Source organism: Molossus molossus, unplaced genomic scaffold (genome assembly GCF_014108415.1).
Source record: "Molossus molossus isolate mMolMol1 unplaced genomic scaffold, mMolMol1.p scaffold_m16_p_4, whole genome shotgun sequence".
Lineage (NCBI taxonomy): Eukaryota > Metazoa > Chordata > Mammalia > Chiroptera > Molossidae > Molossus > Molossus molossus.
The window spans coordinates 24,685,454-24,757,542 of record NW_023425377.1 but is presented as its reverse complement, the minus strand read 5'-3'; the positions used below and the strand labels follow the sequence as shown (position 1 = coordinate 24,757,542).

Genomic DNA, 72,089 nt, shown 5'->3' with positions numbered 1-72,089 from the left:
AGATTTCCCCATATTTCCCCCTCCCCCCAAATCTATACATCTCTGTCTCCACCCTGAGTTGGTCCTGAGTAAAGGACCTCACTTAGGTCTGGCCAGGGCAAAGAATGTTGGGAAATGGTTTTAATTACTGTGAACAGTGAATCCAGTTTTGCATTTCTAACCATGGAATTTGCTTTCTCCAATTCCTTCTCTCCAATTGCATCTCATTCCACTCTCTTCTGGTGATCATGCAATAGGGACGGAGGTGAGTATGACCTTCTCTGTGTGGTCTTTGTACAAACTAAATCAGAGCTAATGTGTACTTGAGCTGGGGAGGTAGCTAAACTGGCTCACAGTGGACTGAAATAATTCCCCAGGGGGTAATACTGTTCCTACCCTATGTCTCCGGTTTCTTTCTCTAAAGTTTGCAAAAGGAATCTCGTTGCAAAAGGGGAGCAGCAGATGCAGTAAAATTTACCTTTGGGTAGCATTTTAAATTCTTCTGATTATTTTTCACATTCATTATTCTTTTGGACTTGCATTATAACCCTAAAAGGAGATATGAATATTTCCTTCTTAAACAGCCAATTCTTTGTTGCTTTTTTATTCCTGTATGTGCCCTGACTGGGAATTGAACCCGAAACCTTCGTATCGGGATGACACTCTAACCAACTGAGCTACCCAGCCAGGACTTAAACAGCCAATTCTTATTTTACTTAAGGAATGTTCTGGGTCTGATCAGTTTTTGTAGCACAGCACCTGGCCCAATAGAAGATCTTCTAGACATGTTTGTTGAAAAGTTGAAGGGGCTGGTGCTCTTTCCTCTCTCTTTTTTCTCCTTAACATTCTGATATGAGAATAGCTACAGAATTGATGAAAGAGAATGCAAGGCATTATTTTTGTTCCAATTACAGGTGGTTTGCTCCAAATACTTGAGAAACAGCTTTCAGCTTGCCTGCTCAAGGGAGCTGAACCCAATATGCGGCATAGATAATCGTGTTTACAGTAATGAATGCATGTACTGTCTCCTGAACCAGTAAGTATGGTATTCGATTTGGAGCCCTCTCCCCTACCCCCTTAAAGATCACAAAGTCCACACTGGCCAAAATCTGCTTGTTTTTTTTAAAAGATGGTTTGACAAATCCTACCTTTTGTCAATACTCCTTGGGCATTGCTTTGTTAAAATTAAAAATGAGCTATATTTCTAAGGATATACATATACATGTGGATCAGAATCCAAACCACACTTAGTGGATCTGTGCCATGAGGCAAATACTCAGTCCACAACATAGTGTTCTCATCGGTAAGATAGAATTTATAGTAGTGTTTAGAATCCACTGTGATAAAACATGTTGAACCTTAGCTAAGCAGCAGACAGAGTGAATACACACAGAAATGAGCTCTTCTTTCTTCTCATCATTTTCTTCCTTCTTTTTCTCTTATTTTCTAGCCCTTTTGAAATTTACAGTCAAGTGTAATACTAATTGTTATTCAGACTAAAATCTCTAGGATATGAAAACTCATACACTACAAAACCATAGGAGTTTAAAGACTGATGAGATCTTGTTTATTTCATATCCTCGTTTTAGAAGTCAGTAATCTAACTCAGAAAGGAGAAATTATTGTAATAAAATTACCCACACTATTAATGCCAGAGATGGATTTGAGCATATTTTCTTTTTCTTAACTGCAAAAATATTTTCACATTATATTATTCCTTTGATTTTTATCTGAATATTCATGGAATATTTTTTAAATGTTAAATTTCCTTTTAGTGTTGATCTTATTTTCTTATGTTTTTATTTACTTGCAAAATTATCATCCATCAAAGATATTAATGGTCAATATTAGTGAATTTAGTAGAATATTAACCAGAACTCCTCATTCTCAGTCCAAGTCAGACAATACAGAATGACATACGATTGCTTTTCATTCTGTTGATTATGAAATATCAAGTAACTGCATTACCCATTCAATAAAATTTTCTCTTCCAGAGAAAAAGGACTTACACTCAGAAAACTTCATGATGGAAAATGTGTAAGTATATTTAGAAATTATAGTTATTCTAATACAAAGTATTATACTAATTCCTCGTGTTCACACAGAAAATATGTCATTTAGAAATTATCTATGATTGTGTATAGTCATAGATAAGGCATCTGGCCTACCTAAACAGATGACCTGAAGTATAGTTAATATTTTCCCCAGAGGAAGACTTCAGAAACTTTACTCATAGCCCTTAACTGGGGCAGGTTGGTATACATGTGATTATTTTCTAACACTGCAACTAATTAACAGGTTAAGAAAAAGATTTCAAGGGAATTAGGGACTCAAGGTTACTCTCGTAACAATAAAGAAAATTATTTTTTTAAGCATGAAAAACTTCAAGAGAAATACAGAGACTGTTCAGGAGTAAATAGTTATGTGAGCAGGATGTCAATAATTAGAATAAGAGTTGACATAATGTAAGAGAATTGTTAACATGTAAAGGACAGTTTATTTTAAGAAGGGGTACTTAACCCAAATTGATTTGTGAGAGAGAGAAATGTCATCATGAAACTTTATAGAAGTAGTTGACCTGACTTTAAAGGAGGAATGGGATTTGGTTTCATAGATAAAGTGGATAGGATCATGTAAGATAGGTAAATTACCATACGCAAAGGCTCAGGGATGTTTAGGAGCAGAAAATACTTGGGAATACAGTCTTTAAATCACCTAGCATGAGAAGCAGAGCAGATGAGATTGGAGAGATAAGCACCAGGGGTCATCAGGGGACTTTCTGTTGATGGGGAAATTAGTTAAGTATTTGAAGAACAAGATCTAACTTGGTTTGTAAAATAATCACTATGGCATCAGTGTGAAGGGTGATTGAACTCGGATAAAGCACAGAGGTGGCTGGACAATCAATTGGCAGATAATTGCAAATGCGCAGGCACAACCTACTGAGTGAACAAAGTGAATAAAATGAACAACAGCATACTGAGGAGAGGACTAATTTGGAAATTAAGTACAAGGTAGAATCCACAGGATGTATTTGTCACTCACATGTAGAGAATGGGTGAGAGGGAAGTCCTAAATCTGAGCTGAGTTTTCCCTTGCTGTGACGATACTCCCACCATTGTTGGGTCAGATTATGTAGACTGCAGAGAATATGTCTTTTTTGCATATAGGATTTTGGACTAAATAATCCCTTGAGGTATTTAAAATATTTATTTTCTATGATTTAATGATTGGACATTGTTCTTTCTCTCTTTTTTTGACATGGGCAGATTGAGTGCACCCATTTTTCTGATGCCTGCACCATGGAGTATATACCGCACTGTGGATCTGATGGTGTGGTGTACGCCAACAAGTGTTTGTTTTGCAACGGTGTTGTGTAAGTGCTGAATTCAATATATTATTTGCAGAAATAGCCTTTCTCACAGGGCCAGGAACTGTCTTGACTACCAAATAACTGCTATGTAGCATAAGAGTGAGACTGTTCACTGATGATCATAATATTTTACAAAAAGAAGTAAGAAGGGGAAAAGAGAGAGAGGAAGAAAGGAAGAAAGTGGGTAGTAGAAAAGAAAAGAAGCTAGGAAAATGAGACACTTATGACAGTATTCTTAAATTTAAAAAATTCACAGATTGTTTTTTAACTCTGGACACTGGCTTTTACTAGAATATTGAATTTGTTTTTAATTCATCTTACTGAAACTTAGTGGTTAATTGCTAATTTTTCATGCAGTGTACTCATTTGACTGGTTTGATCTAAAAATATGAAACTTTTGATTTAAGGTCTCCAAAGCCTTTCTTTTAAAAAAAAAAATGGTTTATCTTGTAGGAAGAGCCGTGGTGCACTTTATTTGGCAAATTATGGATCATGCAAGTCTCCCTGATGCTCAAGGGCAACAAGCTTCCTTTAGCAGATTCCACGTAGAGAACCAGTTTCCCTGGGATACTGTAGGGGGCAAACATATGGATTTGATTTTTCAATAAAAGAATCTCAGCAGAAAACTGTCTGGCTCGTCTCTGTGTATGTGATTCTTGTCTTAAGGAGACTATCTATCTATGGTCATTTTCCTGAACTATAAGTCACATGGAAATATAATGTTAAAATATGAAGCCAACCCTGGCTGGTTGGGCTCGGCGATTGGAGCGTCGGCTCATGGATCAAAGAGTCCTGGGTTTGATTCTGGCCAGGGGCATGTATCTCGGTTGTGGTTTGTCCTGGTCCCAGTTGGGGTCGTGCAGGTGGCAACCAATCCATGTGTCTCTCTCACATCGATGTTTCTCTCTCTCTTCTTTCCTCCCTTCCTCCCACTCTATCTGAAGATAAATGGAAAAATATCCTCAGGTGAGGATTAAAAATATATATATATAAAGCTATAGAAGCATAAACCATAAATCAAGACAGTCAATACTTCTCTGCACTTTTGAGCCTACAGTTTGGGTTTGTACTCTTTTTTAAGAAAACATTTTTCTCACTATTAAAAATACATGTATGTAAAGTGTATCCAAACACCCCCTTCTAAATATATCCTCCTTGAAAAAGCATTCTCTAATAAATTGTTAAAATATACTCATGAACAATGTCTGAAATACATTTGTATTGGATTAACCTTCAGTACATTAGTAATCTTTATTGGATTGATTTTAGCACACTTAGAGAACCATTAAAATCTATTGTGTGCAAAGGACCAGCCATAGTCAAGGGCACTCTCTGAGGGTGCTCGAATCTTCCATTCACTTCCTTGATCCAGGCACCTCTTGTAGATGTATGTGCATCAGCTACTATTTTGCAGGGGACAGGCATCTAGACTGGTGTTGGCCTTAGTGAGATATGGTAAGAGGTTGGTACCCAGAAAGTAATGGAAAGAAAGGATGAAACTTGGTTTCACTGATTGTATTTTATCACCCACTATCGCCAGACTTTGATCCACATTCTAGGGATCTCATGATGCCCAAGACAGCTTCTGCCTTCATGGATGTTAGCCTTCTCATAGGTAAGCCACATAGAGAGATCCAAGCAGACAGGGGGAATGCTAGATGAGGAAATTTAGAACTACAGTTAGGGTAGTATTACCATAGATAACAGGAAAAAGAAATAGAATGAATCTCTTTTGGTCAACAACTTATTTTGTTTATTATGTTCCACAAATAAATGAGATCATGTAGTATCTGTCTTTCTCTGACTGGCTTTTTTTCTTAGCATAATACTCTCCAGGTTCCTCCATGTCATCTCAATGGGTAAGAGACCTCTCTTTCTTACAGCTGCGTAGTAATGAACAAAATAAGCTGTCGACCAAAAGAGATCCAGAATCATGGAAGCAGGGAACAGACCAACAAACCTCAGAGAGATGGGGGTGGGAGGGGAGGGAAGAGATAAACCAAATAACTTATATGCAGAAAAATAGAACATGTCTTTTTATTCTTCTGTTTGGAGACTTTGGATTCTTATCCAAGAATTTAAGTCCTCACTAAAATGGCCTTTTCAAATGTATTAAAAGTAAAACTGATAGACTAGTCTATGTAGCAATATTTGATTCCCTTGTTATTGCTGAATTATCTGGGTCAGGCAGTTTTTCAAGCTGTTTAAATGTTAACTCAATTACACCTCCAAGAGATCCTTAAGGAAGGATTCTTAGCCCATCATGCAAATGAGAAAGTTCTATCCAGAGAAAAGAAATTACTTTCCAGGTGGACAAGGTATTATAACTAACTCTTCTGTTTGCATTCTGTCCAGAATCCTTTCTATACAATGGGGTGACTCTACCTCTCTGAACTGGGGGAAGTGCTCCACTTAGTAAGGTAACAGGATGCAGGATATGTTCAAAATGTTCCATGTTAGGATTCGCGTGCAGAGCCCACCAATTGGATGAAAAACACCTCTTTCATATTATAGCTGACTCTTTCTGGAAGTTTTTAGTAAGTTTGATTTTAGAAATTTATTAAAATAAAATGATGAGAGATCAATTAACTGAAATAAATAAAATTTGTTCATTTCAACTTTATTAATAATAATGAACATTGGAATCAACCTAATGAAGCAACAAAAATATCAATCTAATATAATCTATATATGTGATGAAATATCTAAATTCATATTTGATATGAGTATATTTAAAGATGAAGAAAATCTCATAGTGCCCTGGATGGTGTTACTAAGTGGTTAGAGCTTTGGGTCTTAGGTTCAATTCCTGGTCAAGGGCATGCACCTGGGTTGCAGATTGGATTCCTGGCCCCAGTGGGGGAGCATGCAGAAAGCAACCAATCAATGTGTCTCTCTCTCATCTCTCTCTCTCTCTCCCCCCACCCTCCACTCCCTTCCACTCTTCAAAAATCAATGGCAAAAACATTCTCAAGTGAAATTGGAAAAGAAAATATCATAGTACAGTGCTAAGTGAAAAAGCAGAAAACAATATATATACAAAAATGTGATTGAATAGGACAATAAGAATGTGTTTATGATTTTGTGTGTGTGTGTTTATATATATACTTAAACTGGAATGATATAATTTAATATATATTTAACAGCTATCTCTGGGTTTTGAGATTTCACATCTTCATATTTTGTTATTGGCCCACTTTCTAATGTAAACATATATTTCCTTACTATAAGAACAACTGATCTTTACAGAAAGGAAGATGGAGGCAGGACGTCTCAATAACAGGGGAAACTCGGCTTAGATTACATCTCTTTCCTGTTGCACAGCTGCAAAGGCTCTGGATTGATACAGGAACAAAGCTGGACCCACTGCCAGTGGCATCCATCACCCCATCCATTGCTGTGACCTCCTCTCTTCCTCAGCTGTCTTCTACATTTTGCATTCAGCCAGGTGTGAATAAACATTGCGGAACATGCTATGCTTTTTCTGCTCTGATCTTTCCTACTGTGGTGTTGCCTCTTTGGAATGTCCACCAAAGGCTACTCTGTCCATCCCCCAAGTCTTCCAGGTAGCTCTGTGCTTTCTCCCTGAATGCCTCCTGCTAAGATTTGATGTTGATGGGATCTGAATGTTGGGCCTCCCAGGGTCTGCTCTGCCCAGCACACAATGCCTCAGTTCCTTCCTCCCACACAGCTCCTTTATCCCCTCCTGAGGCTCCTTAAATGAGAGTCACCAGCCAAAAAACATGTCACATCTCCCTCCCTTTTCTCTTCTTTCTGAGGTGGGTTAACTGGTCCATATGCTGTAGGGAGAGTGGGCCTCTGGCATTGTGTGTGCTAGTACAGTTGGATCTTCCACTGTTGCTGCTCCATTCCTGAAAGAATCCAGGGAAGATGTCAGGAAGAGATGGGGATATGCCTAACAAAACAGAGTGTCCAAGATTGTCTCTGGAGCAGGCAGAGTAGGCAGCTCTGGACATTGTGCCAGGGACCTCCAGCCATCCTGGGCAGTGGTGTATTGTGGAGACCTTTCAGGTCTTACCAGAGCACAGCAGCAAAGAGTTCATGTAAATTCCCTTATTGACATATGCTACAGAGCAGAGATAACGGCCTGAAGGACATAGGGAGGGCACTTTGCAGAATTAGAAAGGCAGGAGAGTTCAATGTGGTCCTTGATCAAGCTCTGGAACTTCTGTGCATCATTCTCTAGGGTTGGAAAGGCTGCTACAGAAAAGGTAATCCCACTGGAGGATGTGCTCATTGATTTGTCTCCTTCTGTATCTGGATGAAAAAAGCTTTGGGGGTCCCATCAGATGGCACGAAATGGTTTTTATCCCTATGGACTCTCCAAGAATGCACCAAGATAGTCTAGTAATGCCAACCAGAAGATTTTCAGCATAAGTAACAATATCTGGAATATTAGAAATCTTTGTCTTAATCCAGAGATAGTCTCTGCTCCATGAACAAATACAAACTTGCTTCTTCTGTTGAAAAACTCTTGTTGTCTAGAAGCCTCCCCTGGCTTTATCATTTTCTCTGTAGATTCTTAAAGGGGGGGGGAGGATACTTGAGGTGAAGAGTTGCCTTTTCAAGACACCTAAAATACCTCCATACTAAAATAATACAGTGATGCCGAAAGAGTGACCTCTTATTTACTTTTGTCTTCTAAGTAGTCACAGATCTGTCACTAAGTTCTATACTTTTATTTATAACGAACCAAGGTTTAACTTTCCCTGATCATTTGTTCTTGGGTAAGGGTGGAATTAGGCGTTCCGAACGCAGTGTGCAGAATCTGCAGTGGGCAGGATACTCACTTCAAAGGTGTTCTTAATTCTAATTATCTCTACTTTGTTGACTGTACTAGAGGACATCCTGAAACAGTATCTATCTCAGAGTATCATTTTCAGAACATGCCAGGAGGAAAAATGGCCAAATCAGTCCCAGTACTCCGCTCAGTTTTGTTCTTCATCCTGATCCATCGGGTGTTATCTGGTGAGTGCTCTGGCTGTTTCTGGCAGAAATGGGAGGTGGATTTGTGGACTCTAACACTGTAATTTGAAATAGAATGCTTTGAAATTCTTATTTTCATATATCTGCCATGAATTCTTAGGCATTTCAAAAGCAAGGGTATTTCCCTTCTTTGTGGAATAGAAAGATTAGCTAAAAGGTCCCTTTAAAGTTCTAGCATCTCCCTGGTCGGTTTGGCTCAGCAGTTAGAGCCTCGGCCTGTGGTCCAGAGAGACCCGGGTTCAGTTCCCGCTAAGGGCACGTACCTCGGTTGCAGTTTGTCCCGGGCCCTGGTTGGGTCGTGCGGGTGGCAGCCACTCGATGTGTCCCTTTCACATCGATGTTTCTCTCTCTCTCTCTTCCTCTCTCTCCCTCCTTCTCTGTCTGAACAAAAAATGGAGAAATGTCCTCAGGTGAGGTAAAAAATAAAATAAAATAAAATAATAATAAAGTTCTAGCATTTCTTAATTTCTTTCATATATGGGCTGCCAGTTCTGAATCCGCTCAAGCCCAGGCTAATTCCTGGTCTTCAAAAAGTAATTTGACATGTTGGATTGGCAACGTTTATGAGAGCAGGGATGCATCTACATAGTCCTCTACTGATATCTATCAGGTGAAGAAGGGTTGTTCCACATTTTAAAAACAAATAAGTGAATACATGGAAAAATAAAACAATGTTTTAAATGATTGCCCGCTTCCTTGGTAATAATTTAAAATTATTTTATTCCAGATTAAGAATTCTTAATCAGCCAAAATATTAAGCGATGATTTATCAGATATTAGATTCTGTAACTACTTTAAATTATGTTTTGGTTGCAGGCCGTCGAGGATGGTGGCCACCATATGGAAACATTATGGTAACGTTCCATTAGATTTGCCAGGACTGAGGTTTTCGAGTTTTCTTTGGAATTGCTATTTTAGAGCCTTACTGCAGCAAGGTCATCTGTAGGCTTCTTCAAGGACCGATCATATGCATGTGACAGATACACTGCGAGTGTAGGAGGCCGGAGCGGAGTGATCCGCACTGGGAACCAAGCTGAGGTTTGGTCCTATGCACGCAGAGAAGCCTCCATGGTGCCTGGGAAATGTGTGTGGGCACTGATGATTGCCAGGGGCAGGGCGGCGTCTTCCGAGTCCTCAGACATGGGCATAACACAGTTTTTGCTCTCCTGGAGCCCACAGTTTGGGCGAGGTAATGCTCCTAACTACTGAGACGTGCAGAGAATGCCTATGTGGGTTGTGAACAGGAAACACCGGAGACGCGGACTGAGGAAAACGCGAGCGAGGGAGAAAGGAATCTCTGAACAGAGCCTCAAATTATGTTTGCATCTTGGATGAGGGCACAAGGAAGGGGCGCCCTTTTCATTTTAACCTACTCCTCTGAGGATTAAATATATTGTGAAGCCAGTAAGAGTTTGATAAGTGAGGGAAAATGGTGATATATATATATATATATATATATATATATATATATATATATATATATATAATTGCATCACTATCTGCCTTCACTTTAGGAGTTTTTGCACTTTTAAGTTTTTGTAAATTTTAAGTTGTACTTCTTTTTTAAAAAATTCAATTATGAGTGGACTGGTGAGAAAGGTCTTTTGAGGGGTGCTTAGCTTTCAAGGGACCCACAGATCGGACTATAGAGCCTAACCAAGGTTGTAGCTCCAGCACAAGACTGCAGAACATGTCCAGGACTGTCCTCTGGTCCCAGAGTTCAGACCTAGCGCTTCCTCTCCAGAGCTTCCTGCAGGGGGCGTTCTTCCCTTGCTCATCAACCCAGACGTAAAATCAATGGACTCATTCTTATTTTCTCTAAGGAATATTCATTTCTCTTCTGTGCTTTACCTTAGGATACAATACTGACGAAAACAGACATGTTCTTTTCTCTCATGAAGCTTGCAAACAGCCAGAAAAAAGGAAAGGGTAAACTATGATTTGTAGTAATTTTTATACATAAAAAGTAGTAGAAGGGTATGGATAGAGAGTATCTATTAGGAGTAGAGATACAACTATAATCAGTGCAATCCATGATGGCCTCTCTGGCATAGGGTCAGCTCCTCTGAGATCCAAAAGGTAAAAGGGAGCCACCCAGGTAGAGAACAGTGAGGCAGACTTTTCCTACTTGAGTCACTGATTGAACACCTGGAAGACTGGGGCACAGGGTGGGGGTGTTGTTGCAGCGCAGTAGATGCTATAGTTACAGCAGTAGATGGGACCCTTCCTTGATGAACACCTCTCACTCAAAAGAGAAAGAAAAAAAAAAAAAGGCTGTATTCATAGACAATGATACTAGCTATTCTTGCTCTTCTTTTATTTGATTACTCTATATCTATCCTGATTAAACTATTTTAACTTATTCAGGTTGCAAATATTTATGCAATGACTAAGTGACAATATATGTTCTGGACACACAATGATAGACTAATCAGACCTTACACTTATGGGCTGAGAATCCTTTAGGGGTGTGGAATTAGTCAACAAATTACACAAGTGCTTTAGGACACACTGATTAAAGGTATAAAAAGAAAGAATGAAGGGTTGAGATTGTATTTTGAGAAATAGCTCTGTGACAGTAAGTTATAACCTGAGTTCTAAAGGCAGAATGAGTTTAGGTTCAGAAAAACAATGTGTTTGATGGAGTGGTCATTACAAACCAGAAGACCTTAGATGGAGGGAACATGGAATATTTGTGGGGTGGGGGGAGACTAAAAAAGCAAAGAGCCAGGAGGTGTAAGGCAAGGCTGGAAGAGTTGGAAGGGTTCAGATTACATGGGGTCTTCTGTCCCATACTAAGAACGCATTGTTTTATGTGAAATGAGGTACAATGAAAGGATTTTAATCAATGGAATAAAAGGATTCAATTGATGTTTAAATTATGAAAGTTGGAGAACACGGATAATAGAGGAAGTGGAGGGATTAGCTGGGTGACAGATACAGGAGTTAGATGATGGTGGCCTGGCCATGGTGGTGGTGTTGGATAGATAAGGAAGGAAGAAAAGTTTTTAAGCTCAAATATAATTCCTCTTTCTCAAATACTAAGCCCAAATTCTCTTCCACCTTGTATCAGAGGTGCTTTATCTATCATAAGGTACTCTTCAAGTCCCTAAGATCACATCCTCAAGCTATCACCCCAGAGTCACTGCCTCAAGCCCTCACCGACACCTGTCTTGCAAGTAGACATGGGTTCTAATCACTGATGACACATGTCCCTTCCCTTGTTTTCTGTTTTCCCTACAAAACCAGGGAGTTATTCTAAATAGTCCCACAGTTCACAACTTTTAGATAAGAGTTGGCTTGGGGATTTTGAGAGTGATAAATACTATATTTTATTTATTTTTATCATTGGCTACATTTATTTTAACAAACATAGTACGTCCAGTAAACAACACAAAATAAGTGTACACAGGAGCCTGGAGAGAAAATAACTTCCATCTTATAAAAACCGTATTTACTAATGAGTACATACTTGTCATTGACTTCTACCTATTCGTTAAATTACTTTTCAAGGGTTAGGTAGGGATATAGTAAAGTAAGCAAAGGATGTATTGCTGTCAAATCCCCCATCCATTGCCTAGCTACTTAATCTTGCTGTGTTTGCAATAGTTTACATTCAAGTATTGTAAAGTAATAATTAGAATCAACATTTCCTCTTTAAAAAAAAATCTGTCAGATAACGCACAAGTATCTGCCACCAGGATTGATTATTGTAAGAGAAAGTTGTTTTGTCTTTAACATAGTGTACATAATTTGATAAATACTGTGAAATCCTAAGAAGAAACATTTTTCAGTTTTATGAAATATTGGTAGCAAGATTAAAAACTTAAATAACAATGAGAATGAATTAAAGTAAGTGCAGTTCTGTGTACATAATTCAAGAGACTCTTAGGAAGATACAAAGGAAACTGGAAAAGTGACTGGATCTGAAAAGAATTGTGTGTATGTTTGAGAGAGAGAGAGATCTTAGCATATTTAACCATTATGGCATCGCTTCTTTTTTTTTTTAGTAGATTTTCTTTTATTGAGGAATGAATGTTCCCAATTTTGATTTTACATTGAATCTGTGTTCCAAGAGACTTGTGGGCTCATGGGAGATTTACATACACCCAATTGATTTTAAAAGTATTTGGACTGGATGTCCTGAGGAGAGCTGTCCATCCAATTTGGAACATGCTTCCTAATATAGGAAGGGGGTCTTTTATGCTTGATAGGTGAATATTTCAGTGTTCCTGTTTCAGTTAGTAAATCTTTGACAACCGGGAACAGAACACTTGACCCATAGTGACATACAATAGAAGGTTATGTATTATTTAGAACAAAAAGTCTCAAGACACTTGATCCCCAAATTTGCTTGAATTTTCTTGTTCTTCCACAGTCATGGTATGGCTGCTGCTGTGATAAATATTTTCAGTCAAGGCATATGGATTTCAGCAAAGCATCTTTTCCAATCATGGGGCTTCAGTTTCCTTAGCTAAATTGACATAAAAAAATCTCGAAGAAGATTCCCAGATCAAATGGTCTGGGGAAGAAGGAGATTGAGAGAGAAGCTAAATTTCCCCGATAGATTCTATTTATTCAGGCTTCCTTTTCCAACCCTAGCATAGGAGGCCTCTGCTCTCTATTGCTGTCGGGAGGCATCATGTTACGATCAGGTGGGGTATATGCAGGTTCCGGTTTCATTGCTTTGTGGAGAGGGGAACAGTGAGAACATTGGGGAGACTGGGATATATATGATCCTGGCTATGTTTAGATTTGCCTAATAAAGTCCAGAGGGGAACTACCTGTCTGTGAGCATGATTCTAATTGTATCTTTTTTTTATTTCTTTCAACTCAAATGCAGGTGCAATGTCCATATAAGGATGTAAAAGAAGATTTGAGTGGGGCTGGAGAAATACCAGACCCCTGTTCTGGTGCATATCAACCAATCTGTGGCACCGATTTCCAAACCTACAAAAACCCATGCCTCTTGTGTATTGAGAGCTTGTGAGTACTATTGGGGTTGGTGGGGAGAGAACAATGAGAAAGCTTAGCCCACCACAATTACTACCTACATCTTCTACCAAGTGCATCAGCCTCGACGACAAGAATTTGCTCCAGCTTGCACAGATACTGATCAGTCCCCACTGAGAAGAGCTTGTGGTTCTGTGAAGCCCACCGGGGTACGAAGTGCACTCACTGTGCTCAGTGGTGCTCCTCACATCCTTTCTTCTCTCTGAGCCCTCTCATTCCTCGCTGCCACATGATGAATTTTCACTTGAAGCCTCTAGTATCTCTTAGCGTCCTAACATTATTTGATTTTAAGACAAATTATGGTTTTGCCTAATCTCAGATATCTTCAGCCTCTGTGTCTCAGTGTGTTTGAAACCCTGAGCTAAGATGAGGGGACAGCAAAGGTTGGGTCTTTTAGCTAAGAGTGACGGTTTAGATTTCCTTGGATTTCTGTGACATGATTCTCGGTGATTAGATACAGAGCTCTCGCAAAACCATGGGTTCAGGTTTGATCTCTGTAGAAGCCAGTACAGTTCACAGGGAGAAAAATTATCCCCAGGGCATCAGACTGGAGCCCCCGTTCAACAATTCTGTTGTAACTTTGTGCACGGAGCAGTGACAGGAGTGTGTAAACCCCAGCTTGTCTCCACTAATAAGTAATCCAGCCAACGTGTGAGAGTATTGACAGAGAAGATGAGCCTTAATGTGCCTCATATATCACAAGCTGAGGACTGATTCAATAACCTATTTTCAAAGAAATTGCAGCACAGGTCATAGTATCTTCAGTGACATTTTAGGATTGTGAAAGGATTACTGAGCAGGAAAGCCAATCATTTGGATTTTGGTTTTAGTTCTTTCTCCATTTTGCCCTGGCTCTATGTTTCCTCAAAGATAAAATAAGGGCAATAGGTAGATAATTTTAAAGTAGAGCTGTATCCCTGACATTCTATTATTTAATGAAATATGTATTACTCTTTCTTTAGGAAAACTCGTGGAGCAGTTAAGTATAAACACAACGGAAAGTGCTAGCTAAGCAGACCTAGGTGTGAAAGAAGATATATTCTTTTTCTCCATCATGACAGTCGTCCTCTTACAACTCACCTCTTCTTTCCTCCTTGCCTGTGTTCTTGGTGACAGAGAGCTGCCCCTACTGAGCTTGTATCAGATCCTTAAAGCTTCCTTCTTTAGACCTCTTCCCTCATTGCCTTCCATATTCTCCCTAATAAATAAACTTTACTGAAAGTCTGATTTCACTTGGGTGTCATATCCATGTCTCAAGTCTCAGAAGTACAACAAATTAAACATTTGAGCCAAGGGTGCAAGACAAACATTGTGAACAATGGGTTAATCTATGTAAAGGCTCCAAGTGTCTTCCAAGAAACATGACAAAAATTTCTTCTGTATTCTTTTGGCATCTTTATAAAAGCAATTAATAAGAACCATGGAGCAATGTGCACTTCCTGGTCATACCTTTTGCCCACTTTCTGCAACTTTGTTAAATAACCTCACTTTTAGACTCAGCCTTGAGACAGAGCCATTGACACAGGTCTGGCTTAGATCAGCAGAACCCAACACTTTCACTGGCTCCTCTTTACTCCAGAGGAGGAGGCCTATGTCGATGGTATCCATGAATGTCCCACTGGTCATTTGTCTTTTTCTTAAATTCTTTTTGGCAATTTTTAACCTCTGAAACATAGGGACATGTTCTTCTTTGAGTTATATGTGTGCATGTGTGTGTATTTTTTCTAATATGGAGAAACAACTAATATATAATAATATGCTCTTTCCTCCTCAGCAGCTTGCTCCCTGTTGGCTTGGGAAAGTAAGATATACTGTCTCTGACTATCCTGTAAGACTACTGTCAGAGTGTGTATATATTCCATTAGCTCTTTGACCTTCATTAGCATGATGATGACATGGTAGACATATGTTTCCAGTAAAAATTAAACAGTCACCCTCAGTCTGTCATCTTTAAAATATGAAAAGCATGCCCGGCTTGTATGGCTTAGTGGTTGAGTATCGAGCCATGCACCAAGAGGTCACAGGTTCAATTCACAGTCAGGGCACATGCCCATGTTGTGGGCCCAGTCCCCAGTGGGGGACGTGCAGGAGGCGGCCAATCGATGTTTTCATCTCTCTCTTCCTCTCTCTCTATAATCAATAAAGAAAAAATAATAAAATATGAAAAGCAAATATCTCTGGGGAAAATTAAATATTCTCTCTTTATAGTGTGGCCTTGCTCCAAGTCCTGGGCCACACAGGAACACCAACAACTCCAGAGAAGACTGTTGTCCAACATGATTGCTTGGACTTCCTGGTCACAAATCCTTTCTTCTGCAATAATTAATCTGCCATTAACATCAGTCAGTAGTTTTATTGTTGTTGTTTTTTTTTCGTTTCAAACACTTTAATTTATCCTGTACAATATAGAGATATATTCCATATCTCTAACTTTTAAAAAGTTGTTATAACTGGAATAGAGTTCTAATAATTATTTTATTACTTTATCTGCTACTTCTAATATCTGTCAGTTCTTGCTTGATTTGGGGTCGTTTGACTTTCTCCTCATTATGGATTATATCTTAGGGCACAAGACTGTATGAATTGTACCTTGTTTGGTTCTGAATATTTTTGTATTTCTAGAAATTCTTGATCTTCATTCTGAGACACAGTCAAGCACATGGAAAGGGTCAGATCCTCTTTGCTATTAAAAGTTGGTAGGTCAGACCAGTGCAGCATTCACTAAGTGGACAAATTATTCCTCATTACTGAGGCAAGACCCTTTGAGTACCTTCCTTAATCCTCTCCTGTGGTTCTTTCCCTGCTTTGGGTGATTTCTTCATGTACAAGCGCTAATCACTAAACTGCTGCGCTTTCTGTCCAGCTCCCCACTGATGTGGTTCTGCAGACTACAACCACTTTAATCTCTCTCCTCCGAGCTCTGTGTCTTCAATTCCGGGAATCCAATTGCTCCATCTGAGTTCCTCTTTTCTTTTCTAAAATCTCTTACAATGCAGAAATTAAACCTGTACAGACATTTTTTTTTCTTGTCACAATTCCCTAAATGATGTAGTGTAGCAACTATTTACATAGCATTTACATTGTGTTAGGTGTTATGAGTAATCTAGAGATTATTTAAAATACATGATTTGATGTGAGTAGATTATGTGCAAAAACATGCTATTTCATATAGGTGACTTGAGCATCTGAGGATTTGGATATCAGCAGGGGGCCCTGGAACCAATCTCCTGCAGATACCAAGGGACAACGATAGTCATGTCTTCCTCTAATGTCTTCTGCATTCTAGGCTAGATTACAATGTCATTCTGCTAATTTTCTAAAGATTCCAGCTGATAAGACTTGTGCTCTGAAATAATACAATTTTTTTCTAGTGGGTAATAAAGTATTTATTTAAATTTGCTATATACAACAGTAGAAAGGACTTTCATACTGATATTTTCTCTGTCACTTGATAGTATACATTTCCTAAAAAAGAAAGTAGGTCAGCAGATTTATCTACACACAAGACTTCTCTCCTTTCAGTGCAACCCCTAAAAGCTGATCATTTCTACACATATCCTACCACAACCAACCTAAAAGGAGCTTCTCTCTTAGGATCCTAGCTCTGATAGCCTCTCTCGCACGCACAATCATTGTCTCTCTCTCTCACCCCCTCCTTCTCCGGCAGGTATTTTGAATTTTGAAATCCCTCTGTCTGCTTCCTCTTATTTTTTATTCTCTAATTATTGATCAGTCCAAGGATTTTGTTATTGCTATCTTATCTTCCTACATCCTACTTTTTCTGTTTGACAATCCCACTCACATCCATAACTACTCTATTGCCTGTATTCACATACCCCAATCATGAGACTGTGCCCATTTGACAGTATCAGATACTAGATACCTTAATTTCATTGGCTCACAAAATCTTCAAACTCAGTCTATCAATTATAAGTCCTATGTTTTCATCCTAAATGTGTTCCGCCATGTTTTGATTTAATGAAGGTCAATGTCACTTGTGTGTGTGTGTGTGTGTGTATTTCTTATTTTAGCTTAAATATAAATTAAACCCATTCACATGTATTTAATCCAATTCTTCACCATGTTTTAATAGGTTATTTTATATTCTTCTTACCTGTTTCCCCAGCCTCCATTTTATTCTTCCAACCATTACCATGTCTCCATATGACCTGTTTAAAAGATCACTATCATTTGTGAGTTATAACACGAACATCTTAGTATGACTTATAAAACCCTTTATTTCATCTGTGGTGCTCCTGAAAGTCCAGCTTCAATCACGGTGAACCTTTACCGGATGTGTAACAAACCTCATTTTCCCACAAGGTGGCAGTAAAGCACAGCTGTTTCAACCAATAACTAACTCATGGGCTAAACATTACCTGCATAATTCTGTGGAATTCTTTTCTTTTTTCCGATACTTTTTACCCAAAGGAAGTTAATAAATTCAAAGAGACAAACTGAGTAAACTGTTTATCATATATTTTCCAAACAAAAATTCTGTGTAGGCAGCCAAAGAGGTTCATTGAAATAATACACAATCACACAAACCTACACCTTGGTTGTTTTAAATTTAATTTGTAATTTAATACTACTTTACTTGGGAAAAGTAATATATATACTCTTTAAGAACTAAAAATACAGAAAAGTACATTTTAATTGAAAAATAAAATTAGCCCTGGCAGATTTGGCTCAGCTGTTGGAGCGTCGGCCTGCGGACCAGAGAGTCCCGGGTTTGATTCCCACTGAGGGCACGTACCTTGGTTGCATTTTGTCCCCGGCCCTGGTTGGGGTTGTGTGAGTGGCAGCCACTCGATGTGTCTCTCTCACATCGATGTTTATCTCTCTACCTCTCCCTGCCATTCTGTCTGAAGATAAATGCAAAAATGTCCTTGGGTGAGGATAGAAATAAAATAAAATTATACAAAACATTACAACCAAGACTTACTGTCATTAAATGTAAATGAAAATCTTTCCTGATCTCTTCCTGTTTATCTCTCTTAATGACTACGTACATAGATCTAAAATGTCATAGAAATAATATCATAAAAACAGGGTGATGCTGTAGATGCTGCTTTTGAAATGAGTTTACAAGGTCAATATGCAAATTAAGAAGAAATTATATTCTGAATGTGTGCAATAAATAAATTGAAATAAAACTTATTTAAAAGATTTTTTCCCCAGAATATCAAAAATAGCAAATGTATAAAGAAAAGGAACTCTAACAAAGATATGTATAATCTCTATCCTGAATGTTGCAAAGTATTAGGCAAGATTTTTTTAAATTCCTAAAACATGGGAATATGTACCCATGCACCAATTTAAAAATTCAATATTGCAAAGAGGTACATTCACTCTAAATTGTTTTATAGATTTAATATATCTTATTTAAATAAGTTATAGGTCGTTGTTGTTGTTTTAGAAAATACCAATATGATTTCCAAATTTGTATTAAAATCTAATAGGAATAAAGTACAGACAAGATAATCTTGAGGAAGAACAAAGCTGGAGGACTTATACCACCAGGTAACAAAACTTATTCTCAAATCTTAATAATAAAGAAAATACATTTTTGTAAAGATAGACAAATAGACCAGTGAAATGGAATTTACAGTCCAGAAGAAAACCCACACAGTATGGTCATTTGATTTATGACAAAAGGCACTGTAATAAAATTATGAAAGGATGTTCTCTTTATTAAATTTTTCTGAATCTATTACATATACACACAAGAATTAATGAATCTTAACTTAATTTCAATTTGAATTGATATTAAAAAAACAATTCAAAAAATATTTCATAAGGAAATATATCTTCATAAATTAGAGTATGCAAATATTGCTTAAAATGGCAAAAAAAAGCACTAAGCATAAATAAAAATATGGTAAACTGTGCAATATAAAAATTAAGAACTTCAGTTTATCAAAATACATCATTAGTAGAGTAAAAGGTAAGCTACCAACTAGGAGAAAATATTTCCAATATATATATCCAACAAGTGGCTCATATCAGAAATATATGAACTCCTACAGACAGATAAAACAAACACAAATGACTCAATAAAATAATGTGCAAAATGTAGAATGAGAGTATCAGAATAGCTGCTAAATATAAACATTATCTTTATTTTCCTTTGCATTTCAATTGTTTTGAAATCATCTGGTTTTTAAATCTTGTTATAACTAATCTTGTTCTCAGTGAAGTATACTGAGGACGTATCATCTGGTTCCCTGAATTATATTCACTTTCAGGCAGTGTTCGTCATGTGTCTTTTGTGTGACATATAGTTCTCTTACATTTTTGTTTGGTTGCAGTATGATTATAGACGGGCCTACCTTTCTGTTTTCCCATTTTAATTTCAAATTTAAAGTGTTTAGTTCTAATGCCTAGGTTGTAGGCCCAATCCCCAGTGGAGGGCATGCAGGAGGTGGCCAATTAATGCTCTCTCTCATCAGAGGTTCTATCTCTCTCTCCCTGTCCCTTCCTCTCTCTCTAAAACTCTATTTAAAAAAAAAATCTTTTTTTTTTTTTTTTTTTTTTTTAATGTGTGCAGTCCTAGCCATACACCTTTTTGGTTTAAAATGAAGTGAATGGCCCTGGCCGGTTTGGCTCAGCGGTTAGAGCATCAGCCTGCGGTCCACAGAGACCTGGGTTCGGTTCCCACTAAGGGCATGTACCTTGGCTGCAGTTTGTCCCCGGCCCTGGTTGGGTCGTGTGGGTGGCGGCCACTCGATGTGTCCCTTTCACATCGATGTTTCTCTCTCTCTCTCTTCCTCTCTCTCCCTCCCACTCTATCTGAATAAAAAATGGAAAAATGTCCTCGGGTGAGGATAAAAATAAATAAATAAATTTAAAAAAATAAAATAAAGTGAATGACTTTTCTTAAATATCTGTACACTATCATATGTAACTTTGTCTTTTCATTTGAACTATAAATTAAGAGCTTTCTTATTTTTCTATACCTTTTCCTGTGATGTGAAGCTTTAGGGTTAAATCAGGAGAGCTCAGCTAGAAAGAACATTGCCTTCGCTAGAAGCATTAGGCTTGCTCTGCTTTCTCACCTTTTTAAAAATCAACATGCGTGGCCATCTATCTTATGTACAGTGCTCCCCCCTTATCTTCAGGAGATACATTTCAAGACCCCTGGTGGATGCCCCGAGCTGCAGATTGTACCACACCCTACATATGTACTATGTTTTTGCCTCTACAGACACACTTTTTCACTTAAAGGAAGCACTTTCTGGCTTCTCTTTGGCATATCCAAAAGGCCAACATCACCGCTCTTGAGCTTTGGGGCCATTGTGAAGTACAACAAGCGTTCTCTGAACACAAGTACTGCGATACCGTGATCGTTCATCTGGTCATCGAGATGGCTACTAAGTGACTAAGTGACTAACTGGCTGGTAGTGTGTACAGTGTGGAGATGCTGAACAAAGGTTGACTCACATCCCAAGTAGAACAACACAAGATTTATTCACACTTCTCAAAGTGGGATACAAGAAGGAAAGAAAAAAGTAGAGAGAGAGAAAGGGAAGGAGGGAGGGGGAGAGAGAAAGGGATGGAGGAAGGTGATCCTACCAAGGGACAGAGAGCTACAGTGGGATCCGTGTGGCTTCCAGGTAGAGAATTAGTTTAAGCCAGAAGCAGGGAGAAGGTCTCACCTAGAATTAAGGAGGCGTTGTCTAATTGTGTAGTCTAACAATGCAGTGGACTTCTTGATGTTCCTAACGATGTTCAAGCAAAATTTTAATGACTGCTCTTACAGAAGTTGCAGGGAGATTTTAACCAGAAGCAAGCTTTACATGGTATCTAAAATTTTTCTCTGTCCTTAGAAATTCTGTTTGTCTTCTACAAACAGGGAGCTGTGTCACTTAAAACAAAACCTGGGACAGCGGAGCCCAGAGCAGAGTTTGTTGGGTGATTAGAGGGCAGGTTCTGTTTGATTCCTAGCTCCTCTCATCCTTACAGCTCTGGGGAGTGGCTGGGTGGGAAGAGGATTCCCCTGAGTTTGTTGCCAAGTTAGGGTTGTTGTCATACATGGGTAATACCCAGGGGAAGCAGACATGTGTGACTCACAGCTCAGTTCCCAGAAGAACAAAAGTATAGGGTGGAAGCTGGACCTAGGAAATGAAATGGCAGGTTACAATATTTCTTCTACTAGCTCTGGGAGGAAAAGGAGGGGCCAGTGTAGAGCTACCTTCGTTCATGGACGTTTTTTTTCCTAACTTCCAAACTAAATCTAACCTGCTTATTATACTTTTCATAATGCTAACTACCTGTCTTTTAGAGAATTAAGCACATATCACAAGGATAATTTAGTTAATTTCTTTTTTCATAACCTGCTAGACCAGAAGCTTCAAAGGAACAGAGACATTGCATATCGTTGTTTATTGTTACATTCCCTAAACCTATGCTAATGCCTGGCATAGGTGTTGGTTCAGCAAATGAATAAAGGACTAAATGAAAGAATTAGCTACTTCAGATCTATCACACCACTGATGTCATAAAGGCTCTAAACATTTTCACAATATTTTATCAACTAGTATATGGCAGAATCTTATCAGATCGCCTCTGTTTTCATATCCTCTTGTCACGATGATGACCATGTAATATAAAAGTAGAAAGAGAGAACTTCCTCAGATTATCGTGGTCTCTTCTGGTCCTTTGATATTTCAAATATGTAACACATACAATTTCAACTTTGTAATTTGAAGATTTCAGCTCTTATCCTACCTACTTACAAGTAAAGTTGGACCTTACCAGCAGGATTCAGGAAATAACATAATAAGAAATTGTCGGGCCTTGGAAATCAGACCTCTGCAAACGTAATGATTTACAATTCTTCATTACTGAGAGATATTACTAAGGAAAAATATGCCATTTTAATGACTGGATGATGTAGAGGTATAAGAACAATATAGAGATATAAATAATATAAATGTGAGATGAACACCCACCCATAATAATATTGTTGAATAAAAAGATATGAAAGAGATGTAGATTCAGTACAAATCAAGGGAAATTTAGTTTTAGATGTAATAGATCTTAGAAACTACTGAGACTATCAAATAGAAAGTATGTATACATTAATTAACACGATCAAACGATTCTTCTTAACTTCTGTTTTTGCTAAAATCCCTGTATGACTAAAAGTATGATATAAAACAAGGTGAAAATTTCTTGATCCAGCAAGTCCTCTTCTGAATATTTATCCAAAAATATGAAAACATTAATGTTTTCATATTCATATATATACATATATATACACACACACACATACCTGTATGTTCACTGCATCATTATTTATAATAGCCAATATATGGAAATAATCTAAATGTCCACTGATGGATGAATAGATAGACAAGGTGATTCATATAGAATACTACTCAGCCTATGATGAACTATTGCCATTTGCAACAACATGGAAGGATATGGAGAGTATTATGCTAAGTAAATTAAGTCAGATGGAAAAGGACAAAAACTCTATGATCTCACTCATATGTGGAATATAAAACAAAAAAGAAATGAACAAGCGAAACAAGACAAAATCAAACTCATAGACATAGACAACTATTGGTGGTTTGGGGGAAGGGTGAAATGGGTGAATGGAGGTCAACTATGTGGTAATGGGTGGAAACTATCCTTCCATGTTTTGGTGGCAAGCATGCTATAGCATATAGAGATGTCAAATTACAATGATGTACATCTGAAACTTGTGTAATATTATTAACCAATGTTACCTCAAAATTAAGTGATAAGAGGCCCTGACTGGTATGGCTCAGTGAGTTGGGTGTCATCCAGTGCACCTAAAGGCTTCTGGTTTGATTCCCAGTCAGGGCAAATGCTGGGGATGTGGGCTTGATCCTCCAGTAGGAGGTGTGAAGGAGGCAGCCGATGAATGTTTCCCTCTCACATTGATGTTTTTCTCTCTCTCCTTCTCTCTCTAAAAATCAATTAAAAATATTTAATAAAAAAGTAGTAACAGCCCTGGCCAGTTTGGCTCAGGGGTTGAGCTTCGACCTGCGGACCAGAGAGTCCCGGGTTCAGTTCCCGCTAGGGGCACATACCACAAAAAAAAGAAAAAGTAGTAACAGAATATTAATGGAATACATATATTGTAATAGTGAGGGCTCTGCTCATTTTTCTCAGTTTGCTGAACATTTTCTGGTTTTGAGAAAGGGACACAGGAAGGAAACTGTTCTTAAGGAAAGATTAATATCATGTCAAAAGGATACTTTGTGTGTGTGTGTGTGTGTGTGTGTGTGTGTGTGGTAATAACTTAGGTCCAATGATTACACATTTACCCAACCTCCTCCTATGACTACTCCAAGGGAAGTTATGACTTCGGAGCATGGTGACTAAGCTTCAGGAGAGGAAAGTCCCATGTTGCAGGGTTGCATCCGGAGTTGAGCAGAAGCTTTGTGTTTTTTTTTCAGTAAAGCTCTACAGAATTCAGTTTTCCAAATAACTCCCGACCAAAGGGAGAAGTCATTAAACCCTTTCACAAGACCATCTGCTACACCTTCCTAACACATTTGTAACTGCTTAGGTAAGTGACTCCACAGTTGTCTTCTACACAGGAAGGTAAATTCTGTGCAAGCTGATATTGTGTCAATTCAGTGCCCTTTGAGCTGATTTCAGGAAATAGTGTCTAATATCCATTTATTAAGCTATTTGCAATCTTGGTAGATACTGCACAGCAAGAAGAACTGGGTTACTGGGTTTCTGTTCCCGTTTTGTTTTGTTTTTTGCCTTATTTGCCGTACAACTTGGAGAATTTACGTGTGTAGAGACATGGCTCCTGATAAGGGCCTCACAGAACTGTGAAATTCAAAGTGAGATAGCACACTTAATGCATTCTTAAAAGGACTATATAAAAAATACATCTGAATGCCTTATTTTATAGAGAAAAAGAGACAAAATACCAGCTGTTCTACTTTTTCACCTTCCCACAGGTGTCCTTGTGTCCTGACATAGTCTGAGATCTGAGCTATAACTCCTGGGGGAGATGTTAAAACTCAAATCATTAGTCTGTGACAATCTGAGCACCAAATCTAAGAGGACAGAAATAATTAAAACAGCATCATTACAATAACTATAATACTATAAATTTTCTTGCACAAGGTACAAGAAAAAGATAAAAACTGTTCAAAATCTGCATTACAAACCCCAAAATATAAATTAAAATTAAAAAACCATATTACAAATTTATCTCATGTAGCATCCTCCATATGCATAAGAAAACTTCCTTTTTTAAAAAATTATGTTTTTATTGATTTTTTTTTTTTTTCAATAGAAAGAGAGGACAGGAGAAGGAGAAAGAGATAGAAACACGATGAGACAGAAACATTGATTGGCCGCCTCCTGCATGCCCCCCACTGGAGGGTGAGCCCGAAACCCTGGTACGTGACCAGGAATCGAACTGGCAACCCCCAGGAGCATGGGGCCATGGTCAACTGAGCCACACCAGCTGGGCAAAACTTTCTTTTTTATTATTGTTATATTTTTAATCCTCATCAGAGTATATACTTCCACTGATTTGTAGAGATGTGAAGGGGGAGAGAGAGGGGGGGGGAGTCTGAGACATCAATTGGTTGCCTCCCTTACATGCCCTGACTGGGGATCGAACCCACAACCTAGGTATGTGCCCTGACTGGGAATCGAACCTGCAACCATGTGTGTGTGTGTGTGGCGGAGGGGGGGGGGGACGACACTCCAACTAACTGAACCACCTGTCCAGGGCAAGAAGCTTCCTTTTTGAGAAAATAGAACAGATCCTAAGAGACCTATATAGCTCCCACCCTCACATCAGCCAGCGTGTTCGCCCTTCTCCTACTGTGACAGATTCTATTTCTACCAAAGACAGAGGCTGAAATTTTCTTCTTTAGTAAAGGAAGAAGACCTCAGATCAAGGACTGCAAATTCTACTTTGAGAAATTAGAAAAAGAAGAGGGAATAAAATAAAAATAAGTATTAAAAAAGAAATCCTAAATATCAAATTTGAAAAAATAATGAAATAGAAAACAGAAAAGCAATAGAAAAAAAAAAAAATCAATGAAACCAGAAGCTAGTTTTTTCAAATTAATAAAACTGCTATACTTCTAGTCAGACTGATTGTAAAAAAAAAAAAAAAAACAAAAACAGAACAGAAGCCCGGCGGGTGGTTTGGCTCAGTGGATTGAGCATTGATTGGCCCATGGTCTGAGATTGAATCCGGATCAGGGCACATACCTCAGTTGCGGGCTCGATCCCCAGTAGGGGATGTGCAGGAGGCAGTTGATGTTTCTTTCTCTCATGGATGTTTTCTCTCTCTCTTCCATCCTCTCTCTCTAAAAAAATCAATAAAAACCTATTTTTTTAAAAAAGGACAGAAGACATAAATTACCAATATAAAGAATGATAGTGGTAACAACCCTAGAGATTCTAGAGAAATTTCAAAGATAGCAAGAAAATACTGTGAAAACTTTTATGCCAGATGTTTGAAGAAATTAAATGAAATGACAAATTCCTTAAAAGACGCAAAAGAAGAAATACATAATCTGAATAGTTCTAGTCTATGAAGGAATTGAATTTGTAGTTTAAGACCTCTGACAGAGGTATCCCGATACACTCACCTGGTGGCATCACTGGTTTATTTGACCAAATATTTGAGAAAAAAACAAAAACAGTATTGATTCTACACAAATTCTTCCATAAAATTAAAGAGGAATGAAGATTTTCCAAATTGGTCTATGAAGTCAGTATTAACCTAAAAACAAAACCAGAAATAGACAGTGCAAGAGTAAGAATACCAGCCCTGGCCAGTTTGGCTCAGCGGTTAGAGCGTCGGCCTGCGGTCTGGAGAGACCCGGGTTCAGTTCCCGCTAAGGGCACGTACTTCAGTTGCAGTTTGTCCCTGGCCCTGGTTGGTCGTGCGGGTGGCAGCCACTCGATGTGTCCCTTCAGGTCGATGTTTCTCTCTCTCTCTTCCTTCCTCTCTCTCCCTCCTACTCTATCTGTACAAAAAATGGAAAAATATCCTCGGGTGAGGATAAAAAAAAAAATTAAAAAAAAAAAGAGTAAGAATACCAGAAATTTGCTAAGAGAGTAGATTTCAAGTGCTCTTATCACATACACACAAAGGGTTAACTATGTGATAGTAAACTATGTTAATTTCTCTATACAGGGTGGAGCAAAAGTAGGTTTACAGTTGTGAGTATGTAAAACATAGCATTTATTTCTGTATTATTATTTATTAATTATTGTTATTTTCCATATGAATAACTGTAAACCTACTTTTGTCCCACCCTGTATACAGTAAATCATTATGTAGTATACCTTAAATAGATACAATTTTTATTAGAAAATGAAACACCAACCCTTGCACCTATACATACAATCTCCTCTACTCTTGTCTTCTCAAGAATGCTATTTCAGCAATTCTGCCAGTGTCCTGAATTCTTAATTTTACTCTTTCTTCTAGACCTTTCCCATAGCTTAGATACTTCCAGTGATTTCTCCCATTTAAAAAGAATAAAACAAAGAGAAAATAAATACTTCCTGGATTTCACATCTTGATTTTTCTTCATTAGCTTTTTCCCATTCCACCAGAACTGCTCTAAAAGCTGGGCTATACACACCGACTCCAATTTATTTTCTATTTTCACTGCAGCCTATTCTAATCAAGTGCCATCCCTGAGGACAACAAAACTAGTCTAATCAAGGTCAGAGGTGTCTTTATGTTGCTAGAATCAATGGCCAATTCTTAATCTTCATTTTGTTTTACATATCAATAGCATTTCACTCAAACACTCCTTCCTCTATTAAAATGTTTATCGTTTCCCCCATTAGACTTCCAAGACAACTTCCTCTTGGACACCCTGTCTTCTCTTTGCAAGTTCCTCCTCCTCAGCTGACAACTAACCGGTGGAAGGCTGCAGCAAGGTTTCAGTCTTTGAACCTACTCTGGATTTCACCTGTACCTGTTCTCTTAGTAATCCTATCCTCTCTCCAGGTTTGTATCTCCAGTCTGTGCTCCTTCCTTGAAATCTAGATTCTTACATACAGCAGCCCACGCTGCATTTTTCTTTCAATATCTCATCAAAATCTCTAGCTTCTTCTGCCTAACACTAAGCCCCTGACATTCTTTGCCCCCCAGTGTTTTCTTCCCCGTTGCTCCTCAGTTTATCAAATGGCAATTCCAGTTTTTTTCAGCTGCTAATACATCCTTGACTGCACTCTTTCTCTCACACCCAACATGTGATCCAGCAGCAAATTCTTTTGGCTCTATATTCAAAATAGACCCCAAAGCTAACTACTATTTATCAGCTCCACTGTTCATTCTTCAGTGCAAGCCGCTGTCACGTTTCACTTGAATTATTACAATAATCTAATCATCATTCTTGCTTCCACTCTCTCAGTATGTATTCAACATTCCACGTTATGCAGCCTCTCTGTACGTTCAGCCAGAATAATTCTGAAATTGATTTTTGTCATGCCACTTTCTTCATCCTCAATCTCTAATAGCCATGCACAAGTCACCAGTTCTTTAGTAAAGGTCGGCACTGCTACCTGGGACTGATTCTCTGTTGTTTTCAGTTTTGTCCTCTGGTCTCTTGGTCATTCCCTTTGAGTCACCGCCCTTCCCCACCGCCATAAAAAAGGCCCGTGTCCACAGCTGAGTAGTCTTCTTCCTTCCCGTGGATGTTTTCTATTAAACTGCACAAAACATGGCCTCTTCATCTTTTATTATCTGTCCTCTCTATGCAACATAACTAAATAGAGTGAATCAAGCTTTTGTAAGTGGAAGCATACAAGTATTGACCCTTCCACCAAACATAGAATTTAGCTTCTACTGTTTTTGCTAGTGGTTATGAAGGATACTGCCCTATGTCAAAAAAAATCTCTACCCTCAAAGACTATGTTGAATTTTCCAAAATAATGAAAAGCTTCTGTAAAGTAGATGTGCATTCATAACATATCACATGCTATATGCCATGAAAGGTAAAATCTTATGTTTTATTATAAGTTGAGAGAGAGAGAAAGAGAGAGAGAGAGAGAGAGAGAGAGAGAGAGATTCCCTTCTTAGATAACTGTGGAAAATATTTTAAAATAGGCTTTATTTCACTTGGCCAAAAAATTGAGTCAGATTCTGATGGGCAGAAGTAGCAACAATGTGTTTGAGACACAGAAAAGTGCAGATTACTAAGGATTCTAGTGGTTTGAGCCTTGCATGTTGGGAAAGGAAACTGGGAGATGAAATAGAAATTTATGCCCATCACAGAAGAACCTTGAATCCCAAGCTGAAACTCTGTGATGCTACTGGCTCAGCTTTGTTAGGCAATGGAGAGGCACTCCCCATTATTCCCCCCCCCCTGGGATAGCTTGTCTGGGCCAGAGTAGATAGACTTGGGAGAGAATTTATGTAGTTGAAATAATGTTGTTGAATTTAAAAATAAAAATTCTTGCAGACGCTTTCCCCAGAGTTTAGGGCAAATTTAATAGTGACTTGTTGGACAAAATCACCTGACCTGGGCAAATTGCTTCTTGTGGTTTTAAAAGACTTTGGTCAACTTTTCCCTCATATTGTAGAGTATGTTAGCAAACATTTAAGAGGCTTCCTCTGATAGTTATAATTAAGCTTCAAAGTAACAGGCAATGCCAGACATTTAGTTGGACTGAAACTATTTCCTTCTTTCCATTGTTACCATAGTACAATCCACCCCAACTTCTTTCCCATCACATTTGCCACATAGTGACTACATGTTTCAATTTAGGATTCTAGAAAAAGACAGCGTGCCAGCAAGAATTTTTATTGCTGTCTGATCCATTTCACCTTGGGCCACTGTACACTCTGTAATGAGCATGATGTTCCAGGACCTATTTGGTCCTGACCTACTTTTGGTCTCATTTTCAACCATCCTTGCCAAGTATTCTATGCTCCAGCCCACTGAGACATTTGGTGTTCATATAGTCAATATTGTTTCTCACATTCATGTCTATTCTCATGGATTTTAGTTTTCTTTTATCTCTACCTGTGTGTCCTCCTCCTCTTCAGCTTCTCCCCTGCCCCTTTCCAAGCAGGCTTATCTTGCCAAAGAACTTGTATTTATCCTTCAAAACTCACACTGCACAAGTGTATCCTTTATTTTTTAATGAAATCTCTGATGACACCACCTAGTACAAGTTGAATCTTTAATTATGCACTCAAAAAACTTTGAAAAGATAAATTTTCTAGAAGGCTGTTACATTATATGTGACTTATATTGTATATACCTGATTTGTGATTTCAGGGATAACACAATGTTATGAGGATTATATTCAAGGCAAGTGCAAACCACTATTGAGAATATCAAAAAAGCAAAGCCAAACAGACTTACCGAACCCTTTGAAGAACCTCAACATTCAGAGAGCGGCAAAGAAAATGAAGAGGCAGTTTAGATAATATGACTGAGAGATTAATAGGTAAAAAATAAAAATAAAAAAAAATACACACACACACACACAAACAAACAGTTTGCATTTTTTCATTCAAAAGTATTTTATGACCATGGGCTCAGCCTAGGGAAATAGATAGGAGAATTTAAAAGAAAAATAAGATAAAATCCTCTCTTGCTTTCAAGATCATTATAATCTCATGTTGTAGTCAAAGCTACCAAACAAAAATCAATCAGGAAATAAACATAGCAATTCAGTACCAACCTCTGTAGAACAGACTTATAAAAGTTCTGTTGAGAGATAAATGATCACAGGAGTAGACATGAGCCATGTCATCTTAAACACTTTAATTGACAAATTTGATGCAATCATTGAAGGTGGGATTTCATGTCGGGAATAAAATGATTTCTGCATATTGGGCGTGATACTGGCAAAAACGAACAAGATGAAACACTCTCTATGTAAGTGAAGAAAATGAACCACAAAAGGAGAGAATAATACAGATGTGACTTCATATTTAAAGCATGCTTTCTTTTTGTTTTTTAATCCTCACCCAAAGGCATGCCTATCTATTGATTTGAAGGAAAGAGAGAGAGGCAAAGAAAAACATGGATGAGAGAGAGAAACATCAATTGGCCGCCTTCCTGGACATAGCCTGAGTGGGGATCAAACCTGCAACCCAGCTATGTCCTGATCAGGAATCAAACCCACAACCTTTCAGTGTACTGGATGATGTTATAAATAACACTGCAGGGTATAAATTGTGCTCTCTATATCTTCATTTTTTTTGTTTGTTTGTTTATCCTCACCAGAGGACATTTTTCCATTTTTTGTTCAGGTAGAGTGGGAGGGAGAGAGAGAGAGAGAGAGAGAGAAACATCAATGTGAAAGGAACACATCGAGTGGCTGCCACACGCACAACCAACCAGGGCCGAGGACAAATTGCAACCGAGGTACGCGCCCTTAGCGGGAACCGAACCCGGGTCTCTCAGGACCGCAGGCCACGCTCCAACCGCTGAGCCAAACCGGCCAGGGCTCTCTATATCTTCATTTAAGTCAGTTATGAAAGTACAGACTGGGACAGTATTCTGTTCCTCCAGTCATGTTAATTCTTCCATCAGCAACTTTTTGTTTGGTTGTTGGACCAGTTACAGCTGTCCAGTCATTACTCTGATCTTCTCACAATCACGGCATGAGAGACTATCTAATGCCTGGTTGATGTTTCCATCCACTGCGTCCACTGCGTCCACTATTTGACTGTGTCAAAGGAAAAAACAAAGTTACTGTGACTTTTGTTTTTTGATGCTTAAAGATAATAGTGTATTTTCATAGTGTTCCTAAATCTATACTATAATAATTATTTTCTTGGATCTTATTCAAATCAATGTTAAGATTTAACACACATTTCAAAATAAGAGATTTGAGGAGGCTTAATATAAAAATACAAAACTCATCCTTAAAAATAAATTTTAAAATAAAAAAACTATTTAAAAGAAAGAGAATTAGAAACAGACATATCTTTAAATGAAACAAGTTTTCTTAATACTATATTAAAATGTATAGCATCCGTTAACTTCCAAAAGTTTTATATAGCAAACCATACTTGTTGCTTAGCTTGATTTTCATTGTGGCTACATAAAAAATTCTAGACTTTAGTCTATTGTATGGCAGTAATGTTAAAAAATTTTAAAAATCCACTTTAGAGTTTAATGTTGAACAGTGGCTTCCTTGATTAAGGTGGTGGCTGTTCTTTTTTGAAAATACGCCTCTGTCTCAAGACCTGCCCTACATGGCGGTAGAGCTTAAGGGCTTGGTGATAAGAACACAGATGTTTGAGAAGTGATATTTCAAAATAACACATTGTACTACATATGTACGATATTGGGGGAAATTTTATACAAACAGATAAAATGTTAAAACATGTAAACAGATATGTATATGACCTTGGGCCCAGACCTCAGTTTTTCTACAAGCCATAAAGCTGCCCCCCAGTAGGTGATGTGATATTGTAGAATCAGCAGCAAAGATTCTAGAGTCAAAATTACCCTTAAAAGTCCCTCCAATGTGCAAAAGAAAAAAATCTCTTACATCCCCGAAATTATAGAGTCAGAATTACTCTTAAATAATGTAAGTGATTTTGTATATATGACCCCAGATGGTAATATGTGTTAGTAAACGTATCATGTTTATATGATAAACTATGCTTGGAAACTATAATCTCACAGTGTTTTTGTCTTCAATTACAGGAAAGAAAACGTGCATAGCCAGGTTCCGAGATCAAGCACATGGATGTTGAGACTGCCTTCTGCTGTCTGTAAAATGGCTTGGCTTTTGCTGCTTTCTCTCACACCTTTTCATTTTTGTTTCTTTTTTCCCCCCCATGATTCAATTCACTGAAACTGACCTTTAAATGTTATGATTGTTAATTTTTTTTCCCAGAATTCTATTTTCTTTTCAGAGTTCTACAGAAAACAAAATCCAAACTGTTCTCATCTACTTGCATGATAGCCAAGACTAGAATTACACACAGCTTCTTTAATATTGGTGAATAATTGCCTGTGACATCTCGGTAACCTTCTATTATTGCATCTTCTTATTTAAGGAGCTAATAAGTGATCCCCAGAGGTTTCTTAACTTTCTTTTTTTTATAATATTATTAAAAGATAAAAAAAAAATCTTTCACATGGACTGAGAAACCTAACAAAAACTATTGTTCAAAATGCCAGACTTCTTAAAATATATATCCTTGTGATATAATATTCTCTCCCCAACACCTGTCCAGATGCAATACTTATTTGGTCTTCCATGCTCCGAAGCTTTGTTATGGAGAGGAGGGTAAATGTCAAAGATAACTGAATTGAAACATTTCGGAAGAAAATAGGTTAGAATCATTCTACCTAAGAATCATTTTAGCAAATACACCTGTTGAAGAAAAGCTCTTGGAAAATGGGGGAGGTAGGGAAGGATAGAATGAAGTGTGGAAAGAGAGAGTAACATTTAGGCAAATGGTGATTTTGAAAATTTAGAGCAGGGGATGAGGAGCAACTACCATAAATGAAAGCGACTACCAAAAAGGGAAGAGAAGTTGGAACACATTTTAGGAAGGCTGCCATGGACCTTGTGATGGAATGCCACCAACTCCTGCTGTTACACTTTTGTTTATTATTTATTAGTGCTTTTGAATTTGTTGCCATTTGGGGATCACACAATGGGAAGGAAAGGGAGAATGCAAAAGGGAGGCGGGATTCTGAAGATGGAGGAAGACAGCAGTACCTAAAACCAAGCCTATGAAATGATACCAAGTTTCCAAGCCTGGTTCTTTATATTATCTCATTTAATAGGGGCAAAATAATTAAAGATCACATCAAGTAGACAAAAGTGTTATGTGAAAATTCCATAGCTTTCCTTACGCAATTTCCCAATTATTCTCTTTTCTAAATATTCCCAGACCACTCCTCTCCTAAAGTGTTTAAGAATAATTTCAATACAGTTTGTAAGGTTGGTCACTGGTGTCTTTGAAACTTTTAGGGTCTAACATCTGACCTATAATTTTCTGTAAAGAACTTTAAGATTGTGTTTATGTGAGCGTGGGTGTATGTATGTGTGTTATCACTCCACCCTAGAATGAAAACACTTAATACTTTCCAAGCACATGTTTTTCCTTCTCTCTTATTCCTTTCCTCACTGTCCTATCTCTGCTCCTCTCTCTCTTGTTCCTCTACCCTTTAAGTTCAGATCTTTTAAAATTGTCAGAGAAGAAACTTAAAAAATTCTTTTTTTTTCATCACAATCATGCTTCATTTTTGAATAAACAATAATCTTTTTAAAAATATTTTTCTTTATTGATTTTAGGAAGGGAGAGGGAGAGAGAGATAGAAACATTGATGAGAGAGAACATCAACTGGCCGCCTCCTGTATGCCCCACACAGGGAATTCTTTTTTTTTTTTTTGGTACGTGCCCCTAGTGGGAACCAAACCCAGGACTCTCTGGTCCACAGGCCGATGCGCCAACCACTGACCCAAACTGGCCAGGGCAACACACTGGGAATTTAACCCAGAACCTGGGCATGCGCCTTGACCAGGAATCGAACCAGCGACCTCTTGGTGCATGGGTCAATGCTCAACCACTGAGCCACACTGGCCGGGCTATTCTTCCTATATTTTAAATGATTATATTTTACCTCATAATATTTAAGTAGCTGATTATGATTTGAGACAGACTTTGTCATGATCACTATGACCATTGTTTATTTATTTTTTGTTCCCTCGGAAAAAGCTGTGATGTCCGTCTTACTCTTTGCTCTGTCTCACAATTAAATTGACCATAAAAATTCATGGCATTCATCTAACTTGTACAAAAGTATATTGTCAAGGAGTTAAAACATAGTTTTCTTATAACTACTTTTTTACTTTGCAGAATAGGAAATGTTAAATATTCCTCAATTCATTAACTTCTAAAAATGAATAATTTACTTTTGACAAATTAAAAAATATATACATCACCTCTGTTCTTCATTTTGACTTAAAAATAGAAAACCACTGCCACATGACTATAATAACAATTTAAAAAACCAACAGGCTAATTTCTGCCCAGAAAAATGCTTTTACTGATGCAGTTCTGGTGACAGAGTAGAATACCTCTCTCTTTTAGGTACATCTTGGATGATGTGGACTCTGAAAATCCAAGTTACACCCAAGATTCCATTCCTCTGTTGTTGCTCACCCGGACAACAGACATGTAGGACCTGTCTGAAGGAGACACAGACTTCAAGTGTGGCCCCACCAGTGACTCATCCCTTTAATGTAGTGACACTGTAGAGGAAGAGCAGGGAGGATGTATTGCTTGTTAGGAAAATCTAGTTTACCAGTGGAAAATGACATCCTCTATGAATGAGATCTAAGGTGCGACTCACATAATTGTCCTAATTTTAAGACTGATGGGGATCATGAAGCATTTCTTTACATCAGTGACAGGTCATAATAAATGCCTAAAGTATATAGGACTGCATCTGGTTTTAGAATGTGACTTTTAAAGCAGGTGGAGATCCCAACATCCTCTATCGTGTGTCTCTCTATATATATATGTCTGAGCGTGTGTTTAGTGTCCTTGGAAGTGTCTTGACAGAGAACCTGAGCAGGACAAAGCAGCCTTGATCGGAGTGAGCTAACTGGCACCATGAAACTGTCAGGTGTCTTTCTGCTCCTCTCTCTGGCTCTTTTCTGCTTTTTCTCAGGTGAGTTTTTTTCTTTAAAATTGAAATCCAATATTTATGCTGAACTGGAGATGACAAGTGTATTTGCCCACCATACTTCAAAATTCTAACAATTTTGATATCAAAGACCAATTCTGAGAGGTTATCATAATGATGATTATGATTGTGATGATGAAAATGGTAAATAGTAATAATGATAAAAATAACTTCCGTTCGTTGAGCATGTACTATATTCTAGGCATGTACTAAGGGCTTTTGGCATTATCTCCAATACACACAGCAAGATATTCCTATCTATATTCTACATATAAGAAAACTGGAGCACAAATTTAAGAAAATTGCCAAAGGATTTGCAACTCATAAGTAGAATTTGAAATTTGATCAGATCTTTTAGACAGCACGGTTTATGTTTGTTTCACAAAACTAGTCTGGGGGGTGGCTAGTTGTTTTAAATATTAGCTTGGTTTGCTAAGACAAAGAAAAGCTTCCCTATACTCATTATTCTTATACAGTGATTGGAACTCAATTACAATTAAAACAAGGGGGGTGGGAGAGGAGGAAACTCAATTAGAGAATCCTTCAGAAAAAAAGTTGTCCAGTCTTAGAATACTGAAGCATATATGTTGTTGAGGAACTCAACAGTTCTTCAAGAAAGAGAATCTCTTTGGTCACCTTAATGAGCAACAGTCATATAGTCTATCAATTCAGATTGTTCAAAAACACAATTGTACCTTGAGCTGATCTTTTTCAGTACAGGGCCATGTGAATGAACAGGGCCACTGCGTGTCTTTCTTTCCTTCTTTATGTTTCCACTCTATGCTGTTGTAGCAGACAAAGCACCTGCTAGTCTTTCTAAACCCAAGACCTAGACCCATCTCTTCCACTTGTGGCAACTGGAGACACAGCTCAGTTCTCTGAGATATTCTGTCATAGAGTTCCAGAAAGGAGACAGGGTTCTGGGACCTTCTATAACTGATCTATCATTTCTGTGACAAATGTTGAATGTGGGGGCTATCAGAGATTTTTAAATGCCTGAACATGTTAAAAACAACAATTTTTCAATGAAATTGAATAGATAAAGAAGTCATTGTTCATTGAAAACTGGTTATATATGTTTTAATATGTTTTTATTGATTTTTTAGAGAGAGATAGAAACATCAATGTGAGAGAGAAACATAGATCAGCTGCCTTCTGCATGCCCCTTACTGGGGATCGAGCACGCAACCTGGGCATGTGACCTGAACGGAAATTGAACCAGGACCTCTCAGTCCTTGGGATGACACTCAATCCACTGAGCCACACCAGCCAGGCAGGAAACTGGTTATATTTACATGAGCAAATATAGGGTGTCCCCCAAAAACTGTATACACACAAAAAAAGTATAATTATAAAGCCAGCATTTATTGAAATACATTTTATTTTCAAAATGTAATAGACTCTACAGACACCTTATATGCATTTTTTGGGATACCCTGTACATTTAAAAATGTGAAAAACAATTGGATAAAGGATTACTGTGATATTATGGAATAAGTTTGACTGATAAGGCTAAACAACATGACACGATGTTTCTCTCACCTGTGGAGGTGGCATAAAAATAGATGTGACTATATTAAAATGTGCTTGCTAAGATGCTCTCAGAAGTTCATTGATATCCTCTTACTGCTTCTCTTTGTGATCTTTTAATTGGATCTGGTGGACCAAGACACTTAATTTACCAAAACATGGTCCTTCATAGATAAATTGGTATTTGGGGAGGCTAATGACTAAGAGCCAATGTTGCAATTCAGTCCCGGCATTTCCATTTCATAGCTCATGACCTTTCTGGGTCTTTTCCACATTTGCAAAATAGGGATATAAAAGGAATATCCCTATGTGGGGAATTAAATGAGAAAATGTATGTAAAGTGCTTTACATAGTGAATGGGATATAGTGAGAGTTTAACAAATGCCTATTAATATTGGCATTATTAAAGTTTAATAATAAGACCACCATATTGAACTCAGGCATTGATGATGTTTATCCTCCTTCTGACTTGATATTTTTTACATATAATATATTGGCTAAAATTTCTTCTGTTCTGATTAAAGATTTATACAGTGAAGAAATATCTGAGAATTGTAAGAATGAGTTTTCCTGGGTCATAAAAATCACTTTCAGTGCTTACAAAAATATAGATTTCCAGGCCCTATTTGGTCTTGTATAATGGAATTTTCAAATGATTATCCTGAAAGTCTGTATTTTTTAATAATACAGCTGCAATATGGTTGCTAATTACTACAGCGGGTGGTCATCAACTTTATTTCAAAATGAAAAGCCTTGTTCTCTCCTCATCCCCATTAACAAAGAATGTTCTTGAAGGTATTTTCAGTTGTCCTCCCTCAAGTGCTAATACTTATTCATATACTTTCTGTCTTCAAGGAGGCTTTTGGCTAAATGTGTGAGGTGTCACTGGCATTTGGAGTTCCACAAAAATGACCAGAGTTCAGCTCATAGCAGAACTGACTCTAAAACTTTCATTTATTTCAGTATTTTAAACCATTGAGCTAATTAGCCGCAACCTCAAAAGCACAGATATAACCATAAAGATGGAGGGAGAGAGAGAAGCAAGACTGTATTTAGAGTTGTTTTTTCCTCTTTCTGGAATTGAGAGAGATGTAGCAAGAGAAATGAGTCACAGAACCAAGAGTGACTTCGTCCTTGCCAGTGTATATTGGGGCCAAGTCTTTAAAGCTGAGTACAGAGGGCAGAAAAGCAATCTTGACCTCAAAGAAAAAATAACAAAGTTCATCTCTTCCCAAACAGCCCTTGAGAAAGACAATGCACTAAACCTCGAAATGTCAGTCAGAGAAGATTTGCCAACTGAGCTTCTCCAAAATAAGATGAAGGATGAGAAAGTCATTCCTGCAGTAAATTAGTAACTGGGCCAGAACTGTAACATGAATCTCTAGATCCCGAATCTATTTTCTCTCACCCCCCACCCAACCTCTAAGAAATATGACTTCATCCTGGTCCATCCTCTTTCATTACTTCCCAAGTCGCTATTGCTCCCTAAGAAATAAACAGGTATAAAAAATAAAACAACCATGCCACGACTTGTTGAGACGACCAAGAACCAAGAACAAGTATTATCCCAGGCTTGAGGATTTCCTAATTTTGCAAATCACACCTTTCGCCCATTCAGAAATTACAGTGTTCAGATTTTGTCCTTTTTTTTTCCCCCCAGGTGTCTTCAGTCAAGGAAGACAGGTCAGTGCATATTTTTATCTATACTTCAGACCTGGGTGGTGCTTGGCTGGTATTCTTGGGGCCAAAGAAAGATTTGTCTGTGGGTGTAAGAGCAAAAAACAATGAACAAGCAGGCCAAATGCAGAAAGGTGGAAGTAATTCATTTTATAACTATGACTTTTCTATGTATTTCCTCTAACTAAAGTAAAGCAATTATTAATGAGTACAGGATGAATCTATAATAACACTGAGACTGGAGCTCTGCTTTCACTGTGAGATGTTGGGCAAGTTACTCAGGTTTTCTGAGCTGCAGTTTCCACAAATGTAAAAATAAAAGAGAGCAATAATCTCATTCATCTCATGGGATCTTAGTCAGATTGAAATGATATAAACTATGTGGAGGCGTTTGGTAAACTATAAAAGGATTAATTATTGATTAATGATTAACAGCTTCTGAAGGAGTTAGGGCTGAGGTTATTTCTTTTGAAGAAGTAAGGGCACAGAGGGTCAACAAAAAAGTTGCTTACTCAGAAATAAAATAGACTGGTTCACTTGAACTTAAATACAATTTGTGTTAAAAATTGGAATGGGCACAAATTATCTTCATCGATCTGGCTGATTTATTTACAAATTAATCCACCAACGTTTTTTCCAGAAACAAGTGGGAATTGCTCAGCCAGCTGCTCCTGTGTTCGTACAGAACATTTCTACATGATCTTGGAAATGGTTCTTGTTAGCCTTGGTGTGCCCAAGAACCCTTGACATCAAAATTTTCCAGACTCTGCTGCCGACTGGTTCAAGTTGGCAAGAGAGTTAAAACCTTTTCCAACTCTAGTCTACCAATTGTGTTATAGGAGACTATTTTTCCTTCCGATTTTAAAATCTCAGAAATTGAGTTGCATCTTACAATGGATGACGCCCTACAATTAACTCGCAATGTATGTGTGTATGCACTTGTGTGTATAACACATACACACATGTCTGTACTTGCATATAAAATTGTATACGTTAAAATGGATTTCTTATTATGTTTAAACACATATGGTAGCACAATCTATGTTAAATATCAAAACAAACAAACAGGAAAAGGACCTGAGATCCAGCCAACCATTTTGGATGCCCCTAGGTAGTAAAATATAAGAATATAAGACCATTATACATGGATTGAAAAGATATGAAATTTAATCCAAGTTTCTCATCAACACATGAGTCTCTTCCCTTTTTTAGGCATTGATTTTTTGAAAGCAAGGACAGTGGAAGGCAAGTCGGGGAGGGGTTCAGCAAACTGCTATGATTTAAAAAGGAGCTGATGTAGCCACACGGGTAGAGTTAAAGAGCTAAACATAGGAAGGCCTACACCCTAGAGGTGTGTGTGTTTGCAAATTTTCATTGGCTTTGTTTAACTGAAATGCTAGACTAAAATATCCATGATCCTGACTTCTTAGTTAATTTTTGTGGTCATATAAGCTCATTTTCCAGCGAACTTAAATGATTTTGTGGTTACCATTAGATAACTAATCTGAGTACCCTGTAGCCCAGAATATTTTTGAAGGAACAGTCGTATAAAGAACCACAAGGGGCCAGGCCGATACTAAACATTGGCACTCGAGTACCTAGAGGTAGTCTCTGGGAGCTGGCCTATGTAAGTGGAAGCTCTCATTAAAGCCAACACCAATCTAAAAAACACTAAAACAAAACAGTAACAACAACCAAAAGGCCTCAAATAATGCCCTCCAAAAATTTTAGTATGTGAAACAACTTACATTGTAAGTGTTTATAATAGCGATCCTCCACATGATACTTGAAATGTGACGTGTTTTCAGAGGACTTAGCATTACAACAACCCTAGAAAGCAGGCTTTGCCAGCTCCCAGTTAAATAGGAAAATATTTCAACTCAGAGCAGTCAGGTATTCACGCAATATTATGCAGGTAGTAAGTGAAAGAAGCAAAATTCAAACCCAGGCCAGTCTAATTCCATCTCTAGTACAATCTCCTAACATTATAGAGCATTAGGGCACTTTAAATAGATTCAGGGGATTTTAGCTGTCCGAGGATCTCATGGAGGAAACTTTAAGGAGAAAAGAAAATCCTGTCACTCTTGGTCTAAACCTGCTTTTTGATGTCTACTAAGAAACCAGGTGTTTGTATTCTATTGAAAGGAGACCAAAACAAAAATATAGAAGAGGAGAGGAAATTAGGCAGGAAAAACTCATGATATTCTTAGCCTACTTCTCCTTAGGTGGAGAGCTGTGGTCTCTTTCTAATCCAACTAGATATTCTGAAGTTCTGCCTCGCTGTTTGCCTCACAGAAAGGATCTCTGTCGGACTCTGCAAAGTCATTCCTCACCTTCCCCAGCCTCTGGTGCTCTCAGAGAGTGGCCTCTTTCTGTGCCCAGTCACCACACTGAAATGTCTCACACAGTGAGTGAAGAGGGTGACGGGGGTCTCTAGATATAACAGAGAGAAGCATTCGGGAAATAGTTGTTATGTCTCACACCCAACTGAATAATTAAAGACTTAATTTTATTTAAGCCACTTAACTGAAAAAGTCACTGCTAAATCTTATATTGTCAAAGCTGGAAGAGTCCTTAGAGACCATCTAATCTAAGGGTACTGAACAATTGCTTGAAGCTCCTTGCAAAATGCGGTGAGAGCTGCAGCTAGAGCAGGTCTCCAATGAGAAGCTTATTTCCTGCATGCCTGGTCCAAGCTTATTTAAATATTCCACACTGACTTTCTACAACTCTTATCTGACCACATCTGATCCTTATAACAACCCTGGGAATGAAGCATGACAAGTGTTACTTAAAACACATTTTGGTTAAGAAAATTGAGGTGCAGACAGCGAGTGCTTTGTCCGAGATGACACAACCAGCCAATGGCGAATGGCAGAACGAGGTCTGACACGTGGCTCTCCAGCTACTTCAGGGATCCTTGAAGGGCGTGACAATTTAGACATATGAGATGTATCTATGTTCTAAGAAAGTTTGTTCCTGTACCATTTGATTGATTTGGTTTTATTTATGGAAATCCTTAGTCCTTTCTAGTCTCATTCCCAGGGGGCAATGGATGGAGAAAAGGGGGTTTAGGGACAGAGGTGGGGTCTAGAACCTCTCAAAGTGAATGTTCTCCCCACGTTCCACTTCCCTATCTGCTTTCTAAAGGACAAAAGAGCTTGGATCACAAGATCAGAGGGTCGATTGCCATGTAAAGGTGGCTTAAGAAGGCATCTCTTTAAAGTAAGAGACTTTTGTTTCTTTTCCTTGCTGACCTGACTGTAGAGACACACATATCTCTGTCAGAGATGCCCTGTTCTCAGATTGCACATTGCCTGTGTTGGGCCCACTGTGGCATCTAATCACACACTGTGCTGTAACTATCTGTGCTCTTTTCTGCTTTCGTAATGCACATAAGATGGTGAAGTTACAGAGATAGTGTTTATAACTGATTCCTCTCTGTATTGCCAGTACCCAGAACCATGCCTGCCTAATATTAGTTACCCATCGGCTGTTGGTGGAATAAATTAAATTATCAATGATGAGCCTATGGTTTATAGTCTGTTATTGATTCAAGCACACAATTGCAAATGTGTATATTCACGACTTAAATACAAAATGCATTCACTTTTGAGGGGAAAAAGGTGTTCTATGATTAATCATGTCCTAAAGATTCTCCAGCCTTGCTTCTATTTGGGAACCTAAAGGAAATGTTACTATCCCAGAAGAAGTGTGAAAGGATGGAGTTATATTTAGGAGCAGTGGGGGGGAAACGTGGGACTACAGTTGGGGTTATCAAAAGCCTAGATATTTTCTACCCAACCAAGCCCTAAGATCTCTGATGAACACCTACCCAACCTCAATAGTATAAGAAGTAACATTTTAACAAAAAATGTGAGTATAATAGACTCAGGTACCTTACATCTGCGATGTGTGATAATGCTTTGTAACTCAACTGTATGACTCTTTTGCTGAGCTTTTCCCCATGCAAACCTTCAGAGAGCTTTGCCAGTATATATAATGGCTTGCTGACATCTTAAAGATATGATTCCTCCTACCTGTGCCCACACACTTTCCTAATAAGAAATTTCAATAAAGTCTACATATCCTGACTGTCAGTGTGGTTAAGGGTACATCGTGATAATTGGTTTTTATTTCTCTCAATGAGGATGTGTTGGAAATCAACCATGGTAGATTGTTGGAAATTCTTTATTAGCAGTGAGAAGAAATATGTTCAAACACTGGTTTTAATGCTTTCTGGTTGTGTGGCTTTGGGAAGCTACTTAATTATCCTGAGGATCAATATTCACATCTGTAAACTGCTCAATATAGTATTGTCCCAGGTGCATCTCAAGGCTGGTGTGAGACTCTACTGAGTTCATTTACATGGTTTGGATATTATGAAGCAATTGATAAACATAAGACATTATTAATGGAACTAGGAGAGGGGTGAAGTATAGTCCTTCTATTCATGTTAAAGGGCACTTCCTTCCACACAGTTGACATTTGGAGAAGTTTGGTTCTACCTATTGTGTATTGCCTGTACCCTGAAATAAAATGGCTCAAATGTCATTTGCAGACCAAATATTGATTCAATTGACATTGAATTGAGAAGAGTTTTAAAACTCCAGGCTACTTCTGAGACACTGTAACTGAGGGCATAGGTGCTACTACAGAGCCCATGACAATAAGTATTAATCATCATAGCACATGTTCTCCCCGAGACTGGATGCAACCTCAGAATCCTAAATAGAACAACTTATGCACAAATGTTTAAATACTACAGACTCTGAGACAGAGTAAGTTAATATAAAGACATTAAAATGTTGTTTTCAAGAGACTAAATGGATGCAGCAGCCACAAGGAAAACTAACAGGCCATCACATAACATTTGGAAGCTTCTTGCAAGGACCATCCTTATCTTTATAACAATACGGAAGGAGTGCGAGTAGAGCTACATTAATACAGTAAACAAACAAAAAAAGTCACACAAATACCAAAAACTACTCTCAATTAGAACAAATTAGTGTTGGAACAAAAAGCTATACCTATGGCATTTGCCTTACTCCTTACATTAGAGTAAGTCACTGCCTTACATCATTAATTACTTCTGCATACAGGTGCTACAGAAATGGGCATCCTGGGTCTCAGAGAAGACGTCTCAGTTAGGTCTAGCACATTCTAAATAAGCAGACAAGGAAGGCCATTTTCTGCTTCAGGAAGCTTTACATCACAAATATATATATATATATATATATACACACACACACACACACACACACACATATAATACATAAAATTTTATTATAATATATTTATATGCATATGATTTTATCTAAATATAAACAGATATATAAAAATAAATAGTTATATATATTTATATATTTGTATATAACAAATATTTATATATATTTATATTTAACTATATAAAAATAAATATTTATTTATATATAGTTAAATATAAATAAATATGTATATATTTAGATATACCTTTATAAAATATATAAAAATATATAATATAACTTTATAAAAAAATATATATATATACATATATAAATTTAAGTTTGTTGTCTAAAGCTTCTGTTCTGCAGAACGGTCCCTTAGGCAGAATGCACTAATGTCCATGTCACTGTGCTTACTTTGGTAGATTGACTGTGGTGATTTTGAGGATCCCAAGACCTACTGCACTCGAGAATCTAATCCCCACTGTGGCTCTGATGGCCAGACATATGGCAATAAATGTGCCTTCTGTAAGGCAGTGGCGTAAGTATCATACTCACCAACCTGTCCCTTACAAACACAAACTTCCAGGATAAGACAATGACACTTCCCTTGAGATAGTGTAGAAATTTCTATTCATACCCACCCATAGAAATAAAAGAAATAAGCTTCAGGCAAACAAATTGAAAACAAATCAGTCAAAAACAAATCGGTCAAAAACAAATAAAAATTTTACATAATAAATTATTTGAAAGCATAATCTTTATTACTTTGTAATTATTAAATGTGATTCATCTTAGAGAAGTTTTTAATGTGTACATTTTTAATAATTTTGATACATTTTCTTATTTTTCTATTTATTTCTAACTAAAAATTGTATTCATTCTTATCCAATTATGATTTGTTATCATTATTAATGTTAATTATAGAGAAGATGATGAAATTTTTAGCTATGTAGCTAAGTTAGAAAATTCATCAAAATCAGAAACATGAAAACTTGTGGGAAAATTCACTAGCAATAAAAATATTATTTTATCCACATTTTTCAAGCATTTTATTTTATATCAAATTCTATGTTGGTAAGGCATCAGTTTTCATTCATTCCTCACTTTTAGTCTGATTAAAAGATCCTTCCCACAAAGAACAGCAGAGAGGATCATCCTTCATTATCCAGACTATTGAAACTTTACAGATCATGTACTAGAAAGATTCAATCAAGGGTCAATATTTATTGAATGAGTTTATAAGGAACAGGTTCTGTAGATTTTAGCCAATATCTGTGAGCTTCCTGATGGGACATAGTTTATAATTCATAAAAATGTATTCAATCGATTTGTCTCTTAGTCTGATTACTCTAAAATCAAGGGAATTAGAACCCTCTTTATTTTTTATGTTTTTATTGATTTTCAGAGAGAGAGGAAGGGAGAGAGAGATAGAAACATCCCTCGATTAGCTGCCTCCTGCACACCCCCTACGGGGGATCAAACCCACAACCTGGGCATATGCCCTGACCTGGTATCGAACCAGGACCTTTCAGTCCATAGATCGGTGCTCAGTCCACTGAGCCACATGGGCCGGGAATACCCCACGTTAAAAGTAACCTCACTTCTTCACCACTCTTGTTTTTTTCTTGTATTAGAGTTTTTTCTATGAATATCTTAATCTCCTTCAACTTTGCTGTAAAATGCCTAAGCCTGGGGATTATATAACTCTCTATCAATAATAACAGGGCTAAGCACATAGAATTAAATGAATAAATTTTGAATCAATAGATAATAAATATGTTTGTACACTTATATATAATATATCTGACTAATTAATACTAAACTTTTTTCAAGATAATAGCAGTAGGGTAAATTGAGATCTGATATAACGGGCACTCATTACTGAGGCCTAAATATAGGGTCTGCTAAAAATGCCACCTGCTGAAATATGTGGTTTGACTTCTTCCATCTTTTATCAGGACAAACGCTAGTCCCTTTGTCATTATTTCTCCTGCTACTTTTACCTTTTCCAGTTGTGTACGTATTACTCCCAGAGAAGAAACCATTGAAATAAAAAGAAGTCTAAGCCTTATTAAATTTATTTATTTAAGATTCATGTTTTCCGCAAATAGGACAGCTGTCACCTGTGAGTGAAGTTCCTTAACTTCTGTCAAATCATCAACATGGATACCTGCAGAATCAAATGATTATATAGATGATGACGTAAATTTTGTCCAACATCTGTGATGAATACTAATGATATTGCACTGAGCGTATTTTGTCTTTCTCTTTCGTAGGAAAAGTGGTGGGAAGATCAACCTAAAGCATTATGGGAAATGCTGAACTCGCGCCAGTGATTTGTGCGGACTGGCCGGCTCTTTCATCCTTCTTCTCTTGCTTCTGCTTTTATTTTTCTCTAGCAGATCTCTTCACTTTATGAAAACACACCTGCTCCTCTGCCTGGGTCTTCGGGAATTCAATATATATCTATGATCTTTGATTTGCTTAACAATAAAATGAATTCTGCAGAAGACAGGTCTGTGTTTTTATTTTTGAACCCGACACAACAGGTCTGAGGCCGCCTGTCATTAATGGAGCCAAATTAAGCAGAGACAGAGTTGAATCATATATGAGTGTTTATTCCAATAATGCCAGCAGTATGGGGAGAGCAGTCAGGTGGTCACCCTGGAAGTTCTGCTCTGACCCCTCCTGGCCAGCTGGCTGTATACAGGTGAGGGAGAAACCGATGAGCAGCAGTGAGCTGCAAGTGTAACAGAGACAGGGAGGGTCTGCAGATCGGCCTTCAGGAGCTCATAGTCCTATAATAAGGAGGGCTCTAATGGTCGAAAGCACCATAATGCAGGTTTGATTCAAGGCAAGCAAGGCTTCCTTACAGTCAGACCTCCACAGTGTCGTTCATACTACATCATGCAGTGAACTTCCCTTCATGGGAAATCCAGGTAGATGCTAGCCCAATAGGAATATTGTGGCAGAAGTCAGAGATTGTTCAGATGATCTCTGAGTCCTCAATCCAACTCAAAGAGCCAGTGACTACCTGAATTAGGCTCTCAGTCAATGCATTTTGGGTTTAATTGACTTCCCTGTACTCATGTTTGATATAGTGATAAAGACAAAGTAGTATACATAGTAATGCTAATTACATAAATGTTATATAACTTTTATTATCCAAGTTAACATTCTCATTATAGAGATAAAACAAGTTAGCCCAGAGAGCAGTTACATCATTTCCTCAGTAAGGTCATTAGCTGCACTTTCAATTCTGCCAGGAATGGAGGGACTCAGTCTAGAAAATAGTTCTCTCCATGCTGATGGGAATGTAAAATGGTACAGCCACAATGGACACTGTACGGAGAGGTTCCTTTAAAAATTAAGAATAGAATTGCCATATTATCCAGCAATCCCTCTTCTGCGTATCTATCCAAAATTTTGAGAACATGTATTTGTAAAGATATATGTACCCCAATCTTCATTTGCAGAATTATTCACGGTGGCCAAGACATGGAAACAAAGAGTGTCCTCCCTAGATGACTGGAGAGAGAAGACGTGGTACATACATACAATGGAATGCTGCTCAGCCATGAAACACGACGAAATACTGACACCTGCAACTACATGGATGGTTCTGGAGACTATCATGCTAAGCAAAATAGGTCAGACAGAAAAAGTAAAAAACCCTATGATTTCACTCATACATGGCATATAAAACCAAAAACAACAAATGAGCAAACGACAACTCATAGACACAGAGGGAACCCGGGTGGAGGTAGAAAAGGGTAAAGGGGATCAAATATATGGTGACGGAAGGAGACTTGACTTTGAGTGGTGAATACACAATGCAATGTACAGATGATGTATAATAAATTGAACAGTTGAAAGCTATAAAATTTTATTAGCCAATGTCAGCTCAATACATTTAATAAAATTGAAAAAGAAAAAGAAAATAGTTCTCAAATGTAGATGTGCATTAGAATCACCTGGAGAATTAACACAGAGCACCGAGCCCAGGCTCATTAAAGGAGGATAGGCCTGGGCCTCTACACAAAAACTGGTACAGAACCAAGGAAGGAGGAAGCTGTCAGAGGCGGAGGGTCCCTGTTGCCAGATGAAGTAGACTGTGTATGAGCTGGAAAGGTGATGGAGAAAGTAGAGTTGTATCCTTCCTTCCCTGGAAGCTACTGCTTAAAATAAAGAGCTGGTTAAACTAAGATAGAAGACATGACATCTAGTGGCAACAATGGGTAATGACACAAAGCACGCAGAAGCCAAAGGCTTTTTGCACAGTTGATTTCCCTAGCCTGAAAAGTAAAAATGACTTCGTCTCCCTGTATTAGTCAAGATCTTTTAGTTTAAGTGGCAGATCATACATCAATTAAAGAAAAAAAGAAAGAAAAAGAAACGTATTGACCAATGTAGTAGTACCGAAAGATGGAGTGAGAATTAGGTATGCTGAAATCAGGAGGTCAAATTATATCAATGCCTTTTACCTCTCTCTAAAACATGCCTGCCGCCCAGCTGGTGTGGCTCAGTGGCTGAGCATCAACCCATGCACCAAGAGGGGGCCCCTTTGATTCCTGGTCAGGTCACATGCCCCAGGTTGTGGGCCTAATCCCCAGTGGGGGGCATGCAGGAGACAGCCAGTTGATGTTCTCTCTCATCAATGTTTCTGTCTCTCTCTCTCTCCCTCTCCTTTCCTCTCCCTCTAGAAAATAAAGAAAAAAAATTTTTAAATAAAACATGCCTGCCCCCAAAACTCTTGGTTATCCTCCCTCCTTCCATTAGCATGTGGAAATTTTTTTTTACTAGATGAAAATCTCAAGGTTATCACTTTATTTTTTTAAATTTACTTTCAATATCTTTTTAAATTAATTAATTTATTTTTGTTACAGATGTTTCTCCTTTTCCCCCATTGACACCCTCCTCCCCCGCCCTCCCTACCCTGTCCCCAGCTTTGTTGTCCATGCCCATTGTTCAGGCATACATGCATTTAAATTCTGTGGTTTATCTCTCCCCCCACTCCCTTTTCTGGGGATTGTCAGTCTGTACCCTACTTCCACGTCTCTGGGACTACCCTGTTCTTCAGACTGTTATGTTCATCATATTCCAGCAGCCGGAAATTTGTCTCTCCTGATGCAGGGCTTCACTCATGAATATCAGTTAGAAAGACTCAAACAGCTGTGTATGTGTGCGGAGGTGGGGGGATGTTTTCTCTTTTGCTCATGTCTAAGTGAGGTTAGTAGGGCAGGGCTGGCCCTTGCAGGTAAGCCTGCAATCTGCAATCCATGTAATTCAGGAGAGTGGTAGATGAGCTCGCCTGATAACAGACCTTAGACCCAAACACAACGAAAGCTGACTTTAAACAATCAGCACCTGGAGATGAACACTGACCACCCCTTTTTGTGATAAAGTTTATTTGTAATAAATGCCATATTTGATTCTCCATTAATTTAATTTTTTTTCAATTTCATTATAAATTTGGGTGCAGAAAAAAGAGGCAGGTTATTTATTATACATCCTCAAATTCCAAAAGAAATGATTTTCAGAATTAAGTAGTGAAAAGAATAAACAAATGTTTTACTGTTAGCCATTAACCACATTTTCCATATTTGTCAAATTTAATATGAGGACCAAATTCCCTAAAGAGAAGAGAAAAAAAAAAGATTCGTATCACAAGCAAAGTAGGCATTGTTCCGTGTTCTCTTATCTTTAATGACATCCTAAGGAAGGGAGCTGCCTTTATACCCCTCTCTTCTCCATGCCTGCGTTATCACCACTCCCCTATTCCTCCTCCATGTCGTGATTATTCAAAGTGTTCTGTGAAATTTTTCAACAGAGGATCTTTCATCCCCTAATCTATTCCTATTTTGATATCTTCCCATTCAACATAGCAATGCCAGGTTTTTCTACCAAAAAGTAAAAAATAAACATTGTAATAATACGATATATAATTGACAGAGTTCACCCTCTCTGCTCAAATTCTCACTAGGTTTACATGCCCTTCAGATACAGTCTATTCTCCTTACTTATCTTTTCTCAAGCAATGATACCTGTGTAAATTGCCTATTATGTTTTGTTTGCATTGTTTTCTTTAAGAAACCTTTAACTTTCTCTTCCTTTGAGAGACTCTCAATCCTGACCCCTAGATCAAGCTCATCTTTAATATATATCTACTTATGTGGATCAGGGGTTATTAACTTTATTTTTATAGGAGCCAAGCTGGTGACATATATAAGTGAAGAGGGCCCCCTTCACCACAGTAGGGAGAGGTGGGTCTCTAGCTACCTGGAAAGCTTGGACTCCATTCAGATGGGCAGCTACTATGAAGCAACTGTGTTAATTCTAACAGGCACAATCTTAGCTTACTATTAGTATAATGTTTGATTTTACAAAATAAATTGTTAACCTGTATTTTCAGGTGAAGTCTTAATTTTGAAATACTGTCAACCAACCCCACATTTACTAAACTACGATTTTGTTTGAATAAAACTACTGCTAGTCCCTTATGAATTTTCCTGTGCATGTATATTTTTGCTAAATAAGACCACAGACTTCTGAAGGGTCGGGTATCTGTTTCACACAACTCTCCATCTTTCTGGTAGCTATTCTCACAGCCCTACACTGACTATTTGGTGGGGCTGGAAGGAGAGTGACACAGATTCTGTATCAATTCTGGCCAAGACTTGCACACTTCAGTTTTCTTTCCTCAAAGGATTTACACTGTTCATAAATGGTGGGTATCTCTCCGGATCGTGAGTCCACTTTGCCAGGGTTTTTCTTTAAAACACTGGCAAAAGCTGGGACAAAGGAATTGCTCCCCTCCTTCCGTCACTCATTCATCTGTCTCCAAAACCTGTGCTAGAAACTTGGTTCATTCACATTGTTCAGTTCCCAGTCTTTCCCTGGAAAGGACATTTCGATCATCCTCTGAGGTAGTACTTGCTCTGGAGATGAGCAAAATTGTCTTTATTGGACTCGCTTCTACGCCCATTCCCTTCCGTACTCAGCAGTAGTCCTCATGGGATGGGACAGGGTGCTGGAAGCCCAGGTGGATTCTTCTCAAAGGAGGACGTGCCCAGAAGAGTGAACCTAGCAGACTTGGGATGCTCAAATTAGTTCCAGGGAAATCTCTGAGAATTCCTTGGAGTATCATGCCTGATAAGAGTGCCTTTGTAATCCAGGGTCACAGGCCTCACCAGATAGTTCATGCTCAGGTGAATGCCTGTGGTCCTGGGCCACTCTATCAGTCCGACCTCCTCTTGTGGGGGGTTGAGGGGAGCCTGGAGACTAAGTAGTTGTCAGTCATGTGGGTGCTGCATGCCGCAGGACTGGCCCCTGGTGCATAAGCCGGATACCAAAGCTTTGGTGAGCTTCCCAGGTGGGCCGTGCTCCCGACCTGTCGTCACAAACCACAGCTGGGAGGCTGAGGCTCTGCTGTGAGTCCATGGGAGAGGACAACACGATGGTTGTACCTGTCCTCGCCCAGACTCTATCCTGGAGCTTTCTGCCTCTGCTGATTTTAAGCTGCTTCCTTTCACTGTAGTGAGCCATTACCATGTGTACAACAGCTTCTCTGAGCTCTGTGAGTCCTCCCAGTAAATCATCAGACCTGCGGGAGGGCGTGGGGACTCCTGACACAGAAGATCTCATAGGTCACAGGGAGTGACTGACAAGACACAAGGCTGTTTTATAAAACCAATTTCTAGTGGAGTTGAAGTAAATCACAAGGAATATTATTAATTTTTAATCTAAATTTTCTATTGAATATGTTGGAAGTCAACAAGTTATTACTAAAAGTCATCTGTCAACTTTTACCACATGACTTTGTTACTCATATGTACATTAACACCAGTGTCTATGTCTGTATCTGTATCTATTTAAATCTACCCAACAACAATCACAAGTGTTACTAATAGGTATGTCAATGTGTAATTTGTGTAATTTTTAAAAACTGGATTTGTATAATTGCTTGAATATACCTACTAAAATTTCTGTGCAAGTTAACAACAATCATGTAAGATTTTCTTTCCTTTTTTAATGAGTTTACTTTGAATATTCACTACATTTTTTTAAAAGAAATCCCTATATATGTAGTCTGTCTGCAATCTTTTGTGAATAATAGAAGCTACTGAGAAAAAATCCAATGCTTTAGTAAATCCAATTCCTTGGCTAAGATTATTTGACATTTCTGTGATGAAATATAGAGGAAAAATAATGACTTTTTAACTTGAACTTACCACCGAGCAACACAAAAGAAACACTCATTCTGGTAAGTGTGGCCGTCTAGAGCACACACATACGCAGTCACATTAGGGCATTCTGGTTCATCTAGTTGATAAAGAGGATCCGTTGGGTAGTATAGTTTACATGGGGGCTGCAAATATTAAAAAATATCATATAAATAATGATGGGTAGACTCCTCGCTATTTACTCCTGTCCTGCCACTACCGCCCTAATAGAAGTAACATCAAATATTACTAGTCAGTTGATCTTGTCTACAGATTTTTCTCCACTCTGCACTTTGGTAAGGCAGGTATTTTTCTGACTAGAGACTTCACCCATCCCATCATCTCTTCACGTAGGAGCATTATAACATCTCAGCTTCAAACCCAAATGCAGTTTCATTTAAACTTGGGGTCCCAATGCCGGAAACTCACCATAAGGAGGACAGGGCGAGGGTTTGGCAGAAACAGACTCATAGACACAGAGAACAGACTGATTGTTGCCAGAGGGGAGGGGCTTGGGGGGCTGGGTGAGGAGGTGAAGAGACTAAGAAATACAGAACGGTAGTTACAAGTCATAGGATGTAAAGTACAGCACAGGGAATATAGTCCATAATATTATAATAACTATGCACAGTGCCAGGTGAGTCCTTAAAATATCAGGGTGATCATGTTGTAAATTGTATGGTTGTATAACCATTATGCTGTACACCAGAAACTAATATAAAAGAATACTGAATGTCCACAGTAATTGAAAAATAAAATTTAAAAAGATTTAGGGTTTGTACTGAAGCTGGGAATAAATCCTATATATACCACTGCTTAACCTTGCAACCTCGAACAAGTGACAGGTATTGTTTCATTTAATGCTCAGAGGTACATTTTCCTATGATCATGCTTATGTTACCTGTGAGTAAATCTAAGTCTGGAGAGGCTAAGATACACATCCAAAGTCACACAGAAACCCTTCCATTCTACTTTACCACTGTGAAGTTTTAGGTCTCTCATGTCAATAAAGTGATCAGATTGCAATCAGAATTCAAAATTGAGGAATTAAAATTTACCGGAGGCCATCTAGAGAAGTCATGTGGTTTCATTGCTGCAAATAAAGACACAATGGGTTAAAAAAAAAAAAAGTTTTCCATGGAACAGTATTTCTCCCACTGAAGTTACTAACTGAATAAAGAAACATACTTTAATTACACATTTGCACAAAAGTATACGTCAGAATTTATGAGTGGTAACTGTTTTATCTATTTATTTGTTTTTTCTTTTATTTTTACAGTCCTTATTTCATTTATAAAGTTTCTGTGTCATTGAGAAAAGAGTAAAAACTGTTCAGGATTGTGTGGCTAATATGGTGCCAACTCTGTGTGTGTGTGTGTGTGTTTAATATATTTTTATTGATTTTTTAGAGAGAGAGGAAGGGAGAGAGAGATATAAACATCTATGTGAGAGAGAAACATCAATCAGCTGCCTCCTGCCCGCCCCCTACTGGGGAGTGACCCCGAAACCCGGGCATGTGCCCTGACTGGGAATCAAACCAGGACCTCTAAGTCCATGGGATGACCTCAATCTACAGAGTCACACCGACCAGGCACAACCATATTATTTTCATTAAGTGACTTGGCTTTTGATGGTTTTTGTTTCCTCTTCACTACAATTGGGATAAGTATATGCATTTGAAAGTCACTTGTAAAAGTTAAATATGACACAGTAAATAAAGGATTAGGCCTCCTCCTACCGAGAGGCTGAACTAAAGAGGACAGTGACTGAGGGTGAGAAAATTTAGGAGTTCCCTGGCTCCAGGGAGACTGAAGGACGCCGTAGCTGGTTGTGCTGAGGGGTGCTGGTGCTGCCTGGGATGGAGGTTGACCAGCTGGCTGAGGGAGAATGAAACAAGAAAAGACCTATTGTAGTTCTGCTCTTCTGTATCTCTCATCATCAGATGATAGTTAAAATAGCCAAGAATAAGTGTTTCAAATGAGAGTATCATGCTAAGTGAAATAAGTCAAACAAGAATGGACAAGAACCTATGATTTCACGCCCATGTGGGATAGTAAACAGAAAGCAACAAACAAACAAGCCAAAACACACTCAGCAGGTATCTGTCGCATGCTATCATTTATGTAAGAAAGTAGGAGCAATGACAGAATGTACACATACATGTTTATTTGAGCAAAAGAAGACGCAGGAAAGATAAAGTAGAAGCTAATGAGGCTGGGTACATACAGGGGGGTGGGACCGGAGTAGAAGAAAAAGGGTATGGACACACCTTTGAACCCAAACTTTTGTTCATTTGCTTTCATTTTACTTATGTTCAAAATAACTTTGAATTGCCCTTTTGATTTTTCATGACCCATGTGTTATCTAGAGGCAGGTTACTTTGTTTCCAGATAGTAATGTTTCTAATAATGCCCACTTGATACCAATTTGCATTATCAAGCCCAAATGTCAGCAAAACATTTTCCATCCAATCACGTTATTCCTTTTTTTCCCTATAACTAAAAGAAAATCAGATATTTCTCTCCCAAGAGCTACACATGTGCTTACCTGCAAAAGCAGTAAGTATCCCAATGGAGGATACCAGGAAAAATATGGTCACTTGAGGAAAGGCAGCCATTGAATCTCACCTAACGTCCAGTTTGGGTGAAGCCTGTGGAAATGCTCAAGAGAGTTAATTCCTAATCTCTTGCACAGCTGACTTTCCAAACACGAGAGAACCCACCACCCCGAGGAGGTGCCGTTTCCATACACTTGGCCATGGTTGTCTCGCCCTGGCCTGGTCTCCAGGGATTCAGTGCTCAGCGGGCCCTTCTGCTCTAAACAGGGAAAGAAAACAAAATAACCTTTTCTTTTCTTTTTTCCTGCCAAAGCACAGCTGGTAGGCTCATAGAGAAATGAGGAAGAAAAACATGAGCTGCAAAGTCTTCCCTGCTTTCCTGTGCAGAGGAAACAAATCCAGGGAAATCTACATGAAAGTCAAAGAGATCCCAGAACTGACTTGGTGAATGGATACAAGTGAAGAGGTGTTACCTGAATAAGGCTGCTACCAAATGTCAGCCTGCTGTAGTCACTCTGAGGTCACCTCTTGAGCCAAATTAAGCAGAGACAGGGTTGAATCCTATATGAGCGTTTATTCCAATAATGCTGGCAGTATGGGGAGAGCAGCTGGTAGGTCACCCTAGAAATTCTTCTCTGACCCCTCCTGGCCAGCTGGGTGAGTATATGTGGGTGAGGGAGCAAGCTGTGCGCAGCTGTGAGCTGTGAGTGTAACAGGGAAAAGGGGAGGGGAGGAGGAGGGTTTGCAGTTCTGTGGCCTGGCCTTCAGGAGCTCAAAGTCTGATAACAAGGTGGCTAATCTCCCATGAGGTTACAAACAGCACATCCCGTTCCTGGGACTGGAGAAATGTCGGCATTCCTGAGGCAAACTACTAGAGGGAGTCAGGGTACAGGCACACCAGCCGAGTCAAAGCATGCCCTGTCCTTGGTCTGCTTTTAAAATGTATTTTCTTTTTTGCAATAGCTCCTCCAGTTTCCCAGGGTCTGTAAGAAAAACTCTTATCTATAATCATTAAACAACTGTGGCTCTATTCTTGTTACCTGCCCTTCCCCTATCACTTTGAGATCAGGAAAACATACTGATACAATATGGAGTAATTGGCCTGACATAAACCTGGACAAAAAGACATGCTTTTCTGATCAATCATGAATTAATTGTGGGCTGTTTGGAAAATCCCTTCTCCTCTTTTATTCTTGGAATCTTCATGTGGATAATAAAGAATTTTCTTTCACAATATCTATTATTTTGAGTTTAGGTGAGGTAATGTCACTTCTTTCCAATTTAGGAGTAAGTGTTTTATATAAAAATAAAACATGTATCCTGTCTGGACCATAACTTTTTACCTCTATGCATTGGTGGATTTGGGCTATATCCTCGTGAACACATACATTATTTGTTTTCCCAGAAATATCATGGTGTCCAGCAGACAGAAAGAAGTGAATACGTAGTGACTATCCCATCAACAGTGACTATCTCTACAAGTGTGTACATTTAAAGAAAGCAGTCAATTGATCTTAGTCATGGAACGAGAGAACTGGATGAAACATAAGGATTCTTAAGGCTCACAGAAAGTTTAATTAGTTACTGCAAAAAACAACAACAAAAGATACGCTCTAGATTGTAGCGGAATCAAGGTCACAACAGAGCTCTTTCAATAACCCACTCGGTCTCCATGTACCTGGCTCCAACTTATGAAGACAAGTTGGATATATCAATGCTGTATTCTGAGCAATCCAGATAGAAGTCTGAGGGACAAATCTCTCTTTGAGTACTTTCATGGTGTAGAGCTTGTATTTACAAATAAAGTCTTCCTGGGTGAAATCACACAGAAAACATCTCTAAATGCATTTACTAAGTAAAACTATCAACAAACACCGGGCACCTACTCTGTAGCAGGCCCTGTTCCAGGTGCATCTGGTATTTAGATAAAAGTCCAGACAGTGGATCAAGTTATGCTGGGGAAAACATATACCTTCAGCTCCTTTAAGTGTGGGATATGTGCTCCTCCATGCTTATAGAGTATTTCCCTTGCTGACAAAAATGACCGAATACTATGTAATTAGAGTAAGGCAATTCTAAGAGGGTGGATTTTTGTGTCATACTCACCAGAAAGTGAGTCATGGCTCTGACAAAAACTATGTGGTTTTGAACAAGCCATTTGACTTCTTTGTATTTTGAGTTACTTGCCTATAAAATGGGGACACTAGTATTCATAGTCTACATTTATCATGAAGGTTAAGAAAATGATGCATGTAAGCACTTAAAGTCTCTGATATGTAGCCAGAGCTCAAAAATCAATAGCTTTTATAATTATGTTCAGTCCTCAGTTTCAGCATTATGCTGTCTTCACAGATCAGGATATTTTTGTTCCTTTTCTCAGTGTGTATGTTGGTCTTAAAAGGTCTATTTTCTGTCCATTTAACATTCCAAAAATTTCTCATCAGGTGTTTTCTTTTTTTTCTGTCCTTTTTAACTATAGAGCACTCACTCCCCCCTTATCTGCAGGGGATACATTTTGAGAACCCCAGTAGATGGCGAAAACCACAGAGAGCACCGAATCCTATAACACTATGCTTCTTCCTTTACAAAGATACCTCTGATAAAATTTAAACTACTTTTGCACTTTGGGGCCACTGTGAAGTAAAATAAGGGTTGCTTGAACACAAACACTGAGGTAGCCCAAGAGTCAGTCTGATAACTGAGACAACTACTCAGTGACCAGTGGGTGGGAAGCACCTATTGTGGGGAGACCTGGACAAAAGGGCTCTTCAAGTACTGGGTGGGAGGGAGCAGGACAGCAGGAGACCAATTATAGGAGTTCACTATGAAATTATTTAAGCATTACTGGGTGTTTAAAATTTTTCATTAAAATGTTTTTTAATGATTAAAAAGAACACAGAGACTCGGCCAAGAGGATCAAATATTCATAATTTTGTTTTTGTTCCTTGTTATTGTGAAATCCAGGACAGAACACACTGTTTCAAGTATGGTTTCTCTTCAAAAAAACAAAAAAAAATATTTATGTGATCTGAACACTTATTATCTATCATAACAATCTGCCTTCAGATAACAATGGGAATATTGTCATACCAAATGTGGTCATACCCAGAACAGCAAGGAATTTAAAACTTAGGAACTGTTCATTTCTGGAATTTTCCATTTGATCTTTTTGGTGCATGGTAATTGACACTATGGAAGGCAAAACCAGGATATGGGAGGAGAGGGTACTACTGTATATACTAAATTTCCTGCTTACCAAGGAAATTAAGCCCTTTTCTCCTTTTCAGTTTCTGCTTACTGAAGTAATTCAGCTACTTCTTTTTTAATATGTTTTTTATTGATTTTTTTAGAGAGAGAGGAAGGGAGAGAGAGAGAGAGAGAGAGAGAGAGAAAGGAAGGGGGAGAGAGAGAGAGAAACATTAATGTGAGAGAGAAACATACATTGGCTGACTCCTGAGGATCGAGCCCACAATCCGGACACATACTCTGACCAGCAATCATACTGGGGCCTCTCAGTCCACGGGACGATGCTCAATCCACTGAGCCACACCAGCGGGACAAATTAAGCTACTTCTAACGTAAACATGTGGAGGACTATGTGTAGTTAGATAAGTGAGTCATTGCACATGTTTAAATTCTTGCCTCTCTATGTGACCTGCTTCTCCTTGCTCCTGCTGGAACCTCTCCTCCAACAAGGCCGGGTTCCCGCTGGTGTCCACACGAAGTGTGCATTGCCACCACTTCGCCTAGGCTGCGTGCAAGGTCTCTGTGTCACTTCCAGCCGCTCTGCCTATCCTTTCTCCCTCGTGCAAACTTCTCATCTACATCTTAAGACTCTAGTGAACCACATGGCTCATTTCAGGTGACCTAACTGAGAAAAGGATTAAAATACTATCTCTTGTCCAGTTCTGAGCAATTCTTTGCGGATGGAAAGAATGAATATAAATGATACACCACAGAAGACCAGAAATCTTATATTTCTTAGAAAGAAGAGGTAAGTCACACACACGTATATAAAATCAACAGTTAAAATATAAAAGTTTTGGCCCTGGCAGTGGTTAGAGCATCAGCCCATGGACCAATGAGTTGCGGGTTCGATTCCGGTCAAGAGCGTCTACCTTGGTTGCAGTTTGTCCCCAGCCCTGGTTGATGTGTCCCTCTCATGTCGATGTTTCTTTCTCTCTGTCCCTCTCACTCTATCTGAAGATAATCAGAAAAAAAAAGTTCTCGGGTGAGATTTAATACACACACACACACACACATAAAAGTTTTGTTTCAGAGATGTATACATTTGTCAAACCTCAATGAAAACACACTTAAGATGTATACATATCATAGTTCTCAGACTTTACATCAAAAGGAGTGAATGGAAATATATAATGTAGTCTTAAATGCATAGTGAAGTTTTTAGAGAGGGGGCACTGATTCTGCAATTTACTTTTAATTGCATCAAAGATGGATTAATGGATAGATACATTAAAAAACAAGTCTAACAAAGTGTTAGTGGTATAATCTAGATGGCAGGTTTATAGGAGTTCACTATGAAATTATTTAAGCATTACTGGGTGTTTAAAATTTTTCATTAAAATGTTTTTTAATGATTAAAAAGAACACAGAGACTCGGCCAAGAGGATCAAATATTCATAATTTTGTTTTTGTTCCTTGTTATTGTGAAATCCAGGACAGAACACACTGTTTCAAGTATGGTTTCTCTTCAAAAAAACAAAAAAAAAATTTATGTGATCTGAACACTTATTATCTATCATAACAATCTGCCTTCAGATAACAATGGGAATATTGTCATACCAAATGTGGTCATACCAAACTTGTAACCATTAACTACCTTCACGCATTTTTCTTTCCATGTCAACTGTTGCCAAGTCACATCTTTCTTAGCTATTCTCCTGTTACTGTTTTTTTTTTTTTAAAGCAAAATTCATTGAAAAAATTATGTGGCATGTCACTGATTAGGATAGAGTGTAGGGGGCTTGTCTGGGGGCTTCTCTGTGTCAATGTAAAGGTTTCTTGAAATGGAATACACAGATATATATATTCCACACAAGCATACTCTAAAATGAAAAGGGGAACAACAAGGGAAAAAGGCCAGAGAAAATAGTAACTAAGATAAAGACTGAAATAAGCCACCACTAATAAGGTTAGCCAATCTCTTTACTGAGTACTTCCCATTTTCCTGTGATAAGCACACAAGCATTATCATATTTAAATTTACCAATAGCTGTGAACTTTTAGCCCCATTTTGTAAAAGAGAAACCCGAGGTAGAAAGATATAAATGATTTGTCCACGTTCTTATAGCCAGTGAGCTGCAGAGTCTGCGTTTATTCAAGAGGGTTATATCAATTCCAAATTCCTATACTTCCTATCACACAATCATAATAATTTGAATAACTTGGATGTAAGTGATGCGTTGGAGGAATTTGTCCTATAAATTTAGATAATCAGAGATAGAAGTATTCATAATTCAACAATACTTAAGCAAATATATAAAGAAAGTGACATATATCTATCATAATTCTTTAATATGTAAACATTATGTTAATTTTGTGATGAGGCTGCAGCTTTAGCCTGAGAAGGGCTGGTTCAAAGGGTTACTAACTCTGAACTAGGCAGTCAGTGAAACGTTCTTCATCTTTCTTTGACTTTCTTTTTGTTTTCCACAGAGCTAGTATCTGTGACTTTACAGAATTTTGGTTCATTTCAGTTCTGCAGTTGACTAAAGGGAAAATTAGCAGAACAGATTACTCCTGTTTTAGTTTGAAAAGATTTAGACCAAACCTAACAATAAAAGAATATCACTTCAGCTGACTACAGTTACCTTTCAGATTAGATAAGCTGTGTCTACTAAAAAAATGCATAAAGTACAATTCCATAAGTTCTGATATCTTGTGTTTTCATTTTCATTAGTCTCAAGTTGTTTTTTTAATTTCCCTTTTGATTTCCTCCCTTGGCCCATTGGTTTTTTGGGAATGTGTTGTTTGATTTCCACGTTTTGGGGTGCTTACCAGTTTTTCTGCTGTTATTGATTTCCAGTTTCATACCATTGTGATTGGAAAAGATTCTTGAAATGATTTTAATTTTCTTGAATTTGTTAAGACTTGTTTTGTGGCCTAACATATAATCTATTCTGGAGAAATGTTCTGTGTGCACTTGAGAAGAATGTGTGTTATGCCGTTGAATAAAATGTGCTGTTCCTTCTTGTCCATCTGTCAGGTTCATCTGGTCCATCTGTCAGGTTCATTTGGCTTAAAATATAGTGAAAATCCAATATTGTCTTATTGAATTTCTCTCTGGATCACCTATCCATTGTTGAAAGAGGGATACTGAGTCCACTACTATTATTGCAATCTATTTCTCCCTAAAATTTTGGTTATATTTGCTTTATATATTCAGATAATCCAATGTTAGGTGCATATGCAAGGTGGAGCAAAAGTAGGTTTACAGTGGTGTGTACATGAAGCACAAGGTTTATTCTTGTGTTATTATTTATTCATGATTGTACTTTTTCCCTACTCTGGATATTTACAATATATATCCCTTTGATAAATTAACCCTTTTATCATTATATAATGACCTTCTTTGTCTCTTGTTAAAACCTTGATGAAAGAAATTGAAAATATAAATAAATGTAAAGATATCCTGTGTTCATAATTTCAAAGAATCAATGCTGTTAAAATGTCCAGAAAACCCAAACTATTCCATAGTTTGCAAAACTATCGAAATTCCAATGGCATTTTCCACAGAAATAGAGGAAAATAAATCCTAAAATTTATATGGAACCATAAATGGTGCTTAACAGCTAAGGTAACCCTGAAAAAGAACAAAACTGGTTATGTCACACTAATTTCAAATTACATTATAAAGCTATAGTAATCAAAGTAGTATGGTATTGACGTAGACATGGAACAGAATGGAGAGCCCAAAAATAAACTCACACATATATGGTTAACTAATCTTCTACAAAGAAGATTACACAATGAGAAAAGAATACACGATGAGAAAAGTTAGTTTCTTCAATAAATGGTCTTGGGACAAGTGGATCTCCACATGCAAAAATTGGACCCTTGCCCTGGCCGGTTTGGCTCAGCAGTTAGAGCGTCGGCCTGCGGTCCTGAGAGACCCGGATTCGGTTCCCGCTAAGGGCATGTACCTCTGTTGCAGTTTGTCCCCGGCCCTGGTCGGTTGTGCGGGTGGCAGCCACTCGATGTGTCCCTTTCACGTCGATGTTTCTCTCTCTCTCTCTGTTCCTCTCTCTCTCTCCCACTCTACCTGAACAAAAAATGGAAAAATGTCCTCGGGTGAGGATAAAAAAAAAAAAAAAAAAAAATTGGACCCTTATCTTACACCATACACAAAATAAATCAACTTGAAATGAATTGAAGATTTAAACATAAAACATGAAGTTGTAAAATTCCTAGAAGAAAACATAGGGGGAAAGCTCTTTGACAATGATTTTGACACCAAAAGTACCAAAAACAAAAACAAAACTAAACAAGTGGAAATATATCACACTAAAAAGCTTCTGCATAGCAAAGAAATGATCAACAAAATTAAAATGCAACCTATGGAATGGGAGAAAATATTTGTAAACCGTGTATCTAACACAGAGTTAGTATCCAAAATATATAAACACACACATAACTAAAAAAAGTATGATCAAAAAATGGGTAGAGGAACTGAAGAGACATTTTTCCAAAGAACACATAAAATGGCCAACAAGTCATAAAATGGTGCTTAAAACCTCTAACCATTTGGAAATGCAAATCAAAATCCCAGTAATACCTCATACCTGTTAGGATGGCTATTATTAAAATTTCAAAAGGTACAAGTGTTGGTAAAAATGTTTGTGCAATTGTAAATTAGGATAGTCATTAAGAAAAACAGTATGGGAATTCCCCAAAAATGTAAAAATAGAAATACCATGTGGTCCCGCAATCCAACTTCTGGATATGTTTCCAAAGGAAATAAAGTCTGGATATCAAAAAGATATCTGCACTCCCATGTTCATTGCAGCATTATTCACAATAGCCAAGACATGGAAACAACTTAAGTGTTCAGTGACAGATGGATCAAGAAATGTTGATGCATACTGTTAAAAGCTAAACTAAGATACATTAAAATTGACAAGAGTTTATTTGAGCAAATGTCTATTCAAGTCACCCAGTTCTGAATGGAAGGTGGTTAGGAGTGTCAACAGAAGTTAGGTGAAAGGCTTTTTTTTTTTTTTTTACCCTCACCCGAGGACATTTTTCCATTTTTTTGTTCAGATAGAGTGGGAGGGAGAGAGAGGAAGAGAGAGAGAGAGAAACATCAACGTGAAAGGGACACATCGAGTGCCTGCCACCAGCACGACCAACCAGGGCCGGGGACAAACTGCAAGCTTCCCTTAGCGGGAACCGAACCTGGGTCTCTCTGGACCACAGGCTGACTCTCTAACCACTGAGCCAAACCGGCCAGGGCGGAAAGGCTTTTTTATAAAGAAGACATGGAGGGGTGGGGACAACAACAAAAAAGTTATCTGGCTGTAGCTTAAGTGGTCACCTTATTAGGGAAATCTTGGTTGACTGTTTGTGATTAGGTTTCCTAAATTTTGTTTTCTCAGATTTGGTTGCATTGACTAGGGCTTAATTTTTAGTTTGCTTACTACACAGGCTATGAAGGCAATAAAGTCAGCTCAATCTAATGGTCTCCCTCTTTTTTTTTCTCACCCGAGGACACATTTCCATTTTTTGTTCAGATAGAGTGGGAGGGATCCTTTTTAATTTACTTAAAAATGTATCCAATTGAATATTAGTCAGCCATAAAAAAGAAAGAAATACAGCTATTTGTGACAACATGGCTGAACCAAGGACTATGTTAAATGTCATAGCCAGACACAGAAAGGCACTTACATGATCTCAGATATATGTGGAATGTAAAAAAGTTGGGCTCGTAGAACCAAGAGAAGAATACTAGTTGCCAGGAGCCGGGGGGGGGGGGGGAGAGGAAGGGGAGGGATGAGAGGATGTCAAAAGGTATAAACTTCAATGGTAAGATTATAATTATAAGATGAATATATTCTAAAGATCTATTATACAGCATGGTGACAATAGTTAATAATAAAATATTCCAAAAGTATGTAAGATCCTCTGCTGAGAAAGGGAAGCAGCAGAGAGAGGTCACAAGTCCCGGGTCAGAGCAGCAAAGACACGAACCCAAAAGATTTTACTTTTCATGTGAGTAGCTGGACTTAATAACTACAGTCCTGAAGTTCTCATGGTGCATAAAACTTGCTCACCCAATAAAACTGAACTCACTTTTGTGGTAATAATTTTGTGAGATGTGCAATGCTTTCAAAACAGTTTCATAGACTTAAACAGACCCATAAAATGCTTTCTTACTCACTATTTCAAGAGAAATTGAGCCCCTCCTATAGGCATCATAACTAATTATAGGTTCATTTCTGGGACTTACTGGAAACCTTTATGCTCTTTTATGTAAGTGAAACTGGCAGAATCTTATGAACACATCACTGCATGTGATTGCATCCCCACCTGTTTAAGGACACCAAGCATTTTGTTCCCTGGATCCTAGAATCTGGGAAGAGCCTTGCATCTCCTTTCTCATAAGCTCCTCACAGGTCTGGTTGGAAGGACACTTGCACCCCGCGCCCTAGAGGAGAAGTGTGGTACTGCAATAACACATGGAGAGGGAAGCCGTGCTTGAAAGAAATATTAGACTAGTAGACGAGTGAACAAAAAGATGCCAAAAGGGAATAATCATTCTTTTGTACGGATTTCCTTTTTGGCTCCTCTAGTTCAAAGGTCACCTCCTCAATGGGAGCCTTGGCAGCCTGAGTCCTCACCATCAACCCTCTCTGTATTAGAAACCACTCTATGCCCCTGGTACATCTGTGCCAACAACAGCCCGTCAGTCTCTTTTCTCCAGGGACGTGGATCCTTTGGAAGGAAATGGATTTGGCATTAGACAGATGTCTTTGGTTTGGCTCTTATGAGCAATTTTAGGTGAAATCATGCTTGCTAAACCTTGATAGTGTCACATGTACAATAATGATAAGGCTTCACAGAGGTAATTTTAGGAAAAATGAATAAATTTAATGTGTATAAAATCTCTATGCTGTGCCATGTACCTATAAGGAAATATGCTTTTAATAATAATAGTTTTGAAGGAAAATATCTTCCAGTTCTAGAGAAACAGCCCTGAAATGCACTCAGTAGATTGTTTTGTTTTTTTTCTTCATAGATTTTAGAGAGAGAGGAAGGGAGAAGCAGAGAGAGATAGAAACATCAATGAGAGAGAACATCGATTGGCCGCTCCCTGCATGCCCCCCAGTGGGGATTTGGTTCACAACTTGGGCACATGCTCTGACCAGGTCTTAAACCGGTGACCTCTTGGTGCATGGTTCGACACTCAACCACTGAGCCACACTGGTCGGGCTGCACTCAGTAGCTTTATCGAGAATGAACTGGAGCTTTAGTTTCTGGCATAATTTACCTTCTTCTAAATTAATAGACATTATTTTTAGAGTACTTTTAAGTTAACAGCAAAATTGAGCAGGAAATCCAAAGAGGTGCTAAATATACCCTCCTCTCCTTCCCACCATCAACATCCACCACCAGATGGGTACATTTATTAAAATTAAAGAATCAAACATGGAAGTAGGGTACAGACTGACAAGCCTCAGAAGAGGGAGTGGTGGGGGGTGGGAAGAGATAAACCGCAGAACGTATATCCATGTACGCATAACCAATGGACATGGACAACAAAGCAGGGGACGGGAGGGGGAGGGGTGGGGAGGAGGGTTCCAATGGGGTAAAAATCGAGAAACATCTGTAACAAAAATAAAATTTTAAAAATAAATAAATAACAACAAAAAAAGAATAAAAAAAGAATCAACATTGACACATCATTATTAACCAAAGTTCATAGTTTAATATAAGGATCACTGTTTTTGTTGTACATTCTCTGGGTGTTGATAAATGTATCAAAATGTATCTATTATTATAGAATCACAAACAATATTTTCACAGCCCTAAAAATCCCCCATGCTCTGCCTATTCATTCCTCTGTCCCCCTAAACCTCTGATAATCACTGATCTTTGTACTGTCTCTATAGTTTTTCCTTTTGCAGAATGTCACTTAGTTGGAATCATACATTATGTAGCTATTTATGGTTCCTGGATTCCAATTTCAGCGTTGGAGGGAGGATTTCCTCCATACCACCAAGCAATTCTTTAACAGCAGCTGGGTGCCTTAAAATTCGAGATAGCATCTGATTCCACAGGTTAAGTGTTCAGTTGTCCAATACTGACCCCCACCGTCCACTTCAGATGCCAGTCCAAAGTCCAGGTTGTTACCTGTGCTCCTCACCACTGGCTGTAGGTCAGGGATTTCCACAACTCCCTCCTTGGGTTCAATCAATCTGCAAGAGTGTCTCAGAGTGAGGCTGGTGGAAATGGGGTCCTTTCACAGTCACAAGAAAAGCATTTCCAGGGAGGTTGAGGTGTTGTGGTAAGATGGGATAGAAATGGAAGGCTGCCCCAGTTTCCTGATTTCTCATCTCCATCTGTCCTGCTGTGGAAAAAGTCCAGCCTTGTCTTTCTCAGGCCCAGAAACAAAACGAGTGTCCAGAAATTCTGTTCCATGACAAGGCTTAGAGTTCAGTTTAGTCTCTGTCCCCATCCAGCTAGCTCAGTCTGTTCCTGTGGCTGGCGCTATACCCAGGCCCATGTTTGGAGACCCCGAGGCTGCTGTGGAGAGTGTGTGCCCGCACAGGCTAAGCTTGTGTTATGAGCAAGTGAGCTTTGTTAAGCTTGGATCACATTATCTTGGGCTTGGGAAGGACTAGGCACTTTCTCAAACTAACCAATCAATTTCTCAATCCTTCACTCGTTTCTGAGGAGTCCTCCCTCGAACCCATCCATCTTCTAGATCATCCAGGGTTCTGTGTCCCTTATTCAATCGATCCCCTTTCCAGGCTAGGCTCCTCCCTTTGTGATCACCGTCTTGGCTCCTGTGGCGTATGCCGCATAGCAGAGTCACCTCCCTCTATGCCACCTTGTCTTCCTCTAGACAAGTGCCCAGCAGAGGAATTCCTCCGGCTGTTTTGTATTCCTTTCCCAGTAATGACTGGTAAGGATTCTCCTCCCTGCTGCTGGGAGTGGGTCCCAAGGACAGAGGATGCAGTGGTCCCCTGGGGAACCTATGAATGCAGCAACTGCTTGCTGAAGCAGATTTATTGTGGGATTCAGCCTCCTAGTAGATTAGGCTTCTGAATGTCTGATTCTCTTTGCTTCCTTCCTTTATTAATATCCAGCTACCTATGCCAACAGGAGAAACATTTTATTTACGGGATTACAGGTTTATTATAAAAGGATATAACTCAGGAACACCCACATGGAGGAGGTGTATAGGACAAGGCATGTGGGAAAGGTGCAGAGCTCCCTGGTCCTCTCTAGGGGCACACTCTCTTCAATCTCCACATATTCACCAACCCAGATGCTCTTTGAACCTCATCCTTTTAGATTTCTATGAAGGCTTCATTACATAGGTGTGATTGGCAAAATCATTGGCCATTGACGATTAATTCAACTTCCAGTCTCTCTTCCTTCCATGGAGATCAGGAGGATGGGACCGAAAGTACCAACCCTACAAACATGGTTGGTTGCTCTGGCAACCAGCTCCCATCCTTAGGTGTTTTCCACCAGTCACTTCATTGACATAACAAAAGACACCTTTATCAAGATCACACAGAAAATTCTGTGGGTTTTGGAGCTATGCACCAAGAACCATGAATAAAGATCAAATATATATGAGAATAAATCACAATATCACAGTAGCCTTATCAGATTTGGTTCTTTCACTTACAAAGATGCGTTTACATTTTCTCCTTGTCTTGTTGGGACTACTCAGTAATTTGACTTCAGTTATTCTAATAAGTGTTGCATTTAATTGTTAAATGTTGCATTTAATATGCATTTTCTTAAGGAGCTGATATTGAGCATCTTTTCATGTTTATTTACTTTCTGTATATGTTTTTTTGTTGAGGTAAAAGTTAAGATCTTTTCCCAATTTTTAAATTGAGTACTTTATTTTCTTACTGTTAAATTTTAAGACTTTTTTTGGTGTGTGTATATTTTGGACGACAGTCCCTTGTCGTATGTGTCTTTGGCAAATATTTTCTGCCATTCAGCAGCTCACCTTCTCTTTTGCTTGACAGTTTTCTTTCACAGAGCAGAAATTTGAACTTTTAATGCAGTCCAACATTCAATTCTTTTCATAATAGATGAAGTCTTGGTGTTGTATCTAAAAAAGTCATCACCAGAACTAAGGTTGTCTATCTTTTTTTTTTTAAGGTCTCTTCTAGCAGTTTTATAGTTTTGCATTTTACATTCAGGTCTATGATCTACTTTAAGTTTTTTTTGTAAAGGATATAAAGGTCTGTGATTTATTTATTTATTTATTTGCTTTGGATGTCCAGTGGTTCCACTCCCTTTTATTGAAAAGACTGCTTTCTCCATGAAATTGCCTTTCCTCCTGTGCTGAAGTCCCATTTAATATATTTATGTGTGTAATTTCTGTTCCACTGATGTATTTGTCTATTCTTTGCCAACACCATACTGTCTTGATGACTGTGATCCCACAGTAAGCCTTGATTCAAGGAGTGTCCATCTTCCAACTTAATTTTTCTCTCTCAATATTGTGTTGACTAAGAACTTCTAACATTTTTATGTCCCATGTGTCCTTTAACATTAATGTAAAAATATAATGAAAATATTTGAAAGAATATTAACTTGTAGTAAATAAGAGTGGTGAGCATGAGCATGCATGTGTTCATTGCTTTCTGTACTTTACTATGTATTTGACGTACTTCAATACTTAAAAATATTAACAAGTAATAGCTATAAAATTTCTGAATTTGTTGAAAACTATAAACTTATATATATTTTATATGTATGTATACATATATATACATCTATCTATCTATCTATCTATCTATCTATCTATCTATCTATCATCCGTCAAGATTTTACCTGTTTCCAAGTAATTTAACTGTATCTAAGGACAGAGATAAAAAATATTTATAAAAATAGAAAAATATTCAGTGTCCAACAAAGTAAAATTTATAATGTTTCATATTCAAAGAAGCAGAAAAAACAATGACTCTAAATCTGGAAATGCACTATCATATAAACAGATCTAGAAATGACATGAATGACATAATTGATAAATGAGGCAATTAAATAAGTTATCCCTTATCTTCAGGAAGCTAAAGGAAAGATAGAGCATGTTAAGAAAATTATATATATATATATATATATATATATATATATATATATAACACACACACATTTCATCTATTTACTTTTATATGTGTAAAACAAATTAAAAAGTAAAATATATCATATGGTATCAATAGGAGGTTACCAACTGAGAAAGAAAAGACAAGTAAACTGTAAGACAGCATTAGAAATGAATAAAAATAAAGCCAAGGAGGGGAAAAAAAAAAACACCTAAAAAAATCTTTGAGAAAGCATCAGAAAGTTGTGAGACAACTTTATGCAGCTTGGGAGAAGGGTGATGAGAGAATTTTAAAAATTTGAATAAATAATAGTCATATAATTTCTCAATTTGATAAAAACTATAAACCTATACATCCAGGGACCTTAATGGATCCCAAGTACAAAAAAATATAACAATCTTTAACTTAGCCTATAAAACCTTTTATCTTAAGGCCTGTCTCTGCATTTGAATTTCACCATTACTCTCATTTCTCAAAATGTTCCTTAGTTCTTATTTGCTTCCTTTTTTCCATACTTTTTGGAACACTGGTTGTCACTTACATGCCTCCGACTTTCTATTAATTCTGAGAGTCAGATCCAATGTGAAGCCTGGTCATGACCACCTTCTCTCAAATAAATGTGCCCCTCCTCAATGCTTCCCTGAGTTATACACATATTTGTGTATAGTGTTAATCGCATGTTTTCTTCTCCATTGGCCTGTGAGCTTCTCTTACTCGTTTAAAAATTTTCAGAACCTAATTAACTTCCTGAGTCAGTAGGTTCCACCCAACAAGTGTCTGAGAAAAGAATGAAGAACATAAGCTCTATGAATCTGTCTTTGTTGTTGCAACACCTTCAGCACCTTAAAATAATTGGAGCTCAATTATTATCTTTGCAGGAAGGAAAGAATTTTTATTAGCATTTGTAAAGTCAGATGTCTACACACATCTATGTGCAAAACATTGTTCTGTGCATGGAAACATGAGAGTACGAAAGATCCATGAGCTTATATTCTAGCCTGCATGTGCATGCATTTGTGTGGATGATTGTGTGTGTATATGTATTTATTTGGTGGTGGGAAAATATGCAACTATATAATTAAATAACAAAGTTAATCTCACATATTGCAAAACACCATGAAGACAATAAAGTATATTGATCTTGTTTGGGATGGGGGTATTTTGAATTGTCATGAAAATCTTCACTGAGGAGGTTGCATTTGAACTTCTATTTCTAGAAAGAAGAAACTAGCAATTCTAGTTTCTTGACCAGGAGCTTTCCCAGTAGAGGAAACCGTAAGAGCTAGAGTCCTAAGGTGGAGACTACATAGTGTATTTGAGAAAGAGAAAGAAGGCATATGTATGGCATTTATCCACAATGACTAAAATCTACCTGTGAGATACTTGTTAAAATAAAAATGTTACCTAGGAACCATCATGCATATGCTGCCTAAAAGCAAAGGTTTGAAGAAAACACCCCCTCCCCTTCACAGTCACCTTGACTATCTAGAGTTTTTAATTTAGTAACCAATAAGAGTACACTCTTTGTCTAATAAATTCCTCACCTCAAAAAGCCTCTCATCAGCATTTTTTATTTTCCTGGTAGTTGTGACACCAAACATTATTAATGTTGTGCACAAATTGTACAGATTATCCTACAAGTTACTGCCAAATGAAAGCTGTCTGGCCCTAAGGCTTTGCTGAGGGAAGATCCAAAATATACTAATTGAAAGAAAATTACTTGATTGCAATTATCATCATATGCTGATGAGAGCAAATTCTGGGTGTGCTACATGTAATTCATTTCATTCTACCTAAACATCCAATTTGGCCATTGTTCCTGACTGTTTGGAAAAGGCATGAAATAAGCTTCTTTAGTTTCTGGTGTCTCTAATCACTGGGGAAATAGATTACAAAATCAGGGTGGAGAACCTGGCGGGCTTCCATATGTATAGGTACTTAGATGCATGCATATGGATCCACTTATAAATACAGCCTGCAGAACATCCACAGTGATGAACCCTGTTAACACATTCCCTACAGACCTCACAGACCTCATTGATCATGAAGCCATCAGGCAGCCTTCTTCTTTTGGTTAGCATGGTCTATTTGTTTCTCTTTGCTGGTGAGTACTATGTATATATTCGAAACGGAATTCTGGATCAGGCTGGTCAATGTCAGCAGTCATGATGTGATATTGTTTATAATGATGATGATGACAATGACAATAAGGATTATAATGATGCTAAAGATGGTTAGTGATGGTGACTGCCCATCACACTTTTAGAAGGAAGCTTTACTTACAAATTAGGTTATTTAATTCTCACTATAATACTATATAAGAGATTGTTTTCTCAAGTTGTAGAAACAGTATTATGTCTCATAGGATGAGATGGCGTGTTCTAGGTCACATGGGCCCCAAGTGGCTAATCTAGAACTTCCAAGCCAATTGTGTTCCTCTCAGCAGACCACAGTTAACAGCATAATGTTACAAATAAGCTTCATTTTTCAGGAAAACCATTTATAATGAGGTTAGAAATTCTCATTCAAAGTCACCTTTAAGAAATTCTTATCTAAAGAGTTTTAATGCCAGAATTTTTCTGAGATGCTTTCTTTTTACTGAAAGCTGAGTCATTCTTGCTTACCCTCTGAGTAAGGAGAGTAAAGAGACAATAGGTAGGTGGGTAGGTAGTAGGTAGGTAGGTAGGTAGATAGATAGATAGATAGATAGATAGATAGATAGATAGATAAAGAAAAAACCCAGGACTGAGATTTTAAGATTTTGCTTCTAATTCTCATTCTGCTACTATCTTTTTCTTTAATACTGAGCAACTCACACCCTTCCTCTGGCTTCTCTATCATCACATTAAAACAGAATGTGAACCTTATATGCTCTAGTACTTGTTTGAATAATAGGTTATGCATAAGTACATTGGCTTTAGAGTCTAAGAGACCTGGGTTTGCTTCCTGGCTCTGCCATTTACAAAGTGTATGCCCTTAGACAAGTTACCCAGAGCTCAGTTTCCTTATCTTTAAAATGGAAATATTAGACTTAATGTAAATGAAATTTAATGCAGTGTTTAAAATAGAGAAATTTGCAAGTTGATGCTGGATATTTTTGATGTCAGTGGGAATAATGATACATGATTTTTTTCAAATGCTCTCAAAATTATTTTGTATTATATTATTATATTAGCAACTTGTTCACCAGCTGTCTTTATTATCCTTTAATCCAATGGCTCCAGATGTTGGAATGCCAGCTTCTTTCTCGTTAAATATAAGCCTTTTTGACAAAGAAGAGATCCAGAGTTTGCCTTCTTTTCTTCATGTATAGCCTAGTTTTAAGGTAATATTATAAAGCAGTAAACAACATATTGGATAAAAATCACATAAATCATAAACAGAAAATGTAGTAGAGAGAGCTTTGTATTGGTCATCTGTAATGTGTCCTCTAACGCAATCGTGTAGTTAACAATGTGAGTGTCCTGGATGAGTTTTCTTCCTTTCTCTGGGCCTCAGCTCTTCACCCATAAAGCAAAATTATTTAATGGAAGATCTCTAAGGA

General features: G+C 38.0%; 4 protein-coding genes across 4 annotated transcripts in view; 3 read left to right on the top strand and 1 right to left on the bottom strand.

The window, feature by feature from the left end:
• LOC118616248 (double-headed protease inhibitor, submandibular gland-like) overlaps positions 1-3,968 on the top strand; it is a 4,431-nt gene extending 463 nt beyond the window's left edge. Inside the window, exons 2-6 of the mRNA XM_036241742.1 lie at positions 237-244; positions 894-1,015; positions 1,974-2,016; positions 3,249-3,355; positions 3,806-3,968. Of these exons, the coding sequence (XP_036097635.1) occupies positions 237-244; positions 894-1,015; positions 1,974-2,016; positions 3,249-3,355; positions 3,806-3,860 (335 nt within the window). The 3' untranslated portion in view covers positions 3,861-3,968. The remainder of the gene's footprint in view (positions 1-236; positions 245-893; positions 1,016-1,973; positions 2,017-3,248; positions 3,356-3,805) is intronic.
• A 30,604-nt stretch (positions 3,969-34,572) lies between these two features.
• Positions 34,573-45,770, top strand: SPINK6 (serine peptidase inhibitor Kazal type 6). The gene is made up of 5 exons (XM_036242006.1): positions 34,573-34,689; positions 34,888-35,019; positions 38,225-38,247; positions 43,871-43,986; positions 45,725-45,770. Exons 2-5 carry the CDS (start codon positions 34,962-34,964, stop codon positions 45,768-45,770), a joined length of 243 nt encoding a protein of 80 aa, XP_036097899.1. The 5' UTR covers positions 34,573-34,689; positions 34,888-34,961.
• Positions 45,771-48,902: 3,132 nt separating this feature from the next.
• SPINK13 (serine peptidase inhibitor Kazal type 13) lies at positions 48,903-54,862 on the bottom strand. The gene is made up of 5 exons (XM_036241733.1): positions 54,701-54,862; positions 54,218-54,320; positions 52,729-52,763; positions 51,680-51,816; positions 48,903-49,081 (listed from the first exon to the last, which is right to left on the bottom strand). The coding sequence occupies exons 2-5, from the start codon at positions 54,285-54,287 to the stop codon at positions 49,033-49,035; spliced, it is 291 nt and encodes a 96-aa protein (XP_036097626.1). The 5' UTR covers positions 54,288-54,320; positions 54,701-54,862; the 3' UTR covers positions 48,903-49,032.
• A 15,629-nt stretch (positions 54,863-70,491) lies between these two features.
• The window catches only part of LOC118643578 (serine protease inhibitor Kazal-type 12-like), a 6,394-nt gene continuing 4,796 nt past the window's right edge, over positions 70,492-72,089 (top strand). Inside the window, 2 exon segments of the mRNA XM_036281695.1 lie at positions 70,492-70,587; positions 70,589-70,649. Coding sequence (XP_036137588.1) covers positions 70,492-70,587; positions 70,589-70,649 — 157 coding nt within the window.

Coding starts and splice junctions, on each gene's coding strand:
- SPINK6 (XM_036242006.1), top strand. CDS start 34,962: ATGAAACTGTCAGGTGTCTTTCTGCTCCTCTCTCTGGCTCTTTTCTGC. Junction 35,020..38,224: donor TCTTTTCTGCTTTTTCTCAG/GTGAGTTTTTTT, acceptor TTTTCCCCCCAG/GTGTCTTCAGTCAAGGAAGA. Junction 38,248..43,870: donor TCTTCAGTCAAGGAAGACAG/GTCAGTGCATAT, acceptor TTACTTTGGTAG/ATTGACTGTGGTGATTTTGA.
- SPINK13 (XM_036241733.1), bottom strand. CDS start 54,287: ATGGCTGCCTTTCCTCAAGTGACCATATTTTTCCTGGTATCCTCCATT. Junction 52,764..54,217: donor GATACTTACTGCTTTTGCAG/GTAAGCACATGT, acceptor CTTTATTTGCAG/CAATGAAACCACATGACTTC. Junction 49,082..51,679: donor TTCTTTTGTGTTGCTCGGTG/GTAAGTTCAAGT, acceptor TCTTCTCTTTAG/GGAATTTGGTCCTCATATTA.